Below are 72089 nucleotides of genomic sequence, written 5' to 3'. Positions count from 1 at the left end.
AATCACCCGGCTGCCATTCTCGAATATCGCTCCTAGTGATGGTCTCTGATGACGCTGGCGGCCGCAACAGATGATGAACTGTTCTGGTTGCTCTTCCGATCATCACCTCGGCTGGGGTGCGTTGCGCCAAAACAAGATTTGGTGTGGAGCGATAGGTTTGAAAAAACAGATCCAATGCTTCTTCCAGCGACGTACTTCCCACCTGTATTTTCCTCAACGCCCGCTTGAACGTGTCCACGAACCGCTCGGCTTGGCCGTTCGATTGTGGATGAAAAGGCGGACTTCGAATATGCTCGATGCCGTTCCGCTCGCAGAACTCGCTGAAGGCTTCGCTGGTGAATTGGGTGCCATTGTCGCTGACCAACGTTATCGGTGGTCCAAACCTAGCAAATATGCCTCGCAAGATGGTAATTGTAGCGGATGAGGTAATACTCGCCGTTTTCACGATCTCTGGCCACTTAGAGAAGGCATCTACGACGACCAGGAAATACACTCCATCCACTGGACCGGCGTAGTCGATGTGAACACGATGCCAAGGACCGGATGGTTTTGGCCATAATGATGGGGCCACTGCTTGAGGGGATTTGGCTGGGGCCTGGCACGGCCCACAGGTTGCGACGCAGTCGGCAATGTCGTTGTCCAGTGATGGCCAGTAAACGAAACTGCGAGCAATCCGCTTCCTCCGCTGGATGCCTGGGTGTCCACGAAGCTGGTTTAGGCACCTTTTTTGTAGAGCAGCGGGTACCACTACCCTTTCCCCGAAAAGAATGCAGCCATCCACGGTTGTCAGCGCATCTCTTCGGTGATGAAAGCGGACCAAATCTTCTGCGTAAGCCACGCCCCGAGGCCAACCCTCTTGGACGTACCGGTACACTTGTCGTAGTAGTGCATCGTTTCTCGTAGCTGTAGCAACTTCTCTAAAATGAATCGGAAATGATTTTAGTGATTCAATGGCCACACAACTTACGACTTCCTCCAGCTCGATGCTAGCGATGATGTATTCAGGCTCCAGCTTCTCGCATCTGCTAATAAGCCGAGATAGCAGATCCGCATTCCCAAATTTGTCCGTCGGTATGTACTCCATCTCGAAATCGTACAGCTGCAGCGTTAGCGCAAACCGTTGCAGCCGATTTGCGGTATATACGGGAATGCCTTTTTTCGAGCCAAAAATCTGGAGCAATGGCCTGTGCTCGGTTTGGAGTCGAAAATGCCTGCCATACAGCATTTTGTGGAAACGCGTTACCGCAAATATGATCGCCAATCCTTCGCGGTCTATCTGGCTGTACCCTGCCTCTGCTTTTGTTGAAGCCCGCGACGCGTGTTGCACCACTTTTACTGATCCGTCTGCAAACTTGTGACTGATGGTTGCTCCGAGTCCTACGGAAGACGCGTCCGCCGCTACAATGATGTCGGCTCTAGGGTCATAGTGAGTTAAAAGCAGATCCGATTTCAGCACTTCCTTACACCTGCTGAATGCTCTCTCGCACTGTTTGGTCCAAACAAACTGGCTTTCATTTTTCAACAGATCGTCCAGGGGGTACCTCACATCCCGCATCCTGGGAATAAACTTGCCATAATAATTGATTGCGCCCAAAAATGAACGAACTCATTAACATTTGTTGGCGCTAGCAGTTTTATGATTGCCTCGATTTTCTTTGGGTTTGGCCTTAAACCTGTTCGGTCAATGATGTGCCCGAGGTTCTCTATTTGGTGCATATTGAAAGCGCATTTTTCGGCCTTGATCGTGAACCCAAAATCTTGCACACGCTGGAGCACCTTTCTGACGTTCTCATCGTGCTCTCTTTCCGTCCTACCCCCGACAACAACATCGTCCATATAACCAGATGTGTCATGCAATCCGGCAAGCATCGCATCTATAATCTGCTGAAATGCGGCTGGTGCTTGTTAGAGTATACAACCCCTGTAGTCTTGTGTCACTTTGACACAACGTTAATTGGGAACTGATATCTTTTGTAAAGATAGGTTGGCAATCCTATCTGCGTTTTTGTTACATGTACTCTCTTTCCGGTTCGCTTTATAATAAACCAGATACACTTTTCACTAAGCAAAACCATCATCGTTTATTAGGTTATGGGCCCAGATACGTTGGCGATCAAAGGGCAGTGAAAATTAGTGAATATTGTTTCTTGTATTGATCAATCATCGCTTATTATCGTGATGGAGCTTCTTACTGAGAAAAACGATCGTCATTTTCTCCCGTTGTTCGATGGCTCAAACTATACCGCATGGAAGTATAGGATGACAATTCTCCTGGAGGAGCATGAGCTCTTGGAGTGTGTTAACACTGATGCGGATGGATTGGAGGCGCTGAAGGACGAGACAGGAGATAGTGAGACGATAGCGAAGGTGAAGAAGCTGAACCGTGTAGCACGTGCCAAAAAGGATCGGCGTTGCAAGTCGCTATTGATATCACGGATACACGATTCGCAGCTCGAATATGTGCAGGATAAAAACACACCGAAGGACGTGTGGGACGCCTTGAAACGTGTTTTTGAGAGGCACAGTATTGCAAGCAGAATGCACCTGAAGCGGCAGTTAGTGTTTCTACGTTTCAATAGTGGGACGCTACAGGAACATTTCTTGAAACTTGACCGTTTAGTGCGGGACTATAGAGCTACCGGTGCCACGTTGGATGAACTCGACGTAGTATGCTACTTGATGATTTCAGTCGAATCCTCATATTCGACCGTAGTAACAACCATCGAATCGCTACCATCGGAAATTCTAAATCTGGAATTCGTTAAGTGTAGGTTGCTGGATGAGGAAACGAAAAGGAAATGTGTGGACCTGTCCTTGCCGAAAAGTGAAGCGGCATTTTCCAGTGAAAAGCAACCTCGAAAACCAAATCGGAAAAATAAGGTTAAGTGTTTTGGCTGCAAAATGGAGGGACATAAGCTGAATGAGTGCCCTAGCAAAAGAAAAAGTGTCACTAACACATCGAAGGCTCATATGAGCAAAGCAAGCGTAAGCTTTGTCGGTGTGAAAGCGGAATCATTTAACAGTATGGAATGGTTCATTGATTCTGGTTGCTCGGAACATTTAGTAAACGATAAAACATTTTTCCTAAATTTGACACGTTTAAAGCATCCCATAGATATTGCCATCGTCAAAGATGATGTAACGATTAGAGCAGAATTTTCCGGAACAGTCAACGTTGTGAGCAATGTGTACGGGAAGAAAATTAACTGTTTTGTAAATAATGTTCTATACGTGCCAGATTTGCGATGCAACTTGTTCTCGGTCATGCGAGTGGATGAAGCCGGAATGACAGTGGTATACAAAAATGGGACCGTTGAAATTCATCGTGGCGATGAAATCGTAGCATGTGGAACACGTATCGGAAAATTATACCAGCTGGATTTTTGTTACCAACGGCGAAATGAAAACTCAATGTTAACGACAGGTAGAGTGCCCAAAGATTTGGAGATATGGCATAAGAGACTTGGTCATCTGAATACGCGCAGTATTGAAAAATTGGTTCGGAACAACATGGTTACTGGGATTAATATCAGTCATTCGGACAAAGATAGTATTGTTTGTGAGTCTTGTTTGGTGGGAAAACAAACTCGAAACCCATATCCATCGCGTAAAGAGAAAAGGTCGTCGCGAGTGTTAGAACTAATACATTCGGATGTATGTGGTCCGGTAACTCCTGTTGGTATGAGTGGTGCTAGGTACTTCGTCACTTTCATCGATGATTGGAGTCATTTTTGCATGGTGTTTCTGATGAACAGTAAGGATGAGGTATACAACTATTTTCGTGACTATGAAGCTGCAGTCACTGCAAAATTTGGTAAGCGGATCAGCCGTTTGCGATGTGACAATGGCGGTGAATATCGCAGTAAGCAGTTCGACATCTTCCTAAAGCAGAAAGGCATCATGGCAGAATGGACTACTCCACATACACCTCAACAGAACGGGGTAAGTGAAAGGATGAACCGCACCTTAACTGATAAAGCTCGTACCATGTTGCAGGATTCTGGAATCGACAAGCGGTTTTGGGGGCAAGCCGTCCAGACGGCAGCGTTTCTTCTCAACCGCAGCCCCACGAGTGCTATCGATAGCAACGAGACTCCGTACGAACGATGGGAAGGCAAGAAACCCAACGTAGCGAAGCTGAGAACATTTGGATGTCAAGTATACACACATATTCCAAAGGAGCAACGTATGAAGTTGGATGCGAAAGCTTGGAAAGGAATATTTGTTGGCTACACCGCGAATGGATATCTTGTTTGGAATCCGCAAAAATGTAAAATAGTTCATGCATGTGATGTAATATTCTTGGAAGACTCTCAAATCACTACCACAACAGTGAAAAAGATATGGGCTGATGATTTCTTCTCAACGAAAGTGATTGACGACGGTTCAGCACAAGGATCAGTTGAGAATGAATTGGGCAATGAATCAGAGGTAGTTGACGATAGTTCATCACGAGGCTCAACTGAGAGAGAACTGCAAATTAAAACGGGGGGCTCCGAACAAGGCAACGAATCAGAAGGAGAATATGATACGGCTCCTAACTCTGATGCTGAAGTTGAAGCAGTTTCTGAAGGTGAATCTTCAAAACGGAAGCGAAATCCTCCCATCTGGCATAAAGACTATGACATGCAGTATGCAACATACGCGTTGAGTGCTACTAACTATGTGGAAAATCTGCCGAATTCATTAGCTGAGGCTCGTAAACGCGAAGACTGGTCCAAATGGAAGATCGCTGTGGATGAAGAAATCCAATCTCTGAAGAAGAATGAAACCTGGGAGTTGGTGAAACTACCCGAAGGTCGGAAACCTATTACATGCAAATGGGTGTTTGCTATAAAAAGAGGTATTGATGGCAAGCCTTGTCGTTACAAAGCCCGTTTAGTGGCTAGAGGTTTTAGCCAAAAGTATAGTTTCGATTATAATGAAATTTATTCACCGGTTGCTAGACTAGACACACTTCGCATGGTTTTGGCGATTGCAAACGAAAAGAAAATGGTGATACATCAAATGGATGTTCGTACAGCTTTCTTGAATGGTAAAATTCAAGAAGAACTTTATATGATGCAACCTGAGGGGTTCCAGAAGGATGGAGATCTAGTGTGTCGATTACGAAAATCTCTATATGGTTTAAAGCAGGCTTCTAAAGCATGGAACGATCGTTTCGATACTTTCATCCGTGGGCGTTTAGGTTTCAGACGAAGCCTAAATGATCAGTGTCTTTATACGCAGACAACGAAGAACGATATCGTTATCATCGTTTTGTACGTAGATGACCTCGTGATTGCTGGTTCAACGTTGGAAGTTGTACTAGACTTGAAGAAATGTCTGGCGAATGAGTTCGAAATGAGTGATATTGGTGAAATCAAATGTTTCCTCGGAATGAATGTCAGCTACAACAGAGAAGAAGGCGTGATGCAGATTCATCAGCAGCATTATCTTCAAGATGTCTTGCACCGGTTCAAAATGGAGACATGCAAGCCCTGTTCCACACCAATTGAGAATCGGCTGAAACTGTCTAAAGGCAAAGAAGAAAACCGTACTACGCAACCTTATCGTGAGTTGATAGGTTGTCTGATGTATGCAGCTCAGACAACAAGGCCTGATTTGGCTGCTGCAGTGAATTTCTACAGCCAATTTCAGAGTTGTCCGACGGATGAGCATTGGTCACATTTGAAGAGAATTCTACGCTACGTACAAGGATCATTAAATGTGGGTCTTATATATCGCCGAGGTGGAGGAAAAACTCTGGAGGTATATTCGGATGCAGACTGGGCTAATGACCCCAACGATAGACGGTCAGTGAGCGGAAGCGTTTTCAAAATGTTTGGATCAACTGTGGCGTGGATCACTAGGAAACAGCAAACTGTAGCACTGTCTTCGACGGAAGCTGAACTAGCTGCTTTGTGTGTTGCTGTTCGTCACGGATTGTGGATGTCGCGTTTGTTTCGCGATTTTGGATGTAAGGTGGATTTTCCTGTGACTTATTTTGAAGATAATCAATCAACGATTAGCATCGTCGAAGACTCCAGAGGGTTCGGAAGATTGAAGCACATTGACGTGAAATTATTCTTCCTGAAAGATTTAGTGAAGGAAAAGCAAATCATCCTTAAATATATTCCAACGACGAACCAACAGGCAGACATGATGACTAAGGGTCTACCGATCGCAGCATTTAAAAGAAATTGTCTAGCCATTGGATTAGCAAGTTGCAGCGGTTGAGCGGGGGTGTTAGAGTATACAACCCATGTAGTCTTGTGTCACTTTGACACAACGTTAATTGGGAACTGATATCTTTTGTAAAGATAGGTTGGCAATCCTATCTGCGTTTTTGTTACATGTACTCTCTTTCCGGTTCGCTTTATAATAAACCAGATACACTTTTCACTAAGCAAAACCATCATCGTTTATTAGGTGCTATCTTTAATCCTGGAGGTAGACGGTTATAGAGGTATAGACTCCGATGCGTGTTTATCGCGAGAAGAGTAGTGCAGCTCTCCTCGATCTCGACTTGCAAAAATGCGTCCGACAAATCTATTTTGCTGAAGATCTTACAGTGAGCAAGCTTCGCAAAAATGTCATCCAGCAACGGCAAAGGATACTCGTGCGGCTGCAGCGCAGCATTCAGCCCAGTGAAATAATCGCCGCAAATTCGAATACTGCCGTTGCTCTTACGTACGACCACGATTGGGGCTGCCCATTCGGAGTAATCAATGGGAGTGATCACGTTCATTTCTATCAATCGGTCAAGCTTTTTTTCAACAGTGGCTTGCATGGCATAAGCCACGGGTCGCTTTGGACGGAAAACTGGACTGCAATTTTCCCTTAGCTTCAGCTTGATCTGCGCCTTTTTACAAAGCCCTGTACCTCGAAACACTTCGGGAAAGTTTGCATGCAACATTTTTGGAACGTGCGTATCCGTTGAAATGTTCGCACAAAACATGTCCATTGGGACGGAGCCAAGGGCAAAAGAATCCACCAAATCTGCTCCCAGCAAGCGCAGATCGACCTGAGCCACACGGATGATCGCCACCCTTGCTTCAAACTCGCCTAGCAGCTTTAATTTCTCATTAGAGGCAGTTTTTGCACAAACGGTAGGCTTTACCAATGATGGCTTCCCTAGTTTTTCCCATGCGGTCTGACCTATGACCGATATGTCCGAGCCCGTATCCAACTGCAATCGGATGTTCATTCCATTGATAGAAACATGCACAAATTTACGGCTGGCTCGTACACTACATACCCTAATAGTTCTATCAGACCGTGGTGGTCCGTGGCGACCGACATGTCGATTCCGCTTGCAACAACGCTCCTCCCGATGACCCGATTCACCGTACTCTTTGCACTTATAGCTCGATTTCGGACGATTCTTCACCTAATGCCAACCACCGCATAACCAGCAAGCGTTATTCGGTTTTTCACTCCCTGATCGGTTATCGCGAAACGTGCGATGCGAGCGCGATCCTTTATCCGAGCCCTTAAAATGGTTTCGGCCGCCATTTTGCAATGCAAGCACACGCTCTTCCGACGCACCAGTGATCGTAGCATTTTCACGTTTCAGGTTAGCAATGCGGTTGCATTCCGCCGATATTTGCTCTAGAGTGATATCGGGGCGCTCTTCAATGCGAGTGAGCAGCTTCACTCTAAAATCCATGTCCGTTTCCTCCTTCAGTCCGCAGACAAAAACTAAGCATGTTACATTGTAACCGTGCCGACAAAACACAACACGTTTAGACAATTAGACCAGATTGCGAAACAGAGAGCTGTCAGGGATCATGTTGATATTGTAAGGACCTTGGGCGTCAAGGTGACAGATTCGACAGAATTCGAAGATCGAATCTAAAGGGCAACGATCGCGTTAAACCGAAGGCGCAACGGCCATCGCGGGAAAAAATCTATATAAGGCACACGCGTAGGGCCCGCTCGCGCTCTTGTTGCGAAGACCGAAATAATACCGCGTTTTTTAAAACTTCTACCAAGCCTTCTACTAAGCTACCACTAAAGTTAGGGATATGCGATTATAATAAACGTAGTGTATTCTCTAAAGTGTAACGGTGTCGTTTTATCAACGGTTTTTATCAACGGTCGTCGAGGAGCCGACAAGTTGCGTTCGCAACATTTTTTAAAAAACGCGTATAATTCGTGATTACGACGCGTATTTGAACCAGCCAACAGGCATCGTAAAGTATCGCGAGTGCACCAGTGAAGCTTGTGAATAGGATGTCCCGTACGCCGATCCCGCCTCAAGGAGAGCCTATTTGTGAAGGGCTGGAGCAGCTTCCCCCCTCCGTAGACTACAGGCCAAGCAGCAGCCGCGGATCCGGCAGGAACAGCATAGACCCATTGGCCAATTCTACAACCAGGCCTATGGGTGCTGGACGGCCATCCTCGAGGGCATCAAGCACACGAAACGAGACCCTGAACGAGTTGGTGACGAGAGCTCGTGAAGCCAAACGCGAGCTGCGAGCAATCGAACGCGAAATAGCTGATGTTATGGTTGATTCAACCTCATCGATTGCTGTGAAAGAGAAGGAAATAAATCAGTGGTTACACGATACTGATCGTATAGGGGAAGTAAATCAGCATTATCCTGGGGTTCGAACTCAAGCATCCGCTAGCAGGCCGATGCACCAGCAGAATTATGCTCTCCCGCCCTATACAATCGAGACACCGCACGGGCATCCGTCCGCAAGGATTCCCGCCGCACGATCTACTACGATCGAGAAAGAGCTGAAGAGAATAGATAAGCGTCTGAAGAGATAGATAATAAGGTGTGAAGATCAGTTACTCCAAGAAAGGTTGCGTGCAATTGAGCGATGTGAGCAACGACGAATGGCTGAAAAGAAACGACTGCTGGAAGACTCCGTACACACTTCTACGAACATTGCAAGACAGCATGAAGAAACGTATAGAGCAGAACCGTACAGAGCGGAGCCGTATAGACCATCCGTTAGTTTCGTTCCAGTGCAACCCGAACGAACGATACATCGACCGGTTCGCAGCAACTCGACCATTTTTCCGTCGTTTAACCAAAGCCAAATCTCCGCACGAGGGTGCACGAGTAAAGAGTTGCCAGTATTCGGTGGCGACCCTAAAGAGTGGATGGCTTTCATATCGTATTATGAGCACTCTACAGCGATATGTGGCTATACGAACGGTGAAAATATGTTGCGGTTACAAGCGTGCCTGAAAGGGAAGGCGCGTGAAGCAGTTGGAAGCTGCCTGTTGTACCCGGATAGCATTCCCGAGGCCATCGAGATCCTGAAGTTATGGCCGCCCGGAAATAGTGGTGAACACTCTGATGACCAACATAAGACGCATGCCGCCCCCGAAGGATGACAGTTTTGAAACGTTGGTGAACTATGGCGTAGCAGTGCGGAACTTCTGTGCATCGATATCGGGTTCCGGTCTGCACAGCTACTTCGATGGAGGTCCGTTGCTGGAAGAACTTGTGGACAAGCTGCCGAATTACGTGAGGCTGAACTGGTATTACTACCAAAACGACTGCGCGCATGTCACGTTGGCGACATTCAACGATTGGGTGAAGGAACTAGTCCGCGCAGCTAGCCGGGGAGTGAAACATACTAGCGGTCGTAGGGAGATGAAACATGATGGTACCAATCGTCAGCACGACCGTAAGTACGCTCACCAAAATGTTCATTCCACAGGTTTGGCCGTAAAACCAGCATCGAAATCATCAGTGGTTGAGAGTGACATCAAGCGGTGTGTTGCGTGTCAGGAGACGTGTGCGAATTTGTCCGACTGCGGTAAACTCCAGGCTATGAGTCTTAACGCTCGTTGGACGCTTATTAAGCGTGAGGGCATTTGTAGAACTTGTCTTCACAAGCACCCAGTTGATGCCTTGTGTGGGGTAAATGGATGCGAGCGTCGACATCATCGCTTGCTGCATTCGCCTAGCAACGACCAGGCCAAACCCAGTACCAGCCAGGAAGGGCGTCCTGTTACCACTAATTGCAACGTACACTCCGTTCCGCCCGGGGGTGAAATGCTGAAATACATTCCGGTTACTCTTCACGGCAACGGTACGCAGGTGGATACGATGGCGCTTCTGGATGACGGGTCCTCAGCTACCTTCATGGAGCACGGTCTTTTAAAAGAGCTGGGTATTAGTGGCAAGCCTCGCCCCTTGTGCATCTCGTGGACCGGTAACCAGAGCAGGGTTGAGGACGAGTCAGTCGAGTTATCCGTAAAGATATCAGGTGTAGGGTCACCAGGTACCTACAATATGCGTGCTGTACACACAGTGCGTACTCTCGGGCTAAGTAAGCAATCAGTAGCACCGTCCCAGCTGACTGTCGAATACGATCATCTTAAAGGGTTGCCATTACCATCGTATGAGAATAGTTCTGCCAGAATACTGATTGGCGTTGATAATTGTTTCCTGAGCCAAATCCAGAAGACCGTTAAAGGTAGAGCGGACGAGCCGGCTGCTTCCAAAACACGACTTGGTTGGGTGGTGTATTATTATTATTATTATTATTATTTATTCTTAAATTGTCTGCCTCTGAGGTTGCACAATGTATTCTTAAGACTAGGGAAGGGGGAAACAGGAAAAGGGACGAAATACCAGGGGAGGGGGTAGGTTAGGATAATTAGGAGAATTGGTCATTGGTATCTCGTAACCGAGTGCGGAAAAGGGAAATGGGAAGGTTGAAATCGAACAGTTGGTGCACGAAATTGAATTTGGAGCATGCTCTAAGCCAGGGATCGTTCTGACCGAAAACCGAATGGCGGGAAGGGATAAAGATAGGAGGTCTGTCACGGAGTCGACGAGAAGGAACATAAAGAGGTTGTTGGAGCGTTGTTTACGTCCAACTGTTTACATCGCCAGAAACCTCCGACAAGTGACAGTCGGAGGAACGTAGTAATCTTAACGCAAAAATGTAGCCCGAACCACTAGTTCCGTAAAGTTATAAATATGAGGCGAAAGGGTTTTTTCGCTCTCTTACAACTAAAACTCCACCACGGATCGGTAACTATAAAGCGCAAAGGAAAGAAATTATCCGAAAACGATCGCGAAAGAACATTGGTGCCGTGACCAGGATTATTAACCTGCATACTCGCGAGTTTCGATAAATTTAGCGTCCTTTTTTTGCGCGCGTTCACTACTATCCCGTAACGATATCCCTACACTCAAGCGCACACAATTTGCTGTTTCACCAAAATGCCCGTGCAACCAACGATCCTTGCGTCGAGAAGAACAATTTTGCTCGCCACCTTGGTGCGACATGAGGAATTTTTGCGTGATTTTCTTCCCAAGCGGGACTCAAATGCGGTAGAGGTTCGACTTACGAAAGTCCAGCAGCTGAGTAAGGATTTAGAACGAATTCAGCAGCAGCTAGAGGAAGTTCCCAGCACTAATGAAGAAACGATACACAACGACGCGTTAAGGCAAGATTTTGAGCCTCGTTTAATTAACGTGGAAGGTGAATTAAAGGCGAAGCTAAGAGAAATCTCACGAAAGGAGGCGTCTCAGCAAAAGGCCACCATCTCCCTTAAGGGAATGAAATTGCCCATCATCACACTCCCGGAGTTCGATGGAGACTATATGAAGTGGCTTACATTTAGGGACACTTTTGAAAGCTTAATACACGAAAATGAGGATGTACCCGATATACAAAAATTTCACTACCTACGCGCAGCCGTGAAAGGCGAAGCGGCGCAAGTAATCGAGTCCATAACAATTAGTGCAGCTAACTACGAACACGCATGGAAGATGATAACTGAACGATATTCTAATGAATATTTGTTGAAAAAACGCCACTTGCAGGCCATGTTTCACATGACGCCGATCAAGCACGAAAGTGCATTGACCTTGCATCAGCTGGTCGATGAGTTCGAACGTCATAAAAATACGCTCCATCATCTGGGAGAAAACACTGACGCCTGGAGTAGCATTTTAGAACATTTGTTGTGCACCAAGTTGCCACATTTAACACTACGCGATTGGGAGGAAAATGCATCTTTGGACGATGACCCTAGCTATGAAAAGTTGGTAGTTTTTCTACAACGTCGGATGCGCGTTCTTGAAACCGTGTTAGTAAACAACGCTAATACGTCACAAATTGATGCACCAACACATACAAGGCGATCGAATTTCACGCGCGCTACAAGCCTTGCGACAACTGATCGAGACGCACACGCATGTCACTTATGTCACATGCCGCACAACATCATGAGATGCCGGCGATTCGTGGCCATGGATCCTGTACAACGTTACAAGACAGTTGTTGATGAACGTTTATGTTTAAATTGTCTGCAGGACAATCACCGAGCGCGTGATTGCTCCTCGAAGTACACATGTCGACACTGTGGTTTACCGCACCACACACTACTACACTCGCAACATAGCTTGCACGGCACGGTTCCCTCTGCAGCCACTCCGTCAACTGCGCGAAATAAAGTAGGGAGTTCATCACACATCACACACGATCACCAAGCAAATACACAAAGACACTATGTAGCAGCACACGCGAGCAAACAGACGTACGATCACGTTTTTCTCCAAACTGCCGTAGTACAAATTGTTGATGCGTATGGTATCACTCATCCAGCCCGAGCACTTTTAGACAGTGCCTCGCAGCCTGATCTCATGAGCAGCCGACTTGCTCATCGATTAGCTCTAAAGCATGATACTGCTAACATCGCCCTTATCGGAGCAGGGCACTCCACCACCCCCGTTAGGAAATTGGTGCGGGCGAACATCTCATCCCGAACGAGTCCGTATGAGATGAGTTCCGATTTCTTGATCGTGGATAACTGATAGGGAATTTGCCGGCACATGACGTCCATGCCAACGATTGGCAAATACCACCAAATTTTGTGCTTGCAGACCCCCAATTTCATAAATCCGCACCGCTCGATCTCATCCTCGGTGCCCGGCATTATTATGAGTTCTTCAAAAGCGGGGCGCAGCATAAACTCTCACCAAACCTTCCTGTTCTCATCGAAAGCGTGTTCGGGTGGATTGTAACCGGCTCGGCAGCTGCGATGAATCCTATTGACCATTCGTCGAATGCATCTTCTATTGTTTGCATGAGTACTCTTGAAGAATCTCTCGAACGATTCTGGAATGTGGAAGAGTTACAGGTTAGAGACTGTTATTCACCCGAAGAACAACGATGCGAAACGTTCTACACAGAAACTACCCAACGCGACGAATCTGGACGGTATATTGTACGTCTACCCCGCCAACCCGGCTTCGATGTAAAACTCGGCTTATCCAAAGCAACAGCGTTACGACGCTTCGAGTTGCTGGAAAGGAGGTTGGAACGCGACCCACAACTCAGAACCGATTATCATCAATTTATGAAGGAGTATTTGGAGCTTGGCCACATGTCACCGATAACTGTTAGTAGGGAAGAAGAGCCAGCTTACTACTTACCTCATCATCCTGTTTTCAAGGCATCCAGTTCAACAACTAAAGTGAGAGTAGTATTCGATGGATCTGCAAAAACGAGTTCGGGTTATTCGTTAAACGAGACACTCTGCGTTGGTCCCATCGTTCAGGACGATCTACTAGACATAATACTACGGTTCCGTACTTACAAGGTTGCGCTTGTGGGTGACATCGCAAAAATGTATCGACAAATATTGTTGCATCCCGAAGATCGTCGATTGGTTCGAATCTTTTTCCGGTTTTCTCCGACCAACATCCGATGCAGATTTTCGAACTCAACACCGTTACTTATGGGCTGTCACCATCCTCATTCTTAGCCACGCGTACTTTGGTTCAGCTTGCAGATGATGAAGGCGCTCACTTCCTGCACGCACAAACTGCCCTAAAACGAAACTTTTATGTAGATGATTTCATTGGTGGTGCAAATACCGTAGATGATACTATCCGCCTTCGGCAGGAGCTGTCCGATCTACTTGCTAAAGGGGGACTCGAATTACGCAAGTGGACATCAAATCATCTTGGCGTTCTTAACGGTTTAAGTGCTGATCAAATTGGCACACAATCCTCACTGCACTTCACGCCAAATGAAACGGTGAAAACACTCGGTATCTCCTGGAAACCCGAAGCCGACGAACTGTGTTTCGATTCAAATCTTTGTGCTGAACCCGCAACTTCCACCAAGCGATCCATTTTATCATGCATTGCGAAAATGTATGATCCGCTTGGGCTAATTGCGCCTGTATTAGTTCGAGCAAAGTTGCTGATGCAGGAGTTGTGGTTGCTGAAATCCGGCTGGGATGATCCCGTTCCCGAGCTAATCTACAACAAATGGACGACAATTCGTGATGATTGGCAATCGTTATCAAAATACAAAACTAATCGTCATGTTCTCTTACCCAATTCCAAAGTAGAATTCCACACATTCACCGATGCCTCCGAAGCAGCCTATGGAGCATCTATCTACGCGCGTTGTGAGAACACGGAAGGGGAAATACGGATCAGCCTACTAGCATCGAAGTCCCGAGTTGCACCTCTTAAACGCGTCACACTACCAAGACTGGAACTTAGCGCTGCTGTTTTGGGCGCCCAACTCCAGCATCGGGTCCAAAAAGCAATGCAGATCAATTGCGGCGAGTCCTTCTTTTGGTCTGATTCTACCGTAACGCTAAAATGGATAGCGTCTCCGCCCAATACTTGGAATACGTTCGTGGCGAATCGTGTTGCTGAGGTACAGCGCTATTCCCATCCTCGACAATGGCGACATGTTCCTGGTACCTGCAATCCTGCCGATTTGGTTTCTCGTGGAATGTCGGCAGCGAACTTCACCAAGAGCCGATTATGGCACTTCGGCCCGGAATGGTTAACTCTTTCACCATCGTTCTGGCCCAGCGTAAATCCGGATTCCATCGACGGAGTGGATCTAGAAATCCGTCAGGTGAGTGCAAGTATCGTTTCCACCTCAACTCATCCATGGTTCGATATTTCATCATCCTTCACTAGGTTGGTACGCATAATTGGGTATTGCATACGTTTTTCGCGCAATGCCAGGCAAAAGGCGGGCACACCACACATCGTAGCACCACTAAGCATCACGCTAGATTATTTGCAAGCTGCCAAATCCGTGCTTTGCAGATTAGCACAACAAGATGCATTCTCCGTTGAAATTAAGCAATTGGAAAAGGGAGAAGCATTATTAAAACAATCATCGTTACGCAAACTAAGCCCCTTCATCGACGACAAAGGCTTAATACGAGTGGGAGGACGGCTTAAGCTTTCGCAGTTACCTTACCAATCGAAACATCCTGCGGTGCTTCCTAAACAGCATAAGTTTACTCGGCTTGTGGCTGAGCACTATCACAAACAGCTTATGCATGCTGGCGGAAGACTCTTGTTATCCCAGATGAGAGAACAGTATTGGCCACTAGACGGACGACGGTTGGTGAAGAGCGTCGTGAGGAACTGTTTCCGCTGTATACGCCAGGATCCAGCTCTCGCACAACAACCCATTGGTCAACTGCCCACTTCACGTATTACACCTAGCCGGCCTTTCTCCATCACTGGAGTGGACTACGCCGGTCCATTTTACTTAAAACCAGCGCATCGACGGGCCGCAGCGGTTAAGAGCTACCTGTGTGTATTTGTTTGCTTCACCACGAAAGCTGTTCATCTTGAGCTCGTGGGAGACCTTACAACTCCAGGATTTTTAGCCGCCCTACGCCGTTTTACTTCACGCCGCGGTCTACCATCCCACATCCATTCCGACAACGGCAAGAACTTCGAAGGAGCTGCACGTGAGCTAAGTGAACTTTTTGACATGTTCAGCGACGAGCAACAACGTAGCATCATTGTCACTGATTGCGCGGACAGAGGCATCACTTGGCACTTCACCCCTCCGAAGGCTCCACATTTCGGTGGACTATGGGAGGCAGCGGTTAAAACAGCGAAGAGGCATCTCTACCGGCACCTAGGCGGCACTAGGCTGTCTTACGAAGGCTACTGCACCGTACTTCAGCAGATTGAAGCCGCAATGAACTCGCGTCCATTGTTACCCATGTCTGATGATCCCGACGAACTAGCGGCACTAACACCAGGACACTTTTTAATTGGCACATCGATCCATGCTGTTCCCGAACCGGATTATACTCACCTGAAATCCTGCACTCTCGACGATCTACAGAAGCGGCAATTGCTTGTGCAACGATTCTGGAAACATTGGGCCACAGAATATCTACAAGAGATGCAAAACAGTTACACGCGGCCGGGCAGCAACAACAACAACATACTTACAGGCAGGTTGGTGATACTAATGGACGAATCTTTACCCGCTACTCTTTGGCCTCTAGCACGCATTGCACAAGTACATCCTGGAGAAGATAGCATCGTTCGCGTAGTGACACTAAAAACAGCAAAGGGTACAATAACTCGTCCAATAACAAAAATCTGCATCTTACCTGTGAGCACCGACAACGAGGACATCACGTGCTGAATAGTTAACTTCTTTGACATCCGTCAAGGGGGGGGGAGGATGTTGGAGCGTTGTTTACGTCCAACTGTTTACATCGCCAGAAACCTCCGACAAGTGACAGTCGGAGGAACGTAGTAATCTTAACGCAAAAATGTAGCCCGAACCACTAGTTCCGTAAAGTTATAAATATGAGGCGAAAGGGTTTTTTCGCTCTCTTACAACTAAAACTCCACCACGGATCGGTAACTATAAAGCGCAAAGGAAAGAAATTATCCGAAAACGATCGCGAAAGAACATTGGTGCCGTGACCAGGATTATTAACCTGCATACTCGCGAGTTTCGATAAATTTAGCGTCCTTTTTTTTGCGCGCGTTCACTACTATCCCGTAACGATATCCCTACACTCAAGCGCACACAATTTGCTGTTTCACCAAAATGCCCGTGCAACCAACGATCCTTGCGTCGAGAAGAACAATTTTGCTCGCCACCTTGGTGCGACATGAGGAATTTTTGCGTGATTTTCTTCCCGAGCGGGACTCAAATGCGGTAGAGGTTCGACTTACGAAAGTCCAGCAGCTTAGTAAGGATTTAGAACGAATTCAGCAGCAGCTAGAGGAAGTTCCCAGCACTAATGAAGAAACGATACACAACGACGCGTTAAGGCAAGATTTTGAGCCTCGTTTAATTAACGTGGAAGGTGAATTAAAGGCGAAGCTAAGAGAAATCTCACGAAAGGAGGCGTCTCAGCAAAAGGCCACCATCTCCCTTAAGGGAATGAAATTGCCCATCATCACACTCCCGGAGTTCGATGGAGACTATATGAAGTGGCTTACATTTAGGGACACTTTTGAAAGCTTAATACACGAAAATGAGGATGTACCCGATATACAAAAATTTCACTACCTACGCGCAGCCGTGAAAGGCGAAGCGGCGCAAGTAATCGAGTCCATAACAATTAGTGCAGCTAACTACGAACACGCATGGATGATGATAACTGAACGATATTCTAATGAATATTTGTTGAAAAAACGCCACTTGCAGGCCATGTTTCACATGACGCCGATCAAGCACGAAAGTGCATTGACCTTGCATCAGCTGGTCGATGAGTTCGAACGTCATAAAAATACGCTCCATCATCTGGGAGAAAACACTGACGCCTGGAGTAGCATTTTAGAACATTTGTTGTGCACCAAGTTGCCACATTTAACACTACGCGATTGGGAGGAAAATGCATCTTTGGACGATGACCCTAGCTATGAAAAGTTGGTAGTTTTTCTACAACGTCGGATGCGCGTTCTTGAAACCGTGTTAGTAAACAACGCTAATACGTCACAAATTGATGCACCAACACATACAAGGCGACCGAATTTCACGCGCGCTACAAGCCTTGCGACAACTGATCGAGACGCACACGCATGTCACTTATGTCACATGCCGCACAACATCATGAGATGCCGGCGATTCGTGGCCATGGATCCTGTACAACGTTACAAGACAGTTGTTGATGAACGTTTATGTTTAAATTGTCTGCAGGACAATCACCGAGCGCGTGATTGCTCCTCGAAGTACACATGTCGACACTGTGGTTTACCGCACCACACACTACTACACTCGCAACATAGCTTGCACGGCATGGTTCTCTCTGCAGCCACTCCGTCAACTGCGCGAAATAAAGTAGGGAGTTCATCACACATCACACACGATCACCAAGCAAATACACAAAGACACTATGTAGCAGCACACGCGAGCAAACAGACGTACGATCACGTTTTTCTCCAAACTGCCGTAGTACAAATTGTTGATGCGTATGGTATCACTCATCCAGCCCGAGCACTTTTAGACAGTGCCTCGCAGCCTGATCTCATGAGCAGCCGACTTGCTCATCGATTAGCTCTAAAGCATGATACTGCTAACATCGCCCTTATCGGAGCAGGGCACTCCACCACCCCCGTTAGGAAATTGGTGCGGGCGAACATCTCATCCCGAACGAGTCCGTATGAGATGAGTTCCGATTTCTTGATCGTGGATAACTTGATAGGGAATTTGCCGGCACATGACGTCCATGCCAACGATTGGCAAATACCACCAAATTTTGTGCTTGCAGACCCCCAATTTCATAAATCCGCACCGCTCGATCTCATCCTCGGTGCCCGGCATTATTATGAGTTCTTCAAAAGCGGGGCGCAGCATAAACTCTCACCAAACCTTCCTGTTCTCATCGAAAGCGTGTTCGGGTGGATTGTAACCGGCTCGGCAGCTGCGATGAATCCTATTGACCATTCGTCGAATGCATCTTCTATTGTTTGCATGAGTACTCTTGAAGAATCTCTCGAACGATTCTGGAATGTGGAAGAGTTACAGGTTAGAGACTGTTATTCACCCGAAGAACAACGATGCGAAACGTTCTACACAGAAACTACCCAACGCGACGAATCTGGACGGTATATTGTACGTCTACCCCGCCAACCCGGCTTCGATGTAAAACTCGGCTTATCCAAAGCAACAGCGTTACGACGCTTCGAGTTGCTGGAAAGGAGGTTGGAACGCGACCCACAACTCAGAACCGATTATCATCAATTTATGAAGGAGTATTTGGAGCTTGGCCACATGTCACCGATAACTGTTAGTAGGGAAGAAGAGCCAGCTTACTACTTACCTCATCATCCTGTTTTCAAGGCATCCAGTTCAACAACTAAAGTGAGAGTAGTATTCGATGGATCTGCAAAAACGAGTTCGGGTTATTCGTTAAACGAGACACTCTGCGTTGGTCCCATCGTTCAGGACGATCTACTAGACATAATACTACGGTTCCGTACTTACAAGGTTGCGCTTGTGGGTGACATCGCAAAAATGTATCGACAAATATTGTTGCATCCCGAAGATCGTCGATTGGTTCGAATCTTTTTCCGGTTTTCTCCGACCAACATCCGATGCAGATTTTCGAACTCAACACCGTTACTTATGGGCTGTCACCATCCTCATTCTTAGCCACGCGTACTTTGGTTCAGCTTGCAGATGATGAAGGCGCTCACTTCCTGCACGCACAAACTGCCCTAAAACGAAACTTTTATGTAGATGATTTCATTGGTGGTGCAAATACCGTAGATGATACTATCCGCCTTCGGCAGGAGCTGTCCGATCTACTTGCTAAAGGGGGACTCGAATTACGCAAGTGGACATCAAATCATCTTGGCGTTCTTAACGGTTTAAGTGCTGATCAAATTGGCACACAATCCTCACTGCACTTCACGCCAAATGAAACGGTGAAAACACTCGGTATCTCCTGGAAACCCGAAGCCGACGAACTGTGTTTCGATTCAAATCTTTGTGCTGAACCCGCAACTTCCACCAAGCGATCCATTTTATCATGCATTGCGAAAATGTATGATCCGCTTGGGCTAATTGCGCCTGTATTAGTTCGAGCAAAGTTGCTGATGCAGGAGTTGTGGTTGCTGAAATCCGGCTGGGATGATCCCGTTCCCGAGCTAATCTACAACAAATGGACGACAATTCGTGATGATTGGCAATCGTTATCAAAATACAAAACTAATCGTCATGTTCTCTTACCCAATTCCAAAGTAGAATTCCACACATTCACCGATGCCTCCGAAGCAGCCTATGGAGCATCTATCTACGCGCGTTGTAAGAACACGGAAGGGGAAATACGGATCAGCCTACTAGCATCGAAGAAGATAGCGCTGCTGTTTTGGGCGCCCAACTCCAGCATCGGGTCCAAAAAGCAATGCAGATCAATTGCGGCGAGTCCTTCTTTTGGTCTGATTCTACCGTAACGCTAAAATGGATAGCGTCTCCGCCCAATACTTGGAATACGTTCGTGGCGAATCGTGTTGCTGAGGTACAGCGCTATTCCCATCCTCGACAATGGCGACATGTTCCTGGTACCTGCAATCCTGCCGATTTGGTTTCTCGTGGAATGTCGGCAGCGAACTTCACCAAGAGCCGATTATGGCACTTCGGCCCGGAATGGTTAACTCTTTCACCATCGTTCTGGCCCAGCGTAAATCCGGATTCCATCGACGGAGTGGATCTAGAAATCCGTCAGGTGAGTGCAAGTATCGTTTCCACCTCAACTCATCCATGGTTCGATATTTCATCATCCTTCACTAGGTTGGTACGCATAATTGGGTATTGCATACGTTTTTCGCGCAATGCCAGGCAAAAGGCGGGCACACCACACATCGTAGCACCACTAAGCATCACGCTAGATTATTTGCAAGCTGCCAAATCCGTGCTTTGCAGATTAGCACAACAAGATGCATTCTCCGTTGAAATTAAGCAATTGGAAAAGGGAGAAGCATTATTAAAACAATCATCGTTACGCAAACTAAGCCCCTTCATCGACGACAAAGGCTTAATACGAGTGGGAGGACGGCTTAAGCTTTCGCAGTTACCTTACCAATCGAAACATCCTGCGGTGCTTCCTAAACAGCATAAGTTTACTCGGCTTGTGGCTGAGCACTATCACAAACAGCTTATGCATGCTGGCGGAAGACTCCTGTTATCCCAGATGAGAGAACAGTATTGGCCACTAGACGGACGACGGTTGGAGAAGAGCATCGTGAGGAACTGTTTCCGCTGTATACGCCAGGATCCAGCTCTCGCACAACAACCCATTGGTCAACTGCCCACTTCACGTATTACACCTAGCCGGCCTTTCTCCATCACTGGAGTGGACTACGCCGGTCCATTTTACTTAAAACCAGCGTATCGACGGGCCGCAGCGGTTAAGAGCTACCTGTGTGTATTTGTTTGCTTCACCACGAAAGCTGTTCATCTTGAGCTCGTGGGAGACCTTACAACTCCAGGATTTTTAGCCGCCCTACGCCGTTTTACTTCACGCCGCGGTCTACCATCCCACATCCATTCCGACAACGGCAAGAACTTCGAAGGAGCTGCACGTGAGCTAAGTGAACTTTTTGACATGTTCAGCGACGAGCAACAACGTAGCATCATTGTCACTGATTGCGCGGACAGAGGCATCACTTGGCACTTCACCCCTCCGAAGGCTCCACATTTCGGTGGACTATGGGAGGCAGCGGTTAAAACAGCGAAGAGGCATCTCTACCGGCACCTAGGCGGCACTAGGCTGTCTTACGAAGGCTACTGCACCGTACTTCAGCAGATTGAAGCCGCAATGAACTCGCGTCCATTGTTACCCATGTCTGATGATCCCGACGAACTAGCGGCACTAACACCAGGACACTTTTTAATTGGCACATCGATCCATGCTGTTCCCGAACCGGATTATACTCACCTGAAATCCTGCACTCTCGACGATCTACAGAAGCGGCAATTGCTTGTGCAACGATTCTGGAAACATTGGGCCACAGAATATCTACAAGAGATGCAAAACAGTTACACGCGGCCGGGCAGCAACAACAACAACATACTTACAGGCAGGTTGGTGATACTAATGGACGAATCTTTACCCGCTACTCTTTGGCCTCTAGCACGCATTGCACAAGTACATCCTGGAGAAGATAGCATCGTTCGCGTAGTGACACTAAAAACAGCAAAGGGTACAATAACTCGTCCAATAACAAAAATCTGCATCTTACCTGTGAGCACCGACAACGAGGACATCACGTGCTGAATAGTTAACTTCTTTGACATCCGTCAAGGGGGGGGAGGATGTTGGAGCGTTGTTTACGTCCAACTGTTTACATCGCCAGAAACCTCCGACAAGTGACAGTCGGAGGAACGTAGTAATCTTAACGCAAAAATGTAGCCCGAACCACTAGTTCCGTAAAGTTATAAATATGAGGCGAAAGGGTTTTTTCGCTCTCTTACAACTAAAACTCCACCACGGATCGGTAACTATAAAGCGCAAAGGAAAGAAATTATCCGAAAACGATCGCGAAAGAACAGAGGTAATGAAGAAAGAAGAGAGGGGACATCGAATTCCGAGGAAAGTAAACAGGCGATGAAGTAGGACTGCGCATGCGAATGGCGGGATTCAATATCAGTTAAACCCAACATTCGGCAGCGGAGAGAATATGAGGGCATAGGGACGGAATATCCCCGAAGAAATCTACGGACCGCGAGTCGCGTAAACTTCCGCTGTACCCTCTCTAATCTCTGCATACCGGTCACTCCGGCTGGTGTCCAAATTACACTAGCATAGTCCAAAGTGGAACGAACCCAACAACAGTACAGTGCCTTTAAACATAAAGGATCTCGTATTTCCGAGGCCAGACGAGTGATGAGGCCTAACGCACGGTTCGCTTTATTGACAACATGGTCAATATGAGCGTTGAACGAAAGACAATCATCGAGCCAAACCCCAAGATCTTTCACGGTAGATTCTCTGCTTATCTGGGTACCACATAAGGAGTAATCCCATGTCAGCCGACCCACAGAGGACCTACCGAACGACACTACACAACATTTCGGGGGACAGAGTACCAACCCATTTTTTAGACACCAAACAGAAAAATCATCCAGAGAACGTTGGAGAGATTGACAGTCAGCGGACGAGGAAACAGGAACAAATATTTTTATGTCGTCAGCGAAAAGAAGGTGTCCATCAGTCGATAAAACATTGATGCAGTCATTAATAAAAAGAACAAAAAGGATGGGACTAAGAGCACTTCCCTGCGGAACACCAGACAAGCCAACAAATGAAGAGGAAAGGCAGTTCTCTAATCTGACTGAATATGACCGATTCGAGAGAAAAGACCAAATCCAGGACAGAAAAGGACCACCGAACCCGAGTTTCTCTAATTTTAACAAAAATAAAACATGAAGCAAGCTATCGAAAGCAGCTTTAAAATCAGTATAAATCGTATCCACTTGACGTTTACCAACGATATTGGACATGACAAAAGACACAAAACACATGAGATTTGTCGAAGTGGAACGTTTGGGCATAAAACCATGCTGATTCGGGGAAATGTACTTGGATACTACAGGAAGGACAAAGGATTGAACAACGGATTCACACACTTTTGACATAGAACAGAGTATGGCGACACCACGAAAGTTGGATGCTACTGAACGATCTCCCTTTTTAAATATAGGGCAGATCCAGGAAGTTTTCCAGAGAGTTGGAAAACTGCCCTCTTTGAAAGATCGTGAGAAAAGACGAAACAAGATTGGGACAAAAATATCACTACACTGCTTTAAGACACAAGATGGTATGCCATCAGGTCCAGGTGAGAAAGATAGTTTTAATTTTTTTAGAGCTATGGCAACATCATTTTCGCTAAAATATATTGTATTACAATTAAACACGTTGCTTGGTGTGTAGTCCAAACCTTCAGAGAGAGACACTGTACTGCAGCATGGATCAACGAACACACTCGAAAAATGCTTCGCAAACAATTCACAACAACCGGATGGCGTATCAGCCACATCATCGCCAAGGGAAATTGAGGAAGGAATGCTATTGGATTTACGTCGGGCATTTGCAAAACGCCAGAACGATCGAGGTTCAGTTGTAAGCCTGGATTGAAGGCGCAAAAGGTATGACCTATAGCATGCCCTGTTATAGATACGGTATGCAGTGGAGGCGTACCTGTATACTCGAACTGCATGCGAGGAACGGACCCGTCTTAAGGTACGGAGTGCACGCTTCTTATCAGCTTTTAGAGCTTTAAGAGTTCTGTTGGACCAAACCGGATTGCGAGGGGGAGGTAGGAGAGGACAGCACGAGGAAAAGGATGAAAGGATTACATTGTTCAGTTGAGATACAGCGATGTCAATTGAAGAAGCAGCTTCGATGAAGTTAAGGTCCGAGTTCTCTAGAATTCGTTGTAGTCCAATGTAGTCAAGTCTTCGAAAATTGTAACGTCTGCCTTCATTTCTAATCGGAGTCCGATGACTGCGGCCGTTTGAAGTCGGTTTGTTAGCTGGGACGTGCAGTGTCGCGTCGATTGCCGGGTGAAAATTGTCCAAATTGAGCAACGGAGTCGAGGATTCAGTAACAGAGCATAATGTTTTCGCCATAGGATTGGCAAAAACTAAGTCGAGTTGTCGGTTCATAAAATTTTTCACACCCGAAATCTGCGACAATCCGTTAAGAGTCATGCCGTCTGTAAGCATCCCATCGTTAACGGATGTTATGCTGGGAGTAAAGCAGTTTGCGTCTGTTAGGGACGCGACCCAGGAGAGAGAAGGAGTGTTGAAATCGCCAAACAGCAACAGCAAATCAGAAGGTTTCATCCTATCCAGGATCACGCTTACGCTCTCGTGCAAGGCATGCAGGATAGACTCACGGTTACTTCGATAAGGCGGCACATATATGACACCGATGAACATCGATACTTGGTTGACCTTCAAGCGTACCCAACTCAGTTCAAGAGATGGGAAGGTGTGTGTAACATTTGAAGTGTTAAGCTTAGCGGAGCAAGCGATCAGTACTCCACCACCACGAGAACAATTACTATTATCAATATTTCGATCGCAGCGGTAGATAATATACGAGTTGTCTGTGAAGAACGAGGATGGAATAGAGTCATCAAGCCAGGTTTCCGTTAGTACGATCACATCATAGTCGGACTCGACAATAGCCATACGGAGATCGACGAGTTTAGTGCGCAATCCTCTTACTTTTTGGTATAACACGTGTAAAGGAGTGGATACAGGTGCTTGGCTTAATGTGGGTGTGTTGATGATGACGTCTGTGGTTCGGTGTGGGATGTGGGATCGGTGTGTACTTTCACATGTGCTTTGGTGAGTGCTGGATTGTCGGCATGAGGTTGTGTTGAGTGCTGTGGGTTCACCAGTCTGGTGTCTGGACCGGTCTGGAGCAGTGGACCCAAATCCACGGGTGTATCGCAAGGATGAGTAATAGTTGCAGGATACCAAAAATTTGGCACATTTGTGCGTCGATCGGTGAATTCACGGTATACTAAACCGGAAGGCCAGGTTGAAGGATCCAATGCCTTGCTTTTGAGCGTAGACGACAAACCCACCTTGAAGGAGATAAAGGTGAGAGTGCTTATATCGCGATCCTTAGGCAGCACCTTTAATACTATGACGTCGTCGGTGTCCAATTGGTGAGTGACCAGCGTTTTTATTTCCACGTCAGAGACCGTTTTTTCGATGCGGGTCAAAAACAACCAAAATTTCGGTTCCCATGAGGGAACCATGCGAACCGCACGAGACGGTGTTGAGATTGGTGCTGTGCCTATAAGCAATGGTGCGGCATTGTCGGGAAGAACTGTTTTTGGTGGAGACATTTCGACAAGCCTGCGTTTGGGCGCATTGCGCTTCGGAGCATTCGTCGATGAGCGGATGGATTCACTGCTGCGCGTGCTTAGAGGTGTGTTAGTGTTACTAACTGATGGTTGTATATTCAGCAGGTGAGCATTTCTCGGCACAGAGAGCTTGGTAGTGTGCGTAACAACATCCCTGTTGACCGATGTCAACATATCAGTTTTTATGGCGGCAAGTGCATCATTCAATCGACGATCAAATTCGTTTAATAACACCGTTTTAAAGTTGGTCAAGATAGTAGCAAATTCTTCGAGCAACGTGACTTTGCAGCAACGGAGGCTGGAACAACTTGCACAGGACCACGATGACTGCGAACCAGGTTTAACAATCTCGGACAGGACCTCGACCGAGACGCCTAGGCAAGCTTGATGGTAGGTGTTATTACACAGTCCAGCACACTTATACACATTATCGTCATTTACAGATTCCAGGCACGACGGACAAGAAGTGGCCATAGCGGCAAACGACAGTATCGCAACGCTCAAACAGGAACGAAAAAACAAGCACGAACAGCGAAAAAAGTCTCACAGCAGTTCACTTGGGGATAATCCGGAAATGATCACAAAGGCTCAATTCAAATAATGTACGTGAGCAGAATATGATCAACAGCAAAATTACACACAAAAAGCCGTAAAAAAACAGAGCGTGATGTAAACACAGCCGATTAGCCAACGATCGATGATCGATGATGATGATCGATGATTTTGCCTCCAAAGTTTGGTTGATAGATGGTCGGTATGAGGCTGGCCTGTTATGGAAGTATGAATCGATTAAGCTACCAGATAGCCGAGCTATGGCGTTGAAACGCCATGACTGTCTGGAGAGAAAGCTGCGCCGTGACCCAGAGCTGGCTAAGGCAATGTATGCCAAGATTAAAGAATACGAAGAGCGGGCGTATATAAGAAAGCTTACCCCTACTGAGCGAAGCACCAAAGAGCCAAACGATTGGTACTTGCCCATCTTTCCCGTCATCAACCCGAATAAACCGGGAAAGGTAAGAGTTTTGTTTGACGCCGCTGCGAAGGTGAATGGAGTTAGCCTGAACTCAGTTTTACTTACTGGACCGGACCAGCTCGTTGGACTCCTGACCGTCCTCTACAAGTTCCGCGAGTATAAGATTGCGGTGACCGGAGACATACATGAAATGTTTTTGTATGGTCCATATAAGCATACATCGAAGCATGCGATAATGAATCGTGCTAAGTCCATGAACGTGCATATCTGCCCCTGCAATGAAAGAAGAGATAGTGAGATGGATCTGGCATTAAGGAAATACTTCTCTTTTGAGTCGCTGGGAGTGTACCATCCTGTTAAACAGCTACGTTCGGATGATGAAGAGCGTGCACTAAACATTTTTGCCTCCAAAGTTTGGTTGATAGATGGTCGGTATGAGGCTGGCCTGTTATGGAAGTATGAATCGATTAAGCTACCAGATAGCCGAGCTATGGCGTTGAAACGCCATGACTGTCTGGAGAGAAAGCTGCGCCGTGACCCAGAGCTGGCTAAGGCAATGTATGCCAAGATTAAAGAATACGAAGAGCGGGCGTATATAAGAAAGCTTACCCCTACTGAGCGAAGCACCAAAGAGCCAAACGATTGGTACTTGCCCATCTTTCCCGTCATCAACCCGAATAAACCGGGAAAGGTAAGAGTTGTGTTTGACGCCGCTGCGAAGGTGAATGGAGTTACTTAGTGTGATGACATTCGGAGCTGCATGTTCGCGAAGCACAGCACATTACGTGAAAAATATAAATGCCGACCGTTTCCTAGAAGAATACCCTCGAGCCGTCGAGTGTATCAAATACGAACATTACGTGGATGACATGCTCGCCAGCGTAGAGACAGAAGAGGAAGCGATTAAACTCGCACGTGATGTCCGTTTCGTCCATTTACAAGGCGGGTTCGAGATCCGCAACTGGTTGTCTAATTCCACCAGAGTGAAGAGTGTGATGAACGGGAACGACTCCAGCGATATTGACATGCCCATTGAAATGGAAATGTCAACGGAAAAGGTGCTTGGCATGTGGTGGAACACGGAGACGGATGTGTTCACCTTTAAAATCTCTCCGCGATACAATCCACAATCATTGCTCAACGGGAAAGCACCAACAAAGAGAGAATTATTGCGGATCCTAATGTCCATTTACGATCCCATGGGATTAATCGGCCACCTTTTAATGTACCTGAAGATTCTGCTGCAAGAAGTCTGGCGCACTAAGGTCACCTGGGATGAAGAAATCACAGGTACTCTTCTCGATAAGTGGCATATTTGGTTATCCGTTTTACCAAACATACAGGCAGTAAGCATTCCTAGATGTTACCGACAAGCCTCGACCGATAAAAACTCGAGCGTCGAACTTCATGTTTTTTGTGACGCCAGCGAAAATGGAATGGCTGCTATCGCCTATCTTAGGTTTGAAGAAAGTGGTAAGATAGAGTGTGCACTGGTGGTTTCGAAAACAAAGGTCGCTCCTTTAACGTTTACATCTTTACCCCGACTGGAGCTACAGGCTGCAGTAATAGGAGCGCGTTTAGCAAACACAATACGAGCATCGCATCGTCTACATTTTGCGCGAGAAGTATTCTGGATCGATTCCAAGACTGTTATGTGCTGGATAATTGCGGACCATCGAAGATACAGCCAATTTGTTGCTGTACGAGTAAGCGAAATCATCCGGAATCGACTATTTCGGACCGATGATAGTCGCAGTGGGCAGGAGAAACGAAAAACGGTGGGGAGTTTGTTCACCTGCCTCACCACCAGAGGCATTCACATCGAGGTTGCGAGCAGTTTATCTGCTGACTCGTGTATATTGGCGATCCGAAATTTCATTGCCAGGAGAGGAACGCCACTGGAGTTTGTGAGCGATCGGGGCACCAACTTTGTAGGCGCATCACGTGAGCTAAAGGAAGCGTCTGCCTTGATAGAGACCAATCGGCTGATGACAGAATTCACGCACCCAGCGACGAAATGGGTATTTAACCCTCCGGCATCGCCCCACTTTGGTGGGTCATGGAAGAGACTGATTCAATCAGTGAAGAAAACGCTTTCCTCCTTCAATCTCCCTCATCATCCCGTCGACGAGCTACTCCGTGCCAGGTTGAGTGAAGTCGAGATGATCGTAAACTCGCGGCCTATGACAGACGTTCCGGTTGAAGATGAAACCGATCCACCACTAACGCCAAACCACTTCCTTTTAGGTAGCTCAAATAGAAGCAAGCTACCGCTACCGTTCGACGATTCTGTTCCGTCCATACGTAGGTCCTGGAAGGCAGCACAACAGTTTGCCGATATATTCTGGAGAAGATGGGTAAACGAGTACCTACCGACGCTGACCAGACGGACCAAATGGTCCCAACCGACGAAGCCGCTGGAGGAAGGGGATCTGGTGTTGATCGCAGACGGAAACAACCCAAGAAACTGCTGGCCTAGGGGACGGATTGTAAAGGTGTGTCGTACGACCGACAATCAGGTGCGACGCGTGACGGTGCAAACGATAAGCGGTTTATTAGAGCGACCAGCAGTTAATATCGCGTTATTAGACGTCGGCACAACGGTGGTAGACCACTAAAGCGGCATACCGGTGGGGAGAATGTTACGTTGTAACCGTGCCGACAAAACACAACACGTTTAGACAATTAGACCAGATTGCGAAACAGAGAGCTGTCAGGGATCATGTTGATATTGTAAGGACCTTGGGCGTCAAGGTGACAGATTCGACAGAATTCGAAGATCGAATCTAAAGGGCAACGATCGCGTTAAACCGAAGGCGCAACGGCCATCGCGGGAAAAAATCTATATAAGGCACGCGCGTAGGGCCAGCTCGCGCTCTTGTTGCAAAGACCGAAATAATACCGCGTTTTTTAAAACTTCTACCAAGCCTTCTACTAAGCTACCACTGAAGTTAGGGATATGCGATTATAATAAACGTAGTGTATTCTCTAAAGTGTAACGGTGTCGTTTTATCAACGGTTTTTATCAACGGTCGTCGAGGAGCCGACAAGTTGCGTTCGCAACAAAGCACTTGAGCTGTTCCTCGCTCATTCCATTTAGCTCGAAATCCACGCACGCCCGATTAACGCGACATGCGTACACCAAAAAATCCTCACTCTTGCTCTTTACTAACTGCATGCATTAGCAAGGATTCTGTCTTTCCAAAAATGGATTTTAGTTTGGCAATGGTTGCCTCGAGCGTAAAATCACGGGGTTTTTGGGAAAGAATATAATTCACATACCTTTCGTGTTCTAACGGACCCAGCTTCCTCAGGAATAAGCGCACTTTGGCCGCACCTTCAATCCTGGCTGCATCTCTGACGAACAAATCCTCGTAACGCGAATACCATTTCTCGAACGTTACGCCTGCGTCAGCATCGAAGCGGAATTCCGTGATGTTCCTGGCTAACGAATCAAGGGTTTGCTCAGGATTGAAGGGAAACTGGTGATGCTGCTGCTGCGGCTGTGATGCCGGCTGCGTTTGTGATACCGGTTGCTGTTGCTGCTGTGGCTGTGATGCTGACTGCGATTGTGATACCGGTTGCTGCTGCTCCAACTTGGTCATTACTTGCTGCATGAGCTGGATCAATTGCAACATTGTGGGCTCACCGCTTTTTTATAAATTCGTCTGTGATGACGGCATTGAGAGCGATGGGGAATGCTGGCTTGATGACGCCATGATAAGCGATTGCGGATGCTGGCTTGATGACGCCGTGATAAGGGATGACGGATGCTGGGTGGGCGATCCTGCTTGATGATCCAACGTTGCACCGTTTGGTTGGAACGGCGCTCCAAACCCGGGTTGTAGATGCGCGGTACCCGGAACATCGAATTGTTGCGAGAGACGACGTTGATCCTCTTCCATGCTACTGTCTCTCAGGTCCGTGTACTTGCGACGCCGCTTGCGAGGGAGCGGAATGATTGCACTTCGCGGTATACTTTTTTTTTCACTAAACTTTAGTCCTCGTCGCCACTTTTGTGTTTAAAAGTCACTTTCGTTTACTTAAATAAAACTGAGATGGTCGAAATTTAAAAACACTTAATACCACACACTTTATGTTAAGACTTAAGAATCACAAATATAACAATAAGGCGGGACGCTACAGAACACGTCCTTTCGCTTGGGCGGTTGCGTTGGAAGAGAGCAAGACGATGGCCGCGCGCACAGCCGACGATAGCCGAACAACGTACGTCGATCGCTGTCGCACGACAACAGGATCGAGCAAAGCCGTAAAGCTGCACGACCGAGGTGTATACACAACAGAAGGTGCAGAAGCTTTACGCGGACCAGGTCACGACCGTAAAGTCGAACTACGGTACGTTGGTCGCGTTTTTTGGTTGCCTAGAGGTGGCCGCGACGGAGGAGGCGCTGCAGACGTAGCACGTCATCGGGCTAAGTCGGTGCTGTAGACTCCGGAAGGTGGAGACGAAACGCCAGTGCTACCGATGTTATGAATTTGGCCACATCGCCACCAACTGCCGCGGCAAGGATCGGTCCAGCAGATTCCATCGATGTGCTGAGCCTAAGCACTCTGGACCGTGCACTAAGGAGCGGAAATGTCTCGTCTGCAAGGGCCCGGACGCAATCGGACACTCGTTCGGCCAGCGCAACTGCCGCCAAGTAGGAGGAGGGGTCACCAGCCGGCCCTGCAATGGTTAAGGTACTCCAGCAGAACCTCAACCACAGCCAGCTGGCCCAGGACATGCTGCTGCAAACGGCCCGATCGGAAGGCTGCGACATAGTGCTGATCTCGGACCCATACCGGATCCCCGAGAACAACGGCAACTGGGTTGCGGACCCGACGGGCAATGTGGCAGCAGTATCGACAGGAAGGTACCCCTTCCAACGCATTATCGAGAATCGACGGGATCGCTTCGTCGTGGTCGAGATGCGTGGCATCGATTTCTGCTCCGTGTACCTACCACCAGTGGGTCCCGATTCGACTTTAGAGGATTTCCGGCGCAAATGGACAGAGATTGCGTCGGTGATACCACGGAACCGGGACACCGTGATTGGCGGCGACGTCAACGCCTGGTCAAGAGCGTGGGGCATGGAACGCAGAAGCAACGATGGAGAGCGGGTGCACAGGGGCGCGGTGGTAATGGACGCAGCGGCGTCGCTGGGACTGGTCCTGTTGAATCGGGGCAACCATCCGACATGGAGCGGTCACAGTGGTCGCAGCTCCATCGTCGACGTATCCTTCTGCAGCCCGTCGCTCATGGGAGACAAAGACTGGCGCGTCTGTGACGAAAATCCGAGCGACCACAACACCATCAAGTTCACGGTCGAGCGGACGACGGCACAACAGACACAACCTGGGACAGAGGGAGCAGCAAACGGCGGAGTGTAGATGGGCGACCCGATTCTTCAACAAGGACCTCTTTGTTGAAGTCATGGGCTCGCTGGACATCCACAACCACACCCTCTTGGCGGACGAGCTGACGCAGGCCATGACAACCGCCTGCGACGCGACGATGCCGAGATTGCCTGCGGCCCGAGGAAGACGACGATCGGTGTACTGGTGGAACGAGGAGATTGGCCAGCTACGTCGCAACTGCATCGGGATGCGGAGACGGCTCAGGAGAGCACGGACGGACGACCAGCGAGAGGAACGACGGCCGGCCTGTACAGCAGCCAGAGCAGCATTGGAGCAAGCGGTCAAGCGAAGCAAGAGGGAGTACGGCGAACAGCTACCTGAACAGCTAGTGTTGCGTACGCAGACTGCGTCGCACAACTTCGACACTCCTGGCTGTCGCTTCATGCGATAGCCTGTGGATGTGATCGTGTCGGCGGTGACGTACGCCGCCGACGAAGGCTGCCGAAGCAGCAGGGTCATCGTCACAGGATGGTCCCGGTGACGCTCCCCAGGGAGTCGGTTTGTTACCATGCAGGTACGAGCACGTACCTGTTTCGCACTATAGTAATTTATAATAAATGCTAGTATAAGTTTTAAAATGTGAACAGTTTACGTCCTGTGTGTGTGAACGTGAAAGCGTCCGAAACCGTTCCCCGCACGCGGTTGTAACAGCTAGGGCCCCACGGATTCGGGCCGGGTTACAAGATCAGAAAGCAGCAGTGGACTGGAGCGCGCGTACCGATGGAACGGGACACAGCGAAGCTCCAGCACATCGTCGGCGAACTTTTTCCGGAGCGACCGCCCATAGAGTGGCCCACAGCGGCCAGATTGTCAGACGAGGACATCGACCGGGATCCCGTCACCGAGGGGGAGCTGTTGAGCATTGCAAAATCGCTCAACCCGCAGCGAGCCCCGGGCGACGACAATATCCCGAACGTGGCCCTGATAGCGGCGATGACGGCCTTTCCCGATGTCTTCAGGAGAACGTTCCAGCACTACATCCGGACAGGCTACTTCCCGGACGAATGGAAGAGGCAACGGTTAGTGCTGTTCTCCAAGACGGGGAAACCACCCGGGGAACTGTCGTCGTACCGGCCAATCTGCCTACTGAGCGTCCTCGGGAAAGTACTGGAGCGACTCATTCAGCGCAGACTCACGGAACATCTTGATGCGACGGGTGGTCTGTCTGACGCCCAGTACGGATTTCGAAAGGGATGCTCTACGATCAACAGGGTGCTCGCCAACGGAAAGGTCGCGCTCGACAAGAAGGGCAATGGCGACCGACTGTGTGCGATGGTGACAATCGATGTGAAGAACGCCTTCAACACGGCCAACTGGACAGCGATCGGAGAGGCTCTGCAGCGAAGGAACACGCCACCGTACCTCCTGGCGATGCTGCGGAACTACTTCGAGAATCGCACGCTCCACTACGAGACGGACGAAGGATTGGTCTCGCTACCAGTGTCGGCGGGCGTGCCTCAGGGTTCGGTTCTAGGGCCAACTCTGTGGAACGTCATGTACGACGACCTTCTCCGTCTGGAGCTGTTCGGGAAGCGTGCGGACATCATCGGGTTTGCTGACGATGTGACTTTCACCCTCGTTGGACGGGACACGCAGGACATCAGCGCCCTTGCTACAAGGAACCTGGAGACGATCGAGCGTTGGATGGGAGGAGTGGGATTGCAGCTGGCCCATCACAAGACCGGCTACATGATCTTCTGCACCCATCACACCCCGCAGATAGGCCAATTACGAGCGGGGACACACACGATCGAATCCACGGAGACGCTCAAGTACCTCGGAGTTGAGCTCTCCGCAAACAGCACCACGGTCGACATCTAGAGGAGGTTTGCAACAAGGGGCCTCGTATCACGAACGTCTTGACCGCCCTGATGCCGAACAAGTGTGGCCCAAAAAGCAGCAGAAGGAGACCCCTGGTGAACGTCGGGAATAGCATTGTCCGCTACGCTGCGCCAGCGTGGGGACGGAAGCTTCTACAGAGGAACACTCACCGCACCACAGTCCAGAGGTAACATCGCACCGGAGTGCTTCGAGTGGCCAGCGCATTCCAAACGGTTTCATACGACGCCGCCTGCATGGTTGCAAGCACCATCCCGTTAGTTCTCCTCCTAGAGGAGGACATCCGCTGCCACGACGAAAAGGCAGCGAGGGGAGGTCCAGCACCAGACATACGGAAGCGGCAGCGAGAAGAGACCATGGAGCGCTGGCAACGCCAGTGGACAGCCGGCGCAGAACAGCAGAGTTCGCCAGGTTTGAAGACAAGGAGGCTGATCCCGAACATCAGTTCATGGGTTGGCCGCAAGCACGGGGAAATAGATTTCTATCTTACCCAAGTCCTAACGGGACACGGGTTCCTGCGGAGCTACTTCGTCAACAAAGGTATCCTGGAGGGCTCGCCTAACTGCCCGGTGTGTGAGCATGACGTGGAAGATGTCGACCACGTGATGTTCCACTGTCCACGGTTCGCCCGAGCACAACACGACATGCAGCAACAGAGCCACACCCGCTTGACGATGGACAACCTTGCCACGGAAATGTGTGCCAGCCGCAGTACATGGGAAGCAGTCCGGAGTTTTCCGAAATTAAATAATAACAATTATAACTCATGGAAATGCAAAATGGAGATGTTACTAGTGCGCGATGAAGTTTGGTCAACTATAGTTGAACCAAAACCTGAAACTGTAACCTCGGTGTGGTTACAGAAGGATTCCCGTGCACGGGAAACAATCGGGTTGTGTGTTGACGATGATCAAGTAAGTTTGGTGCGTTATGCGAAATCAGCCAAGGATGCGTGGGAAGCTTTGAAGAAGTACCACAAGGCCGGTTCAGATACGTATTTGCTGAAGCGTATAACGCGTTTGGACCTGGAGGAAGGAGGAGACATGGAAAGCCATCTACAGACTTTCTCAAGTCTTTTACAACAGATTGCGGACATTTCTGATTGCGGCAAATCAGTGATGTCCTGTACGTACCAACACTAGCAAGTGGTCTGATATCCGTGAGCAGTCTAGTAAAAATGGATATGAAAGTGATTTTCGAAGAAAATGGCTGCCAAATGAAGAAAATGGATCGAGTAATTGCTGTTGCGGAGAAGAGCGGCAATTTACACAAAAACTACGCGTCGAAGAAAATGCGCTGGTGAGTACAGGGAATAATGAATGTCAACATTTGTGGCATAGAAGGCTGGGGCATCGAGATCCGCAAATAATAAAACAACTGTTCAACGATAAGTCGGAAATGAAAGAGTTCGGTCCAAATAATGTGTGCAAAAGCTGCCTTGAAGGAAAGATGATTCGATCACCGTTTAAAAGATCAAACCAAATAAGTGACACTATTCTTGATATTGTGCACACAGATGTATGCGGGCCATTCCCACTTACACCAAGTGGTAACAAGTATTTCATCACCTTTATTGACGATCACTCGAGAATGGCGTTTGTGTTTTTAATGAAACAGAAATCTGAGGCAGAACGATTTATTCGAAATTTTGTGGCATTTTGTAAAACACAGTTCGGGAAGACCCCTAAAGCAATAAGATCGGACAAAGGTGGTGAATATACTGGGAAAAAGCTGCAAAAGTTCTTTAAAGAAGAAGGTATTATGAGTCAACTAACAGTACCGTACTCGCCACAACAAAATGGCGTCGCCGAGAGAAGAAATAGATATCTTCAAGAAATGGCATTGTGTATGTTACAAGATGCACACATGGAAAGCAAGTATTGGGGCGAAGCAATACTTACAGCTACATACACACAGAATCGACTACCATCGAAGACAATAGGTATGTCCCCTTTTGAAAAGTGGTTCGGTAGAAAGCCATCCTACAAACATTTCAAAGTATTCGGATGCCTAAAGAAAAACGAGGCAAGATGGAACCTGAAGCAAAGCGATTGGTATTCGTCGGATATTCCATCCAAGAAAAAGCGTACAGGCTTGTAGATACAAGCACAGACCGTGTTGTAATTAGTCGTGACGTCGTGTTCAACGAAACATCATCCGAGCGCAGTAATGAACTCCCAGCTGATGAAATTATTGTCGATGTTGAACCCGATCGATATCAACAGGGCGATGTCGATGAAGAAAGTGAATCGAGCAATGAGCAGGAGGAGGATTATAATACAGCAGATGAAGACGACTCTTCCTCGCAGTGTAGTTCAGATGAGCAACATCATTTAGCTACTAACCTAAATTTGAAACGATCGACAAGAGGTAAACTACCACCTAAACTAAATGATTATTTTTTAGGTTTAGTGTCGACTGACATGAGTGAACCAACTTCCTATAACGAAGCGGTAACCTCTCTCGATAAGGACAGATGGCTGGAGGCAATTAATGAGGAGTACAAATCGCTAAAGAAGAACAACTCATGGGAACTTACTTATCCTCCAAAGGACAGCAATGTGATTGGATGCAAGTGGGTGTTTAAGAAAAAATTAGACGCTAACGGAAATGTTGAAAGGTATAAGGCACGACTTGTAGCGCAAGGCTTTGGACAGCGAAAAGGTTGTGATTATGATGAGGTTTCTGCACCCGTATCAGCCACAGGGTTTCACGAAAAAGGGAAATAAAAATATGGTTTGTCGATTAAAGAAAAGTATGTATGGGTTGAAACAGGCAGCTCGAGTGTGGTATAAGACTATAGCAGAAATTTTAAAGCAAATAGGTTTTGAAAAATGTACATCTGATACATGCTTGTTCAAAAAGATCCAATGCACTCCAGCATCCAGCATGCACCACACTCAACGGTCGACCACCAACCGCCATGCGAGCATGCACGGAAGTCAGACAGACACAGGACACTCATGTTTCAAGCCTAGAACCCAACGGGAGGTCTCCACCACTGTACCAGCGAGTGACAACACCAGCCCCGGAACCGGAAGACAACCCTCAGGAACTGATGAACGAATCGTGGGACCACAACAACTGAAATGCTGACGACTGATGAACGCATCGTGGGAACACCAACGACGAATGTACAACCAACCGCGATTGGCTGACCGAGGAATGCTGAAGTTGCGAAAAGATAGAATAAAATAGGTCGAGCTAGGGAAAGTCAGCTCAGTCTTAAGTCGTAAGCCATGTGTTGAAGGTGTAGTTACAAATAAAAATTATTTTTTTGTTATGAATCGACCACGATCCGCATAACCTATAGCTTTATCTGAAGCAGTTCAACAAGCAGTATGGTTGCGAAAATTGTTAAAAGAAATGGATTTAGAACAGAAAGGGGCAACATTAATTAATGAAGATAATAGGAGTTGCATTGATTTCACTTCCTTGGAATATGTAAAACGAAAATCTAAGCACATAGATACTAAATACCATTATACAAGAGATCTATGTGCAAAGCAAATAATTAAATTGAAATATTGTGCCTAGGGAGAAATGTTAGCGGACATGTTAACAAAGCCTTTAGGAGCGCAAAAGATAAAGGAATTCTCAATGGGAATCGGACTCAAAGAATATATTCAAGAGGAGGAGTGTGAGAAATGATCCAACCTGGCTTGAATATATTGTCACTAATGTCAAATGTCAGAAATGTTGGAATGAGTGCGATGTATATAAGAACGAACGCGAAGCGAATAAAACTCTCTTTCTCCTTGTATCCTGAATGTTAACACGTGTCTTTCTTTGCTAACAATTAGAACATGATAGAAATCTGGAAAACACACAAAAATGCATCGAGGACTACGGTTTCCGCATTAAGATAGAAAAGTGCAAGTTCAACATGTCGCATGTGAAATATTTGGAACATATTATCGACGAAAATGGATTACGCACAGACCCCGCTAAGGTAGCAGCCATTTCTCAAATGCCAGCACCGCGAAACATATCAGAGTTACGATCATTCCTGGGTGCAGTAAATTATTACTCCCGGTTTATAAAGGAAATGCACCATTTACGCCAGCCGCTAGATCAACTGTTACGGAAAGACGCAAGTTGTGTATGGTCTGACAAGTGCCAACAATCATTCGAACGCTTTAAGCAGATTCTGAAATCAGACCTAAAATGTTAACTCACTACAACCCTAATCTACCAATCGTTGTAGCGGCTGATGCATCGAGCACGGGCAATGGAGCGAATATTCGACATGTAATTATATACCAACTGGTACACTAGAAGCTAAGAAGAGCACCATGTATGGTAAACGCTGCCTTGCATACATGTGTGTGGATGCTGGATGCATGCGTTAGCAAAATAGGAGAACAAGCCTCTCTTCTGTTCGAATCACCAACGAATAAAGACGTGTCGCAAGCCCGACTCATCATTGGCGCAGCCGGTAGGATATAGTAAGTGGTAATACAGTGGTTAAAACAGTGCAAACACAAGATTTTGATTTTCTAGTGAATCTTTGTGACAGTGTACCCGAAATCCGCTTGTGATTAAATAGTGCGTGATTTCATCTCCGAGCGATCTTCAAAGTTCGGGTGATTTGTGGTGCCGCCGCCCTGTAACCACGTGCTGTAGTGAGAATCTTTTGTACAAGGTCGTTGACACCAGACTAAAAGGTTAAGTGTTCCACGTTGGAATTATTTTTTTTGCGCACTACCAGATAGACGCAAAACGATCGATTTGATTGGATCAGGGATCCGAAAAAAATCACTGTTTGCATGAGGTGTGTTATCTCAATTATCTCAATTAATAACACAGATGAGCAGCTTAAACGCAAGTATACAACACGTATCTGCTAGGCAAGAATCGTTCGAAGTTGCGCTACAAAGGTTATCGAACCCTGCAAGCACGTGCTTCCCTAACACTGTAACGGTGCCTGTTCAGACACCTCATGCAAACAGTGATTTTTTTCGGATCCCTGATCCAATCAAATCGATACCAGTCTATGATGGTAGTCGTAAGCAATTGCAATCGTGGATAACAGTGGTAGAAGATACGTTAAAGATTTTTGAAAATGTAGTGAGTAGTCAGGTGTACGGAATTTACGTACAATCAATCCTAAATAAAATTACTGGAAATGCTAAGGATGTGCTGTGTCTCGCAGGCAATCCCTTACATTTCGATGATGTTAAAAAGGTACTCGTTAAAGCTTTTGGAGATCGCCAAGAGCTTGCCACTTATAAGGCTCAACTTTGGTCTAACAAGCAAAGCGATGAAATGAGTATACACGCATACCACAAGAGGACTAAGGATATAATGCACAACATCAAGACTATTGCTAGACAGAACAGGTTATACAGTGACAATTGGACAGCCATTTGTAAATTTATTGATGAAGATATGTTAGCAGCATTTATCGCCGGGCTCAAACATCCGTATTTCGGGTACGCCCAAGCAGCGAAACCGGATGACCTTGAAAGTGCTTACGCATTTCTTTGCAAATTCACTGCAAATGAGAAAATTTCGTCGCAACTTACTGTTAATAGATTTCAAAAACCTGGTGCAATTAATAGAATATTAAACAGTTTTACAACAAATGCAGACTCGAGGAAAATACACACAGAGGCACGGGTTACTGGCCAAACGAATTACCAGATTAAGCCAGAACAAATTCGATATAAACCTCCGACTGAGAAAATGGATGTTGATCCGTCTATTAGAAGCAAATTAACGATTAACAGAAATGTTATGAATAATAACGAAATTCCACAACTTGATGCCGATGCTTGCGATTGTGAAGGAGAAATTATGTCAAATTTTTGGGAAGTTACAGAGGTAACCCAACCAGCTTAGATTACCTCCCGTATTTGAACTGCACAAACTCTAAAAGTGGGCAAAATTTGAAACTATTAATCGATACTGGCTCGAATAAGAACATTCTTAGACATGGTGTAATTCCCGAATCTTCGATTACCTCGATTAAGGACACACGTGTCAAAAATATAACAGGCGAGCATTGCGTCCACAGCAAAGGGCAGATTAATCTACTTGGTTTTGGATTGCCAAAACAGACTTACTATTTAGTAAATTTCCACGACATTTTCGATGGAATACTAGGGTCTAACTTTTTTGCTGAAAACAACACCATTATCGATTATACAAAAGAAGTTATTATTATCAATGAAATTACTTTCCCTTTCACTAAATACTTTCCATCTAAAAGAATATTTAACCATTTAATCACAATTAATACACTAAAGGACGGTGACTGGTTTGTTCCGCGTTTTCAAACACTTTACAAAAATTGTATTATAAAGCCAGGTTTATATAGAGTCGAAAATGGCAAATCAACCGTTAATGTTTTAAGTTTCCATCAAAAATTTCCAACGGAAAAGAAAACATTTGGGTTGAAAGTAAATAATTTTGAAACTATAACGCCTATCTCTGTACGTAACCTTGAAGTATTAGATAAAAAAATTATAGAATCCTTGATCCGTACAGAACATCTCTTACCATTAGAAAAAGATAGTTTACTTAATACAATAATTGAAAATTCTCAAGTACTTTTGAAAGGAGGCGAGAAACTCTCTTCGACAAGTGCTATAAAGCATAAAATAATTACAAAAGATAACGAACCAACCTATTCAAAATCCTACAGATTTCCCCATCATTTCAAATCAGATGTAGAAAAACAAATACAAGAAATGCTAGACAATGAAATTATTGTTCACTCGAGTAGCCCATATTATTCACCAATTTGGGTGGTTCCTAAGAAAAATGACGCCTCAGGCCGAAAAAAAAATAAGAGTTGTTATAGATTATCGCAAACTCAATGAGAAAACTGTTAACGATCGTTATCCAATTCCTCAAATTGAAGAGATACTAGATAATTTAGGCAAATCATCATATTTCACAACTTTAGATTTGAAATCAGGCTTCCATCAGATCCAAATGGATCCAGCGTATCAAGAAAAAACTGCATTTTCGACTGGACAGGGGCATTTTGAATTTACCAGAATGCCATTTGGATTGAAAAACGCGCCAGCTACGTTCCAACGCATGATGAACGCATGTTCTATCTGGTCTTATTGGATCTATTTGCTTCGTTTATTTAGACGATATCATTGTTATTGGTGAAAACTTAACTTCACATCTAAAAACTTTGGATAGCATCCTGAAACGATTAACAGCTTTCAATTTAAAAATCCAATTAGATAAATGCGTATTTCTCAAAAAAGAAACTCATTTTTTAGGGCATATAATAGGTTCAAAGGGCGTCAAGCCAAATCCCGAAATAATAGAAAAAATATCTAATTGGAAACTACCAACAACGCAAAAAGAATTAAAACAATTTTTAGGATTGACCGGATACTATCGAAGATTCATAAGACATTACGCAGAAATAGCTAAACCGTTATCCAATTGCTTAAAAAAAGATACTATAGTAAATTTCGAAAGCGAACATTATCTTAAAGCGTTTCAAGAATTGAAAAATATAATTACCTCAGACCAAGTGTTAGCATATCCCAACTTTAACCTACCATTCATCTTGACAACAGATGCGAGCAATCATGCTCTTGGTGCAGTCTTGTCGCAAATTCAACGACAATTCTTGTCGCAAATTCAAGAAAGTGAAGAAAGACCTATTGCATTCAGTAGCAGGACCCTAAACAAAACAGAAAGTAACTACTCGACTACTGAGAAAGAAGCTCTTGTGATAATTTGGGCAATACGAAAGTACAGACCATATCTCTATGGCAATAAATTCATCCTTGTGACCGACCATAAGCCGTTAGTATTCATAAAAACATCATTTACAAATTCTAAAATACTTAATTGGCAATTAGAGTTAGAGAATTACGATTATGATGTAAAATACAGACAAGGAACGACTAACATCGTAGCAGACGCGCTGAGTCGAATATCGCAAGAAGTCAACGCAAACGAAACAATAACTCAAAACGTTACTGTTAAAAAAACGGTCTCACTGAAAGCTACGAATCATGAAAAGGGCGAATCCTCTGGAACTGTACATTCTGCCGACGATTCAAGTGATTACTTCATCCATATAACGAACAGACCGATTAATTACTATCGCAACCAGCTAATTTTCAAAATTTCAAACACAAACTCAACTGTTGTAAGAGAAACGCCATTCCCTAATTTCCATAGAACAGTAATAACTAAAAACAGTTTTGGCATAGAAGACTTCAAGCGCTACTTACTGAAATTCCATAATAGTAAGCAAACTGCAATTCTTGTCCCAGAAGAATTAACGCAAGTGTTACAAACGGCTTTCAGGGACAATTATTCAATCAAAGGTAACTTTGTCATGGCAAAAACAATAGTAGAAGACGTAATAGACACGTACAATCAGGATATTATCATATCCAGAGAACACGAAAGGGCTCATCGGGGAATATCAGAGGTCGAATGCAAACTCAAACGTGCTTTCTTCTTCCCAAATATGCAGAGGTGGATAAAGAATTATATAAACAATTGCGAAGTTTGCAATGTTCACAAATTCGAACGTAAGCCATACCGTATAAAAATATCCCCGCGACCAGTAACCAGCAGACTCTTAGAACGTGTACACATGGATATTTACATAATAAACCATACGAGTTTCTTGTCGTTAATCGATTCGTTTTCGAAACATCTACAAATGTTACACATAAAAAACAAGAACATTATCCAAGTACAAAGAAAGCTTTCACAATATTTTGCACAATACGTCATCTGTCATTTGCGAGTTTCGAATTCGTCATCTGTCATTTGCGAGTTTCTGACGTGTGTCTGTTATGCTCCGCTTAAATTTATAAAAAGCTACGTGCAAAAGCATTTTTTTAGTTATTTATTTGTGTGCGCATAGTTTATCTCGCGCATAGTGTTCGTTCTATCTATCGCCCCTAGTACCGGCAGCTCAGTGTGACCAGGATTTGTCGATTAAGATTGGTGCAGTTCAGCGTCGCTGTTTGTTTACTCAGTGTTGAGAATGGTGGCTGTGTGCTCCGCCTGTGCAACCGTCGCCTCTGCCGACGCCGACATGATTTGCTGCTGCTTCTGCGAATCAGTGTATCATAAAAGCTGCACCACGGTTCCGGATGCAGTTCTGGTCAGCATCAGCCCTCTTCATAACATTCATTGGAGCTGTCCCGCCTGCACGGAGACTTGGGATATCCGTCGCAGATCATCAACGAAGGAAGGCAGCTTCCAAGCGGGTTTCCAGACAGCACTCAACACTATCGTCGCGTCACTCAAAGATGCCATTCTCCAGCCTCTCTCGTGTGAGATGCGCGCCCTGATGTCTCCGTTGAAATCAATCGCCTCTCAGCATCGGTGCACTAATCTCACCTCCTCTCTAGGTGGCAGGTCGACAGTCCAGTCTGCCGGCCAGACGCTTTCATATGCAAAAATTGCGAGTCGAACCCCGATACTGAATGCAGCCGCCGTTTCCGGCTCCAACGATATCCCGTCTCCCAATCTTGTGGCTACACAGGAGCGTGCTCCTCAAAGATTCTGGCTGCATATCCTGGGAATTGCTCACCACATCACCGCTGAACAAGTGAGATCCTCTGCAAGCCGTCGGATCAACACGGACGACGTAATCGCTTTCTCTCTCCTGCCTCGCGGTGTTGATCCAGCATCCCGCCGCTCACTCTCCTTTAAAGTGCGCATCCCGGAATCCTTACGCGCGGCAGCTCTCTCTCCTGAGATTTGGCCTGTTGGCGTCCGCGTAAGAGAATTTGTGCCTGTTACTTATCAGGAGCCACATCGACGTCCGTTACCGTCCCATCTCTCTCCGAATACTGCGGCTGCTGATCTTCTCATCTCCACGCACTCCCAGGGATACTCCCAGCCTCAACAGAACGCTTCTCCATAACAACTCTCTCTCTTCTTCATCCCCAGGAACTGCGTTTGACGCAACCGTACTGCACACTAACACATCACGCTCATCCTTGCCACATCAGGCCCCGCCTAGTAAGCGAAAGAGAGCACTGACTCGCAGCCCACACCAGCAAACTTTGGACCAATTCTTTCGGGCGTGATCATTTGTCGGAGAACAATGCCAACATTTATTACCAAAACGTGCGTGGTCTCCGTATCAAGCTTGACAATTTTCGCTTAGCGATCTCTGAATTCGACTACAACATATATATCCTGACTGAGACCTGGCTGGACTCGTCGATCCCTTCTTCGTTACTGTTTGAAGATTCTTTCGTCACTTTCCGGTGCGACCGCAGCATCCTAAACAGTTCCCGGTCACGCGGTGGCGGGGTGCTCATCGCATGCTCTTCTTTGCTTGCTGCCACGCCGTTTCCCTCACCGTGTACGTCGCTGGAATCAGTATGGTTGCGCATCGACCAGGGCAACTCGAATATTTACCTCGGAGCCATCTACATCCCGCCCTACAATAGCACTTCCTCATCCATCATCGAAGCCTTGCACGATTGCATTGGTGTAGTCCATGAGCGCATGAGCCCAGTCGACAAACTATTTATATTTGGCGACTTTAATCTGCCCTTTATCACGTGGATCCCCGACGCCTCTAATACTATGTGTTTTATCCCGTCTCATTTTAGAAAGCGCGAATCGGAATTCATTGATGGACTGAGTTTCAACAATCTGAATCAGCTCTCCGGAATCACCAATGCGCAAGGTCGTCAACTAGACCTCATATTGTGCAACTCCGCTGCCTTACCGTGCTGTGGTTCTGTTTGTCGAGCACCTTTAGCTTTAGTTGCCGAGGACGCCTATCATCCTGCCTTAGAGCTGGCTTTCTCGGTCGCTTCCACCCCAACGGACCGACCCACTCGTACATCGTCCTGCGAGTTAAATTATAAGAAGCTTGACTGTGCGAAATTCGGGCGCCTCATAAATATGCATGACTGGAGTTTCCTGGATGCGGCTCCTTCGATTGACGATGCTGTCGCTAACTTTACGTCAGTTATTTTATCATTCCTTTCTATATGTTGTCCCTTTCGTGCCCTTCCTCCCAAACCTCCGTGGTCGGACAGACACCTTCGTTCACTCAAGTCGGACCTTAATCGGGCGCGTCGTGCTTATCGCATGCACCGGTCTCAGTACCATCTGCGTGTTTTTAAGTACGCCGCAGCAGCTCACCGTAGCTACAATCGGATTTGTCTCCGTACCCATATCGCGCGCATCCAATCCCGCTATCACTCCAACCCTAGAACGTTTTGGCACTATGCCAACAAACGCCGCGGCCAGTCCGGCATCCCGTCCACTATGACCTCCGGCAACCGTTCTATTTTCTCCCCTTTGGCGATAAGTAATTTGTTCGCGCGTCACTTTGGCGGTCTTTTTGTTGATCCCGACCAATCGACCGCGTCTCTTTCGTCCGGACTATCGAGCGTTCCCCGCGACGCCATCAACGTCAGCACCGTCCAGTGTGATGTTCCGTTGGTCCTCTCCGCCCTTAGCAAGCTGAAGCGCTCCTTCTCCCCTGGTCCCGATGGCATCCCCTCCTCCGTCCTCATAGACGCTAAGGAGGCTGTGGCTCCCGTTTTAACTCGCCTTTTCATAAGGTCGGTGACTACGGGTGTCTTTCCCGCTCTATGGAGATCTGCTTGGATGATTCCCATCCACAAGAAGGGATGCCGAACTTCCCCTTCCAATTACCGAGGCATCTCAATCCTTTGTGCAGCGTCCAAAGTCCTCGAATCTGTCATCCATTCCCTTATTCTTCCCGTCGTCTCTCCGCTTATCCCATCTTCCCAACACGGCTTTATGCCGAGACGGTCCACCCTGTCGAACCTGATGTCGTTGATGCTCGTCCTGTTCCCTAACCTCATTGCTGGTAGGCAGGTCGATGCCATCTACACCGACTTTAAGGCTGCCTTCGACTGCTTGTCCCATAGGCTGCTCCTGGCTAAGCTCGAGCGTATTGGTTTCGGTGGGCCTCTTCTCCTCTGGTTCCGTTCCTTCATTGAAGGCCGCACTTACAGAGTAAGGGTTGAGAGGGTTCTCTCTGATCCATTCATCGGCAAGTCGGGAGTTCCTCAGGGTAGTGTGCTGAGTCCCTTATTGTTTTCCCTTTTCATCTCGGACTGCATCAGCTCTCTCCCTCCAGATGGGTGTCTGCTGTATTCCGATGATGTCAAGTTCTTCCTTCCCGTGTCTTCGTCCCATGACTGTCACTCCCTTCAACACTTTGCTGATGCGTTTGCTGGGTGGTGCACTGTCAACGGTCTCATTCTTTGTGTCGACAAGTGCTGCTCATCTCTTTCGGTCGCTCCCCAGTCAGGAATCATCATTACGAGCGCTGTGGCTCCACACTCCCACGAGTCTCTCTTGTTAAAGACCTTGGGGTGTGGCTCGATGACAAGCTGTCTTTCGAGCCTCAACTCAACTCGGTCATCGAGCGGGCCAGCAAGGTGCTGGGCCTCATATTTCGTATGGCGTCTGAGGTTCAGGATCCGCTGTGCTTGAAGGCTCTGTACTGCTGCTGGGTACGTCCTATTCTGGACTACGCCGCGGTCGTTTGGTCGCCTGTGGGTGCCACCGCGTTGGACAGGTTGGAGAGGGTGCAACGGAAATTCACGCGTCTTGCCACCAAGCGCTTCCTGGGCAACCCTCGCGCGACCTTGCCTTCTTATCCATTGAGGTGTCGGCTGCTGGGCTTGGAGAGCCTCAAGGTTCGCCACAGTCATGCCCGCGAGTTGTTTATCGCCAATATTCTCCTGTCGAATATCGACTCCCCTATCCTACAGGCGGCTATCCCGTACTACATCCCTTCGCCCACGCGTTCGCCCACCTCTCCTTATCCCCCTACGTCGTACGCGGTTTTCTTTGAGCGATCCGTGGATGCGTGCGCTCTCCGACTTCAATTCGGTGGGCGATCTGTTCGACCACAACATAACTATAAATAGTTTCCGCTCCCGTCTTTTGTCTTCCAATCCTTAATGTCTTGTTTTACCCTCCCCTCTTTCAGTCCTTTGTATAGTTTTTTTTCTTTTTCTTCCACGTCTTTGCTCCCTTCGTGTTTAGTTTTTATGTTCTTAGATTGTAAGACTTCAGTAATTGTACAGCCCTTGTGGCAAACAATTTGACTAATAAAAATGAAAAATGAAAATGAAAAATGAAATACGGTATACCCAGCGAGATAATAACTGATCATGAAACAACGTTTAGATCAACGCAACTCAAAAACTATTTGGGATCATTAGGAGTGGCTCTGAAATACGCTTCATGCTCAGAATCCAACGGACAGATAGAAAAAACACATAGTACAATCACCGAGATTTACAACACAAATAAACACAAGTACGAAAACAACGACGTCAAATCTACGATAAGGATAGCAGTAGCGCTATACAACAATACAATCCATTCAGCCACTAAGTATACTCCTAATGAATTAACGTTCAATCACGCAAATAACGTTGACTCAGCGCAAATATTAGAAAGCTCCAACCAACTCTTTGCCGATGCAAAACACAACCTAGAAGCAGCCGTTAAACGACAAGTAAGCAAGAATTGTAAAAGAGAAATACCACCAACTGTACAAGAAGCCACAAATGTATACGTAACACCAAATATTCGGACAAAAACTCAACCAAGAGCAAACAAAACAACAGCAAATATCGTCAAAGAAAGAACTTTCATGAACAATCGAGGAGTAAAGCGTCATAAAAACAAAATCAAGCGACTTAAAGGTTAATCGTTAGGGATTATCAAGGGTTAGAAAATGAGTAAATCAGTAATTAAATATTAAGTAGTAATTAAGCAAATGAATTATAACGTTATTTTAAAAAAATGTAAACGAATGTAATGATGAGGCACACCTATACCACGTCAGCCGAGGAGGTCTCGACTCTTACCCCCGGAGGAATTATATACCAACTGGTACACTAGAAGCTAAGAAGAGTACCATGTATGGTAAACGCTGCCTTGCATACATGTGTGTGGATGCTGGATGCATGCGTTAGCAAAATAGGAGAACAAGTCTCTCTTCTGTTCGAATCACCAACGAATAAAGACGTGTCGCAAGCCCGACTCATCATTATATATTTCCAAATGGTGTAGAAAAGGTAATTCAATACGCGTCACGATCGTTAACTCAAGCAGAATGGAAGTATAGTCAAATTGATAAGGAGGCAGTGGCATTGGTTTACGCGGTAACCAAATTCCATCGTATGCTGCTAGGAAGGCATTTCATCCTAGATACAGATCACAATCCTCTGCTGCGCATATTTGGCTCGCAAAACGGTCCTGTTAACTTCGGATCCTTTCTTCTCTGCCGACGAATGTTTTCCACAAAACGGATCACGAACGCCACGGTCCGTAGCGCTCGTTTCCACTTAGAAAATCGCTCGAGCCGAATGAGCGGTTATATCATCCGATTGTGGTGTAGCTTCGTCCTAAGCTCCTCGGGCGTGTCTCTAACTGCGACGTCTTTAGCGGGCCAGGCATCTTCCGACTCCCAGAGAAAAGGGGGAGCACGAAACCGGAGAGATCCGGCGCGCTCGTCCTTTTCGTGCCATCGTCCGCAACGTTTAGTTTGGTTGGCACCCAGCGCCACTGTTCCGGGTTAGTGCTCTCCAGGAGTTCTCCTACTCTGAACGCCACGAACTGGTTGTAACGTCTGTGGTCGGAATGGAGCCAGCTCAATACATTCCTCGACTCCGTCCAGTAGGTCACACGTCGGATTTGCAGTCTATAGTCCTGCAGAATCGTATTCGCTAGGCGAGCTCCAATTATTGCTGCTTGAAGCTCCAGTCTGGGAATGGAGATCGTTGTCCAAAGACGCCGGAACACTGGCACTTACCTCATGAAGGGCCGTTGCGTTGCAAAACGTCGGGTGCACACGCCCCGTACCACTGGGATGCCCTTGAGACGGACGGTCAGGCTGGGGTCGATGAGGCTGGAAACGCTGAGGCTGAGGCCGTTGAGATTGCCGCAATGGTTCCGGTTTCCGGCGATCCGTATCGCTGACTCCGCTTACAGGCTCCATGTCGATAACGGCACACAGGTCTTCCGTCAACTCTCCAATCCAGCGGCCAAACTCTACCAGCGTGACATCCAGTAGAGTCCTTCTAGCTCGTGCCCAGTCGGTGGCAATGACGGGTGGCAGCTTCCGTACCAACTCCTTCAAAAGCGCTGCGTCGTACATGTACGCGTGTAGCCCGGAGGATCTCACCCCTGCTACCAACCGCTTCACTGCTAGTCCGAAATCCAGCAACGAAGACAGTTTTTCAACCTTAGGGGCCACCATCTTCCGAATCTTCTCAATAGTAGATTCTACAATCAGATCAGATCAAAGAGAGCGGCAAAGCGCGCGCGGTTGATCGTATGTAAATCGCGCATAGGAAGCGGTAACGGCTGGCAGGAAGGAGGCGTATAAGCGGAGACCAGCTGACTGCGGCTGCGGGATACTAAGAATTAGTGTGAGGCAACGGGTGAGTACGAATAAAGGAAGAGAGTGTGCGATCTAACGTGTGTACGTGTGTGCGGTTTCATTTCGATGCATCCGAAAGGCCTTGGGTATGAAGTATGGGAGAGGGAGGAGAACCCCAACCAGCAAAGTTTGCGACAAAACGCGAAGTTTTGTATGAACGCAACATGCTCAAAAACCCCAACCAGCAAAGTTTGCGACAAAACGCGAAGTTTTGTATGAACGCAACATGCTCAAAAACATGCTCAAAAACAGTCTCGATAGCAGCAGAATTGAGCATGTCGCCGTGACACGTCGCGTGGGGTTGTATCGTCTTATATCCTCTCCTCCCTCTCCCATACTTCATACCCAAGGCCTTTCGGATGCATCGAAATGAAACCGCACACACGTACACACGTTAGATTGCACACCCTCTTCCTTTATTCGTACTCACCCGTTGCCTCACACTAATTCGTAGTATCCTGCAGCCGCAGTCAGCTGGTCCCCGCTTCCACGCCTCCTTTCTACCAGCCGTTGCCGCTTCCTCTGCGCGATCCACACACGATTAGCCGCGCGCGCTTTGCCGCTCTCTTCCTCACGCGGCGCTTACGTCCTTCTTCTCTCCTACCCTGGGATTCCTTGCAATTTCGGCGTCGGTGTTGGCGCTGTGCGTTATCTATAGAGAGGAAGAAAAAAGAAAAGAATGCTTTTACTTCACACATCCACTAGTCCACTGATAACATAAAACACTTTTTTAGACGAATATTAAATTTAAGAAGTGTTAACTTACCTATATCCATCGGCATCCGGCTGCTTTCTCCTTCCTCTTCCACCGCTTCATTCAGAGTGCGTTTCTGAATTCGCCGGTAATATTGAGCGGATCTCTTGGATGATTGCAATGAGGAATCCATGTTTAGCTAAAACAAATCAAAATAAATTAACAAACCAATTCTCTGTAACGATTATTACATCTTACCTTTCTGCTTGTTCACTTTTCACTATTTTGCGAAGAACTAAATTGAGGAAACCGATAGCATACACGAATGTGAAGAGAGTGGCACTATGGGGTACTTCGAAGAAAGGTGTCCTTAATTTCGACACCTTCCGATAATATGTGCGGGAAAAAATAACTGCAGGATATTAATGATCAAGATGATTAATATAGCTAAACAAATCTTTTTTATCAAAAAAACTAATTTATGAAATAAAATTTAAGTACTAAATTAGAGAAATTGTCCACGATTGACTAGCATTATCACAGCAAATTATGAAGAAGCTTCCACCCATAGTGCAACTCTCCGCGGCTGAATTCAATTTCTGGAGCAACAATTTTTTTCATGGGAGCGTTCAGGTGTGGGGTAGGCCGGAGGTGTGTGAATGTGTGGTGTGATCGGTCGAGGGTTTGCACACCGTCGCACGTTCAAAAGTGACGAAGTCCGAGGTGAGCGAGACCAAAGAAAAGCAGGCATATGCCAGAATGCGATGTCGATAGCTTGCAACCAAATACATCGCCCGCGACAATCGAGTTCGTGGAGGCAGTGTCTTCCTCAGGGTTGGAGGAAGGCTTGAAACGGGGGAAAATCGTGCAACTTTCGAGTTTTGTCGCAAACTTTGCTGGTTGGGACAGAGAGGATATGAGACGATACAACCCCACGCGACGTGTCACGGCGACATGCTCAATTCTGCTGCTATCGAGACTCTTTTTGAGCATGGTTTTGAGCATGTTGCGTTCATACAAAAATTCGCGTTTTGTCGCAAACTTTGCTGGTTGGGTTGGGCTCTTCTCGCGTTACGTGGCGCATGGAATCCTCCATGTTGCGCGCCCACTCGTCGAACTCCGGCTCACGTATAGGATGTGTGCCACGTTCTATGGTCGCCATACGGTCTTACCGGTCCGCGTCGTTGATCATCGACATTTCGCGTTCGATCTCGAGTCTTCTGCGACGATGTTCTTCGTACGCCGTCCGCGCTCTCTCCGAATCAAACCACGCATCATCTTGGCTCGTTCTGAGACGATACAACTCACCCGTCTTACTCTGACCCGGTTCGCGACCAGTTGCGATTCCTGCGTGTAGATCGCTTCTCCCGGTGTCTTCTTCCGACGGATTATTGTCGTGTTGATGCGTGTGTCCCGCCTTACTTTGTTGCACCCGCGTGTATGCTTCCCTATCTCCCGGGATAGGGTCGTAGCTGTGGGTGAGTCCTTCCGAACGAACTTGCGGAGGCCGAACGTGCGCTCATCAAAACCGTACAGCAAGGGAAGTTTCGCAACGAGATCGACAAACTTCGAAACTAGGACCATAGAAGACATCCATGGAAAAATATGATCGAGAAAAGCAGCAGCCTGTATAAATTATCCCCTATTCTGGATGAACACGGAATACTTAGAGTGAGGGGAAGGTTAACGGAATGCGTAAGCATCGACGAAATATCACGCAACCCGATTATCCTTCCCCGAGACGACCACGGCACGCACCTTATAATGCAACAGTACCACGAGAGGTACAAACACGGGAACCACAGCACTGTGTTAGGTGCGCTGAGAAGAATGTACTACATCCCAAAGCTACTGGGAGAATACCGGCGGATAAGGAGGAAATGCCAAAAATGCAAAGTGGACAACGCGCTACCGGAACCACCTCTAATGGGTAATTTACCGCTAAAACGGGTCGCAGTGGGTCAGTGTGCTTTTTCATTCACAGGGATCGACTACTTCGGACCGTTTTTAGTAGCTGTCGGACGTAGAGTAGAGAAACGGTGGGGAGCAATATTTACCTGCCTCACCACCAGAGCGGTCCACCTGGAAGTAGCGGCATCCCTGAACACCGCCTCGTGCATCTTGGCGATACGGCAGTTCTTCGCGAGACGAGGGACGCCTCTCGAGATGACTAGCGACCGAGGTACTAACTTTGTCGGAGCCTCACGCGAGCTGGATGAAGCGCTACAGGAACTTGACCACGATGCGTTGATGGAAGAGTTTTGCGGTTCGCGATTGAAGTGGACCTTCAACCCACCAGGGGGACCACACTTCGGCGGCTGCTGGGAACGCATGGTGCACTCCGTGAAGAAGATCCTGAACCAGTGTGTGTTCGCTCGACGCCCTACGAATTCGATACTGATGTCAGCCTTTGTCGAAATCGAGCTCATACTAAACTCGCGACCGCTCACATACGTACCCTTGGAAGATGAACTGGCTGAACCCATAACACCGAACCTGCTGTTACTCGGGAGTTCGGACGGAAGCAAAACACCGGCTACTTATTGCGACAATCCCGTTGCAATAAGATCCACCTGGAGGATGGCACAACATGCAGCGGATCTGTTTTGGAAGCGGTGGGTAGCCGATTATTTACCTACTCTTACGCGCCGAACCAAGTGGTTTCAACCTGTACGGCCTCTTAAGATAGGAAACAAAGTGGTAATCGTTGACAACAACCTTCCCAGGAACTGCTGGCCGAAAGGACGCATAGTGGCAACGATAGTAGCAAAGGACGCTCAGGTTAGGCAAACAACGGTTAGGCAAGAAACGGCGAACGGCACGTATGTCAGGCCTGCTCATAAAATAGCTCGATTACACGTCGACGGTGAAGAGAACTTACCGTAAATATTTGGTGTGCGAATCGTCGTTGAACGGTAAAGTGAAATTACCGCGCGGATGCAGGATGGACGAGAATTAGTTATTAACAATAACACGCGGTGTCACTTGACAGATGACAAGAGGAAGTTGCACTACGCGTAGGAGAGGTTGCATCACTTGTAGTGTATACCACTTCATGGACAGATAAGGAACTGACAGGAGAAACAGAAGTAATACAGCAGTTTAGTAAGTGAATAACATTCAACTGTGCAATACTTGGAGGAACAATGTTGGGAACACTACAACAGTGGGTGTTAGGATTACACGAAGGCGAACCCTGCAACGGGGCGAAATCGGTCGTCGGAAGTGTGGAGTCCGACAGTCGCTCAGTGGACAGGATCGCTGAATAGGATAGCGAGAGAGAGAGAGAGCGAAAGAGAGAAAAGGGGAAATGCGTAGCCACACGCGGCTGCGTACGAAAAAAAGGTCAGTCAGCTGAGGACAGGAGCCAGGTTGAGCGAAGGCGAACCTTTCTGAAGAAAATTTTCTTTTTTTTCGTAAATGTGTTTTTTATCACGTATTTCGTTATTCCGTGAATAAAGAAGAAGTTACTATCAGAACGCATTTCGTGCTCCGTGTGCCTACAGCTTTGCCTTCAGAAAGAGTGCATTTGTGCGTCTTTAAGTAACGGGAAAGTTAAAATTATGGGACCGAAGAAACGTGGTTGCCAGGCGTGTGGCGATAAAAGCGAAGACACCTTATACGTGCAGTGCGACGCGTGTGACAAGTGGTGGCACTTTACATGCGTTGGGATAACGGTACCTCTCGAATCGGTGCAAGAGAGCGCGTGGATATGCGACGGGTGTGTAAAACACGCACAATCCACACGGCAAGCGGTCGAGCCCATTCCAGGATCATCGAAAGCGGTTACTAAGGCGAAAATGAAAGGAGGCATTGTTGGTGAGGAAGGAACGCGTTCAGCGATCTCGATGCGGCAAGAACGTTTATCAATTGAAGAGGCTGACGAGTTTAGTATGCTGGACGGAGCTGACCACATGGCTAGGAAAGGCGTACCTAACCTCAACAATGATGCTGCCAGTGATGACGTGGCACGTCAGCTGGTTATGCTGAAGCAACGACAGGATTTGGAGAAAAGGCGTTTGGAGCTGGAACTTCAACTGAAATTCGTGCGTGAAGAGGAGGATTTATTAAGGTTTGGTAAGGTTGAGTCTTCGACAGTTTCACCCCAGTCTAACTCTTTTCAGCCGGAAGAGAGTGCGGTGAAAACCAGCAAAGAAGACGAAGATATAACTCCTCGACAAGCGATTGCTAGGAAGAATGTTCCAAAGGAGCTCCCAACCTTCACAGGCGATCCAGCTGAGTGGCCGATATTCATTTCCCATTACGAGCACACCACCAGGCGATGTGGGTATTCGAATTGGGAAAATATGCTGCGGTTGCAAAAGTGTTTGAAGGGTCCTGCGTTGGAAGCGGTGAGCAGCCGTTTGATGTTGCCGGAAGCGGTGCCGCGAGTGATCGAAAAGCTTCGGTCAAGATATGGTCGACCAGTGCATTTGATAAAAACTCTAATTGCGAAGGTACGCAAGATCCCAGCTCCGCAGATCGACAAGCTGGAGAGCATTATAGAGTACGGCGAAGCGGTGCAAAGTATGGTAGATCACATGGAGGCAGCAGGCGCTCGGGCGCATTTGACAAATCCAATCTTACTGGAAGAAGTGGTTGGCAAGCTGCCGAACGACCAACAGTTACTTTGGTCGCAACACATCCGAGGGGTAGATGAGGATTCACTTGATCTTGTGATGTTTAGTGATTATATGGAAAAACTGGCGGAAGATGCTGCTAGGTTGACGACGGTAGATTCTCCGTCAATGCGTGGATCCCATAAGGGAAAAAGGAGCTACGTAAATACGCATGTGGAGGCGGACGGTAATGCAACGTCGGTAGCAGCGGATGGAAGCTGTTTGTTTTGTCATGCTACGGGGCACGGATTAACCACGTGCTACAAGTTTAAAAAATTGCCAGTGAAGGACCGATGGCAAAGAGCACGAGAGTTGTCGTTGTGCTTCAGTTGTCTAGGGAAGCACAACTGGCGAAATTGTCGTAACAGAGCCGTTTGCGGGATCGGTGGTTGTATGTACCGACACCACGCGTTGTTACACGATAAGGCGGAATCGAGTGGCGGCGCTGGTGAAGGACGAGCGGAAGGTGGAGTTGTTGCTGAGAGTAATCATCACCAATACGCATCATCGACGGCGATGTTCCGAATTGTACCAGTAACGTTGTATGGTCCGGCTAGTACAGTGTCAACGTTTGCCTTCCTGGATGAAGGATCTTCTGTGACGTTAGTGGATGAGGACGTGGCTGTGCAGCTTGGTGTTGAGGGCGTGGTGGAACCTCTTTGTATGAGATGGACAGGTAACACTCAGCGTATTGAGATGGGGTCCAGGCGTGTAGACCTCAAAGTGGGACCTTCCGGATCATCGAAACAGTTTGCCATGAATTCGGTACGGACGGTACCGAATCTTAACCTTCCGAAGCAAACTTTCCTGCTGAGTTCCGGAATGGGAGAGCATCTCCAACGATTACCAATTAGACAGTATCGGGAGGCGGTACCGAAACTGCTAATAGGTTTAGATAATCTGCGTTTGGCGGTTCCTCTCAGGACTAAAGAGGGTAAAGAAGGTGAACCCATTGCAGTAAAGACGCGCCTTGGATGGTGTATTTACGGGAAACCAGTTGGTGGGAAAAGCGAACAACTGTTGCATATATGCGAGTGCAATAGTGAGGACAGCATTCACGAAGCGATTCGCAAGTTCTACGAAGTCGAGCAATTAGGGGTATCGCGCGTTGTGGAAGTACATCCGGATATTCAACGCGCACAAAAGATTTTGGATGAAACGACTGTTCGTGTTGGAAACCGTTTTGAGTCCGGATTACTGTGGAAAACGGACAGTATTGAACTTCCCTCTAGTTTCGAGATGGCGCAACGTAGATACGTTTGCTTAGAAAGGCGCATGGAACGAGATAGTGTTCTTAAAGAGCAAGTACATCGGCAGATTGGCGACCTCGTCAGCAAGGGATATATCCACAAGGCTTCGGAACAGGAGCTTGCGGATTGTGATGAGAAACGCGTATGGTATCTACCAATAGGAGTGGTTACAAACCCAAATAAACCCGGGAAGGTTCGGTTGATTTGGGACGCTGCAGCAAAGGCGCATGGGAAGTCCCTTAACGATCATTTGCTAAAGGGACCGGATGATCTGTTGCCTTTGCCCGGAGTACTCTTTCGGTTTAGGTTGTACGGTGTGGCTACCTGTGCGGATGTGAAAGAGATGTTTCTGCAGATAAGGATCCGTAAGGAAGATCGGCAAGCACAGCGTTTCTTATGGAGGAATGATCCGGCCGCCGAGATGGATACGTACGTGGTAGACGTAGTTACGTTTGGATCTGCTTGTTCACCGGCAACCGCTCAGTATGTCAAAAATAGGAACGCTAGGGAGCATGCGACACGATTTCCAAGAGCGGCGGAGGGAATACTGCGGAGCACCTATGTGGACGATTTTATTGACAGCTTTGAATCTGTGGAAGAAGCGTGTCAAACATCGGTGGAGGTGAGAGAGATATTTAGAAACGGCGGGTTTGAACTCAGGAATTAGACCTCTAACAGTAAAAAGGTAATAAACCACCTTGGGGAGACAATTAATGACGAAGTTAAGCTACTATCATTGGATGGTGAGGCGGAACGTGTGTTGGGAATGCGCTGGAATTCGGTTTCTGATGAACTCGGGTTCTGCACTCGGGCGTGCACAGCCGCATCAGATTTGTTAAGGTCACAGAACATACCAACAAAGCGAGACGTACTAAAGTGTGTGATGTCATTATACGATCCTCTTGGATTGCTGGCGATATTCGTGATCCACGAATGGCAAAGTATTGATACAAGAACTATGGCGATCGGGAACGCAGTGGGATGAAGAAGTAAACGATTCCCAATTAAGAGATTGGCGCAGGTGGATTGATTTGTTACCGGTAATTGCACAAATTCGGATTCCTCGCGCATATTTCACCGATGCAACGAGGACCATGTACGAGAGTGGCGAATGGCACGTGTTCGTTGACGCCAGTGAGCACGCATATGCTTGTGCAGTATATTTGAGAATAATTAACGCAACAGGGCAACCACAATGTACGCTTGTTTGTGGGAAAGCGAAGGTTGCACCGCTTAAACCATGGTCCATCCCTAAACTGGAACTACAAGCTTGCGTGTTAGGCGCACGTATGTTACGGTATACACAAGATCACCATCCTTTCGAAATTAGACGGCGTGTCCTTTGGACGGATAGCACAGTTGCGCTATCATGGATAAGAGCTGATCCCCGAAATTATAAACCTTTCGTGGCCCACAGAGTAGGAGAGATATTGGACGTTACATCTTCGGAGGAGTGGCGATGGGTGCCAACCGATTGCAATCCAGCAGATGAAGCCACGAAGTGGAAGGGAAGGATGAATTGCGACTGGGACAGTATATGGTTCCAGGGACCGAACTTTTTGCTACTACCAGAGGGCCAGTGGCCGACGCAACGAGTCAGTAACATCAACACGGTAGAGGAACTGCGTCGAATAAATCTTCATGTGGAAGAAACAAACTGCGAGATTCTACATTTACAGTTAAATCGATTTAGTAGATTTGAGAAGCTGCAGAGGACCGTCGGTTGGATTATCAGATATGTGGGCAATTTGCGACGGAAGATACAAGGCGAACCGGAACAAGGTGGAGTTCTCAGGCAGGAAGAACTCGTTAAGGCGAACGTTATTATATGGCGACAGACACAACAACAATTTTATGCAGACGAAGTTCGAATGTTACGTGACGATGGTAATTCAAAATCGGGAAGACTGGTATCTAAGCACAGTCCAATCTACAAACTGTCACCGTTCTTGGATGAAAATGGCGTGGTACGAATGCGAGGACGAGTAGGAGCGGCGTTGGATGTACCATGTTGTGCCAAGTATCCTGTGATACTGCCTAGAAGCTCCAGGCTTGGCGAGCTGATAGTCGAACGATACCACCGAGAATATCGTCACGCGAACAAGGAAACGGTAGTGAATGAAGTACGGCAACACTACCAGATACCGAAGCTGAGAACGTTGGTAAACAGAATTGCCAGGAACTGTGTGTTTTGCAAGATACGGCGGTCATTACCACAAGTACCACCGATGGCACCGTTACCGAAGGAAAGATTAACACCATTTATCAGACCGTTCAGTTTCACGGGACTGGATTATTTCGGACCGGTCAAGGTAAAACGAGGAAGGACGAATGAAAAGAGATGGGTGGCTTTGTTCACATGCTTAACAATACGGGCCATTCATCTGGAGGTAGTACACAGTTTGTCCACCGAGTCATGTGTACTGGCGGTGAGACGATTTGTGGCTAGACGAGGAGCACCGGTGGAGATCTTCAGCGACAACGGAACGAACTTCTTGGGGGCAAGTCGGCAACTGCGGAAGGAGATCGAGGAGCGCAATGAAAATTTGGCTGCGATTTTCACTAACGCGCACACTCGTTGGACTTTCAACCCACCAGGGGTTCCACACATGGGCGGCGTGTGGGAGCGCATGGTGCGGTCAGTAAAGGCGGCGATCAGCACGGTGATGGAGATCAATAATAGGCCCGATGACGAGACGTTCGAGACGGTTTTGTTGGATGCTGAAGCAATGATCAACTCGCGACCGTTGACGTACATTCCGGTGGATCCGGAGAACCAGGAAGCGCTCACTCCGAATCATTTTTTGTTAGGTAGCTCTTCGGGCGTGAAGCAACGACCGGCGTTGCCTACGTGTTATAGCTCCGGCTTGAGGGACAGCTATAGGTTAGCGCAACACATATTAGACGGTATGTGGAGAAGATGGCTCAAAGAGTACTTGCCAGTTATTACTAGGCAGAGCAAATGGTTTGAGAACGTTCGTGAGCTAAAGGTAGGAGATTTAGTACTGTTGGTAGACGGGAATGTAAGGAACATGTGGAAACGGGGAATAGTAGAACGGACGATAACGGGTGCTGATGGACACGTGCGGCAGGCGTGGGTGCGTACTACTGGCGGCACATTTAGGCGACCTGCATCCAAGTTGGCGTTACTGGACGTGGTTTAGGGTGACCATACGTAGTTGGTCACGGGCGGGGGGATGTTAGGATTACACGAAGGCGAACCCTGCAACGGGGCGAAATCGGTCGTCGGAAGTGTGGAGTCCGACAGTCGCTCAGTGGACAGGATCGCTGAATAGGATAGCGAGAGAGAGAGAGAGAGAGCGAAAGAGAGAAAAGGGGAAATGCGTAGCCACACGCGGCTGCGTACGAAAAAAAGGTCAGTCAGCTGAGGACAGGAGCCAGGTTGAGCGAAGGCGAACCTTTCTGAAGAAAATTTTCTTTTTTTTCGTAAATGTGTTTTTTATCACGTATTTCGTTATTCCGTGAATAAAGAAGAAGTTACTATCAGAACGCATTTCGTGCTCCGTGTGCCTACAGTGGGTGAAAAGTTCCCAACGACCTGTCAGAGAGCTTGGAAAAAGTGAAAAGCGACTTAGAGGAGGAAGAAGGAAAATAGGATAAAACCGATAACCGATAAACCGATAAAACCGCAGGATGCGCCTGCGACCTCTTTTTCATACGACCAGGAAGGAATAAAGACCATTTTTTGGCACACACGATAGAAACCCCGATTTTGCCGATTGTTCGGCAAAAAAAGTCTTGTTATTCTTAGTTTTCGTTAGCAAACCAGTGGTTTTCTAACAAGCAGATTACCATTTCCAAAAGTAACCGAATCAAAAACCCAGAATCCGCTGGAGATTATACACACCGACTTAAGTGGTCCATTAGAAAGTACACCTAGCGGAAATAAATATTTCATTACATTCATAGACGATTACACTAGAATGGCATTCGTTTTCCTAATCCAAAACAAATCAGAAGCTGCGTTGAAAACACGAAAATTTATTGCGTTTTGTGAAACAGAATTTGGTAAGAAACCGCATGTTATTCGTTCCTATGGAGGTGGCGAATATACAGGGCATGAGATACAAAAGTTCCTCAGCCAAAAACGGATTATAAGCCAATTCACAGCACCTTATTCGCCGCAGCAAAATGGGGTCGCTGAAAGAAAAAACAGAACCTTAAAGGATATGGAAATGTGTATGTTGGAGGATGCTCAGTGTGAAAAGCGTTTTTGGGGAGAAGCTGTACGAACGGCTGCATACATTCAAAACCGCATTCCAACTCGTGCGACAAATATATCTCTCTACGAAAAATGGTTCGAGAGAAAGCCTTCTTACGATCACTTTAGAATTTTTGGTTCTGAAGCATATGTCCACATACCAGAAGAAAAACGAAGAAAAATGGAACCAAAAGCAGTAAAACTAACTTTTATTGGGTATTCCACCGAACATAAAGAATTTTTGTTTCGTAGACAGGGTAACGAATAGAATAACGATAAGTCGAGATGCTAAGTTTGTTGAAAATGTAGAGCACAATATTGAAATATTTTCAAAATGCGATAACAGTAACAATAACAATTATCAGGAGGAAAAGTCTATTCATACAGATGATGATGAAGTTATAAGTCTCTTTCGGATGAGCTAGAAAGCGACAATTCAAATAACTCTCATGATGAAATCGTTGTAGTTGTTGAAAATGAGGATCAAAGGACTAAAAGAGAAACAAGAGGAATTCTACCGAAAGGTTTGATGATTACGTTATGTTTTTTGCTGCAAGCTGTACAGATTCTATTCCAACGTCCTTTAAGGAGGCGGTCTCTAGTCCAGAGAGGGAAAAATGGCTATCGATGAGGAGTTTAATTCGATATAAAAGAATAATGTGTGGGAGAAAGCTTCCATGGATCAAAACCTAAAACCGCTAAACACCAATGTAGAGAATAGGATAGATAAGAAACTTGGAGAGTAACGAAAAATGAGAATGTATCATGAAAGGATTAGCTATCAACACAAGAGAGGCACAAGAGAGAATCCTAAGATCCTTAGTTACAAAAAAGAGGGTTCGTTTGGTGAGAGGATTGAGCGACGATCAGCAAGAGAAAGCGAAAGGACAGTCAGTTTTTGGACAGACGTGTAAGACAGCGGTCTGAACATTTGGATTTGTAATCAAATATATAAAGAAAAAAAAAGAAAAGAAATCTGCTTCTAATCGGAATGGCGGGTGTACGCAGGAAACCGGGCAAAAGTCACGACAATGGCGCAAATCAAGCTCCCAAATTGTAAGTATGCTATTAAAAAAGGTGTGACTTTACAAGTGAAATGAAAAAGGGATCATGTTCGAACACGAACGAACGCATACCAGAAATGGCTGAATGATTGAGGAAAGTGAAAAGTATTTCCGAGCGATCCGAATTAATAGTTATTAAACAGATCGCATACTTTACCAGTAAACTGGCCGTTTGTTGCGAATGTTTCGAACCGGGTATATCAGGTGTTTTGTGTGGCTCAAGCGTCCCGTCTTTTCTTGGAACCAACGTGTTCGTACGTGAACCGGTGTGTCGCGATTCCTGTGAAAGTTGTTCTGAGGGATTTATCAAGTATTTGATGTGGTTCTGCTGACTTGAAAAAGGGTTGGAAGGGGAGATGGGACAGTGAAGTGTATATCTATTGATCACAGTATTTGAGAGTGTATGCTGATTGTCCAGAGGACCGCGTGCACTGCACAGTTCCGTGTAAGCCGAAGTACATGCTTTGCCATTGAACTGGTATGCCCCACATGGTGCGATTATGAGTATGTCGGAACTTTTGTCTATTAACGTATAGTCTCGAAACCAACGTGTTCGTGCGCGAATCAGGAGGGCGTGATTCTTATAAGAATATCAAATGGCGGACTAGTTGGACGCCTCTGGAAGTGCTTAAAAATGTGTTAACGAACGCTTTTGGGAATGCAAAAAAAAAGAATGTAGCCTCTGGGAGGGCTACATGAAAAAAAAGAAAAGTACTGTTACATGGACGCCTCTGGGAGGGCTACATTGCGTACTGAATATAATACATGGACGCCTCTGGGAGGGCTACATGAAAAAAAAAAAAAAGAAAAGTACTGTTACATGGACGCCTCTGGGAGGGCTACATTATGTACTAAATATAATACATGGACGCCTCTGGGAGGGCTACATGAAAAAAAAAGAAAAGTACTGTTACATGGACGCCTCTGGGAGGGCTACATTATGTACTAAATTTAATACATGGACGCCTCTGGGAGGGCTACATGAAAAAAAAAGAAAAGTACTGTTACATGGACGCCTCTGGGAGGGCTACATTGCGTACTGAATATAATACATGGACGCCTCTGGGAGGGCTACATGAAAAAAAAAGAAAAGTACGGTTACATGGACGCCTCTGGGAGGGCTACATTATGTACTAAATTTAATACATGGACGCCTCTGGGAGGGCTACATGAAAAAAAAAAGAAAAGTACTGTTACATGGACGCCTCTGGGAGGGCTACATTGCGTACTGAATATAATACATGGACGCCTCTGGGAGGGCTACATGAAAAAAAAAAAAAAGAAAAGTACTGTTACATGGACGCCTCTGGGAGGGCTACATGAAAAAAAAAAAAAAGTACTGTTACATGGACGCCTCTGGGAGGGCTACATTATGTACTAAATATAATACATGGACGCCTCTGGGAGGGCTACATGTGAGAACGATCGGAGGTTAAAAAAAAAAAAAATAAGATTTACTATTCCTTATACTAATAAATGTTTCATTTCAGAAAGCATAATAAAGTGAACAAACTTCGGAAGGCTCTTGAGGCAGAAAGGAAACGCAACGTTTTGCTGTCCGCTAGATTGAAGAAGATTAAGGGAAATGGAAAGCAAGTTCATAAAATCAAGCCATTTGAAGAAATGTTTGACCCAGCTCCAATGCATTCGACAGCAATAGATTTACAGGGTCGAGAAAATTCGATACTCGCTACATCCATGAATGCGTTATCGGCAGTTTCAATAAACATCCCGGATTGTAAACCAAACGATAAAATGGAGGAAGTCGACCGTAAATCTTTCGAAGATTGGAAGGAGTTGTTAGAGGCTTCCATGGACCTTGCCGGCATTACAGACGAATACACTAAAAGCAACGTCTTTAAAGTAAGGTCTGCCGAAACTGCAAAAAAACGGGACATATTGAACGAGCTTGCCGGCAATTACCAACTCCTGGTACACAAAAGCGTCGGTTCGCCCAAGACGATGACAGGTCGGGGACAACAAAGAAAATCGCCACGATTGCAAAGAAAGAGGAAGAAAAGGATGAAATGGACGTCGTTGTCGAACAGAGTGCTTTAGCCGTTAATAGATTACACGATTTCGAAGTCAAGAAAGGATGTATCCTCGGCCGCATTGCAGACAGTATATCCGTGGTATTCTTAATAGATTCCGGTGCAGAAGTGAATACCGTCAATGAAGATATCCTCGATAAACTACAAAACGACGAAACTTCAAAGAAGCAGCTCTACTGCATCTCAAGTGGTTCAGATAAACCGCTTCGTGCGTATGCCAGTCCGGGTGAAATCGAAGTGACAGGGACCTTCGTGGCCGAATTATTTATTTCAGAGGACAGACCACGTTTCTACGAAAAATTCTACGTTATTAAAGGCGCTAAACCACTGCTTGGAAGGGATAGAGCTCTTAGGTACAGCGTTTTACGGTTAGGACTTGACGTGAACGTCAATCGCACGGTTGCTAATGAAAGTGTTCCTATTAGATTTCCCGGTGAAATCCTCGCTGTGACGGCGACAAATGAATTCCCGAAGTTTAACGTGTCTCCAGTAATATTGTCATATGACAGCACTAAACCTCCATCTCGCAAGATTTTTACAAATATTCCCCTGCCGTTTCGGGAGGAAACCCAACGGCGACTCCAAGACCTTCTGGCTACAGGAATTATAGAAATTGTCACAGATTCCATGGAAAGATCGTTTTGCTCTTCCTTGTTGGTCGTCCCAAAAGGCAAAGACGATATTCGGTTAGTAGTAGATCTAAGAGGCCCTAACAAATGTATCATTCGTACTCCATTCAGGATGCCAATTTTGGAGGAAATTCTCGCTGATCTTCATGGTGCTAAATGGTTTTCCACAATCGACCTTACCAGCGCATTTTTCCACGTGGAAATTGCGGAACAATCGCGGCACCTGACTAATTTTTTCGCCGGTAATGGAACCTATCGTTTTAAGCGGCTACCATTTGGTCTGTGCAATGCACCAGACATATTTCAAGAAATAATGCAAACAAAGATATTGTCTGGATGCCATGGCAGGTACTCCAAATAGATTTTTTATCGTTACCAGGATGTGGAGCAGGAGAGTTCTTGATAGTGGTAGATACATACTCACGTTATTTAGTAGTAACCGAGATGAATTGCTTAGACGCAAAGAGTACTATTCTGGCGTTAAATAGGATATTTTATACATGGGGTTTACCGTTAACAATACAGAGTGACAATGGTCCACCCTTCCAAAGCGCTGAATTTATAACGTACTGGGAGGAGAAAGGCATAAAAATTAACAAATCGATCCCACTAAATCCGCAGTCCAACGGAGCAGTCGAAAGGCAAAACCAGGGCATCATCAAAGCGATATCCGGGGCCAAACAAGAAAAAAGAAATTGGAGGGAATCCCTAAAAGCTTACGTACATATCCATAATACGATAAAACCACATGCTAGACTTAATGTAACTCCTTTTGAGCTCTTAGTAGGATGGCGTTATCGAGGATTTTTTCCTAGTCTATGGGAAACTAAGTTAACATCCGATATAGACAGGTCTGACGTGCGTGAGCGGGATACATTTACTAAATTAGTTAGCAAAACGTACGCCGACTCGCGTCGAGGAGCAAAAGAATCAGATATAGCCGTGGGAGATAAAGTTTTCCTCTCATTTCCGAAGAAACATAAAACAGATGGAACCTTTTCAAGCGACCGGTATACTATAATAAGTAGACAAGGCGCGAAAGTAGTTGTTCAAAATGAACTTGGAGTACAATATACCCGCAATGTGGTTGATTGTAAGAAAGCGTTAGAACAGGAGCAACTTCCATCGAATACAAGTACAAAACCGACAGTGACACCTGAGTCAGCACCAAAGGATTACGAACATGAATCAGTAGATCATTCCGAAGATAGGCTAGACGGTATTTCGGAAAACAGACCGAAAAGAGTGCTTAAGAAACCGGAAAAACTTAAGGATATGTTCCTATATCAAATTTTTCAGTAGAGTAGGGGCGGGGGTGAATGTAGAGAATAGGATAGATAAGAAACTTGGAGAGTAACGAAAAATGAGAATGTATCATGAAAGGATTAGCTATCAACACAAGAGAGGCACAAGAGAGAATCCTAAGATCCTTAGTTACAAAAAAGAGGGTTCGTTTGGTGAGAGGATTGAGCGACGATCAGCAAGAGAAAGCGAAAGGACAGTCAGTTTTTGGACAGACGTGTAAGACAGCGGTCTGAACATTTGGATTTGTAATCAAATATATAAAGAAAAAAAAAAGAAAAGAAATCTGCTTCTAATCGGAATGGCGGGTGTACGCAGGAAACCGGGCAAAAGTCACGACAACCAAGTGGGTATTTAAATTAAAAGACAATGGTAAGGGTACCGTTAAGTTCAAAGCAAGACTTGTTGCAAGAGGTTTTATGCAAAAAGAAGGTCTACGATGAGACCTATGCTCCAGTAGCCAAACTTGCTACTATTAGAATAATATTGGCAGCAGGCGTTCAAAGAGGATTTTGGTTTTATCAAATGGATGTAAAGATCGCATTTTTTCAAGGAGACTTGAATGAAAACATCCATATTACATCCCCCCAAAAGGTATAAAAACTGAACCCGGAACTATTTATCGGTTAAAGAAATCTCTGTATGGTTTGAAACAATCTCGAAGAAGTTGGAAAAATAAATTTAATAACGAAATTATGAAAATTATGATCGGGTTTCACGCGATCTAATAGAGATTACTGCTTATATGTGAAAAATACATTAGCGGATGAACTTTACATCATCTTGTACGTAGATGATCTCTTAATTGCTGTTAGGAACAAAGAATCTATAAACAAACTCAAAGCAGATTTAACATCAGTTTTTTAAATGACAGATTCCGGTGTGCTACATAATTTTCTGGGACTTGAAATTGATAATGATCACTCGAAGGGTGTAATAAAACAGTCTCAAAAAAATAATATATCAAGAATTTTGCATCGATTCGGGATGAATGAATGTAACGCAAAAAAAACTCCAATAGAAACAGGTTTAATGTTTCAGGCTGAGGAAAATTATGGAAATTATGGAAATGAGCCTTATCGTGAATTGATAGGCAGCCTGATGTACGTAATGCTAGGAGTCAGACCTGATATTTGCTATTCTGTTGGCTACTTTAGTAGATATCAGCAGAAACCATCGACACAACACTGGAACGCGTTAAAACGAGTTATAAGATATCTAAAAGGCACTAAGGATTTATATCTGGAATTCAAAAGAGAGCGTAATGCTAAACTGAATACCGTAAATCAGTAAGCGGATTTTTATTCAAATTGTATAACTGCACAGTGTCCTGGAGTAGCAAAAAGCAGTCAACAGTGTCTCTATCATCAAGCGAATCTGAATATGTGGCACTCAATGCAGCTGTTTCTGATTGTCTGTGGATTTCCGGAATATTGGAAGACATATCAATAGTAGCTGCTCCAGTAACCATTTATGAAGACAATAATGGTTGTATTAGCGTGGCCAAGACCACCGAGAATAAGCGAAGCAAACATATAGATATAAAGCATCATTTCATACGAGACATGGTATCTCGTGGACAGGTCGATGTAGCGCGTATAGGGGCTAATGAACAGGTAGCGGATATACTTACTAAATCTATTGATGCAATTAAAGGCTTTACGATCAGGATTGAGAGAGGGTGTTAAGAATTGAATTACATATTGTAAACGAAGAGTTAGACGTTTGTGTTAACGACACTAAATAAAAGAGAACTTGACGTAGTTGTGCTTGGACATCCAGACTTACTGCACGTTGTTTTTTCTTGGTGCGCCCTAAGCTTCCTAAAGTACATATAATTCAACAATATGTAATATGTTCCTTAGTTTTCTTATCATAATTGAAATGCACGCTTACTTCCTGCACTATGAATTACCATATGTTGTTATTATGAGTGAAGAATTTTGTTTTTAACCATTATATGTGTTGTGTGGGCAGCTAGGCCGTGTAGACGCTACTCAATGCTGTCACCCGAAGTGACAGCATTTGTTGTAAAGCGTCAGGACATCGGGAGCGATCGTGTGAACAATCGCTCGATCCGCTCTCTGACTCTTTGGCTGCGGATGGTCGTGTAACGTGTAAATATATATTAGAGATGTTAATTGTAACTCCTGTGACCATACAACCGTGTTTTATATAGTGTCCGAAATATAACAGTGGCGACGAGAACTAATTGTTGTACGTTCAATTTATTTTAACTTTTAAGCAAAAATTCCGCGCCTCAAGCGACCGAGGAGACGGATACCACGGATGCTGCAGAACGGAGGAATAATTCATCCGCAAACCGATCAACGCGTTCTTGGGAGCATGCACCAAAGCGACGCTGCTACACCATTGCAGACGGGTGTTCAGCCGCCATCGCACTTGGGCTCAACGCCGCTGTTTCATCCTGATAGCGCCATGCTGCAAACGCTACAGATTCTGCAACAGCAGATAGCCCGGCAACAGCAGCAGATGGCGCAACAGCATCAAAGTATCAATCTGATACTGTGCCGGGGTGTGACAAATCAAAGTGCGGGTGCGTTTCTGCCGGAACAGTTAATTGACTCGCTAGCTAAGAGCATCACTGAATTCCGTTATGATGAAGAAGGTGGTGTAACGTTCCGTGCGTGGTATGCGAGATACGATGAATTATTTAAAAAGGATGCAGAGCGATTAGATGATGCGGCTAGGGTTAGATTGTTACTGCGGAAGCTCGGTCCGATCGAGCACGAAAGATATTCCTCGTTCATATTACCGCAGCGAGCGGGTGATTTTGTTAAGTAAGCAATTTCCTACGCCTCAACATTAGCTTGACAATTGCAGCACGCAGGAGTTGCTCAACCCTGTAATAATGATTGCATGTAAATTTGATTCCGCCAATAGACGTACAGGAAAGTGCACGTGTTTTCTCTTCCTTGTCATACATTCAATCCGAACTCCCAGCAACACTTTATGTGTAATACTGCGTAACCCCCAGACGGCCCAGACAGGATATAATTATCCTGGGAAATTTTGATTGTTCAGTGAAGAAAGGCTAGTTTTTGCTAATATGATATGAAGGATATGATAACTGGAGTACATAAGGAGGACCCTCATCCTTAATCGTACATGAAGACGCATGAATCAGATGCGAATTGGAATCCAGCACGTTGATTTAATACACCTTTACGCGGATTTAAACCATTTTATTTTCACTTACAACTTCCCGAAACGGATGGCGTCGTTTGCGGAGCCGTCATTTGACAGTAGAGCTATCATATTGTAAACAAAGTTCCAATGAGTACCGTGTGCTTCCTAAAGAACCGCATAGATCCGTCGGGAACCTTTACCCGACTACTTTGGAACTCAATAGTTCCATCGTGCGCTGCGTGCGGTTTAAGCAACCCCAAGGTTCACACACGGTTCGCTTTTTCACTAAGCAGCCCTCTAGCAGCGTTATGGTTCGATTTCAAACGTTTCAGGCTACTTGGGATGAGTCAGGGCGGACAGGTCTGCTCCTTTGGCTACGAGGATTAATAAAGAAAACATTTATCGGCTACAGTATTAGCTACAGTGGGGACCCCTGACAAACTGTATTAGTGTTCCCCAACAAACTACATTGTTGATGAATATTTGATCTTCCACGATATAATAGTAGTGATCCTGTGTTTCACGTGGAAATCCTCACGAACAGTGCGCCACGCAGAACCCTCGCAGTGCGTTCAACGAAACAACTCGCGTATCGCGCCCCGTGTCCAACAACGCGTCCCGCGCCCGACAAACACAACCGTGTACCCGCGAAACCGCGCTGCAAGTAACCTGACGTGTAAAATGAATCCGGAAACCGAATCAACGAGCCAAGACGCCACCCAAAGTGCGGAGAAAAATCCGGAAATTACATAGAATAAGGATGAGGCTTCCCCGTAGCTACAGTTACAGTAGATAAACATTCCGCCCTTCGACGGCGATGACGTGGATGTATGGTTTGTCTGCCTCGAAGCAGCGTTTGAAGTGAACGGTATAAAATCCGACAAAACCAAATTTAACGCTGTAATTGTAGCACTAGGGAAGCACTCGAGCGAAGCATGTATATTCGACCATTTCTCGTTGTGCTGAAATGACTCGATACTCCACACTGAAGAAGGAGTAACTTTAGGTGATCAAAAACCTAGTTCGCTTCTCTCACAGATGCGACGTACAGGTAGAGTAGGATGCAGTGACAAGATCCTGGCCAATATTTGGATGCGAGCATTACCATCGATAGTTCGTTCTATTCTTGCAGCCATGACCACGGCTACTTTAAACGAACAAGCCCAGGTTGCTGATAAAATCCTTTAAGCCCCCCGAAACGAAATAGATTCCGTACAAGTTACATCATTTATCCAACATCAAACATCACTGGTATCGCAAATCGCCGCCTTAAGCAAGAAATTTGATCATCTACTAAGAGAGCAGCATCGGCGCCCATAGAATCGACGCAACAGTCATCCGGGGAGACACAACGGAAATCGTGGCAGCCAGTCCCGAGAGCGTGATTATTTCATCTGTTACTACCATCGCCGCTATGGTAGTACAGCAAAGAAGTGTGAGAATCATCAAAACCCAGAAAAAAAGTGCCAATTCACTTCGGTTCCAAAAAAAACTAAGTGGTGTGCAACCTGCACACCATTGCATTGCATTGCACCAAATTTGAACAGGTAAACCGTATTCATATTTTGGACCAACGACACCAAAACTTCCTGATTGACACAGGTGCAGACGTTTCTGTTATTCCGCCAACACTAAAGGAACGCGATAATCCTTCATCAGAACATCTTTTCGCAGCAAACGGAACAAAAATAGCAACGTTTGGCACAAAGCGTCTTACACTCAAAATTGGCCTGCGTCGTCCGTTCACCTGGTTATTCACCATAGCAGATGTAAAATCACCCATCATCGGCGTAGATTTTTTAAATCACCACGATCTGTTGGTAGATATACGACGAAACAAAATCATCGATAACACCACATGATTAGAAATATCAAACATCAGCAGTGTTTCCGAGCCTGTCATCAAATCGTATGATTCAACATCACCATTTGTGGAAATATTAAGTGTGTTAGAAAACCACTGGTTTGCTAACGAAAATGAAGAAAACAAGACTTTTTTGCCGAACACGTTTCTATCGTGTGTGCCAAAAAATTGGTCTTTATTCCTCTCTGGTCGTATGAAAAAGAGGTCGCAGGCACATCCTGCGACCGGTTTTATTCTATTTTCCTTCTTCCTCCTTTAAGTCGCTTTTCACTTTTCCTAAGCTCTCTGACAGGTCGTTGGGAACTTTTCACCCACTGTTGTAGTGTTCCCAACAAAGTGAGTACAAAGACATCACCATGCTTAATATCAATCGCAAACAGACAAGTGCAAAAACTGTTCACCAAATCATTACTACTGGGCAACCTGTTTTCTGTCGTCCACGTCGTTTACCCATTGATAAGCTGGAAGCAGCGAAAGCTAAATTTAAATTATTAATAGAACAAGGAATCTAACAAACTTCAAAAAGTTCTTGAGCCAGTCCTCTACACCTGGTCAAGAAGGCTGATGGAACATTTCGTCCTTGCGGTGATTACAGGAGCTTAAACGCTAGAACTGTTCCAGATCGACACCCAATACCTCATATCCAGGACTTTTCAAACATTCTCCACAAGACAATATTCTCGTGCATCGATCTACAACGCGCTTATCACCAGATTCCGGTCGCACCAGAAGATATTCCAAAAACCGCTATCACCACACCATTCGGATTGTTCGAATTTAAATTCATGACGTTCGGACTCCAAAATGCAGATCAGACACTTCAGCGACATCTTCACGACATTTTAGGCGATCTAGATTTTGTTTTCCCTTACGTCGACGACTTGTGCATCGCTTCTAGCAGCATTGAACAGCACAAAGAACATCTTCGTAAGGTTTTTCAACGTTTAAGGGAAAATGAACTAGCCATCAACGCAGCTAAATGTCAAATCGGACTTAATGAAGTAATATTTCTCGGACATTTGATTACTGCTGAAGGAATCAAACCATCAAAAAGGAAGGTAGAAGCCATATTAAATTTCCCACAGCCATCAACAGCCAGACAGTTAAAACGATTCCTGGGAACCATAAACTTCTATCGTCGCTTCATACCGCACGCAGCGAAGAACCAACAGATCCTACAAAACATGATGCAAGGAAATTGTTACGAACGCGAACAAAACTCATGAATGAGCATGCTAGCACCGAAAAGGGATTAATCATAACAATTGAGAAAACCGCGAAATCAGTCGAAATGTTAAGAACGCGAATAGAACTCATGAATAAGCATGCTAGCACCCAAGGTGAGGGCGTAAATCATAAAAGTTGACAGAAACGCGAGCTCATAAGTAAACAACGTCCGGAGACCCGTTCGTAAGACGCATAAACAAATAGAAACCTCCCCGTTTGATATAGTAAACAAATACGATCAAAGATTCGGTTAAGAAATAATTATCGGAAATAAGCTGACACCATACGACCGCCGACGGGCAGGTATACCCTCACAATGCAAGATATGCTAAGGTAAGAAGAATGATTCGATCTTTCAACATAAGATTGCTAACGTAAGGAGAATGATTCTATCGTTCATCTCGTTTTCGCCTTCAAATCTCAGGACACATTGTTAGTATATAAGCACGAGAAATTGTTAATAAACTTCACTTGTACTTCAAACCTAACCACGGTATCTTCAAGTCGCTGGGTTGGCAATCGAATTAAACGGAGGTCCACACTAGATACTTACTCTGATTATTCAGAACAACAGGCTAGTGTCCGACCCGAACAATTCCGAGCGCCTTCACTTCTACGGCCCTTCCAGTGAAGGCAGAGGTCCACCGTTAGAAACTCATCCTGGCAAACCCAGTTACGAAGCCTAAGTCCAACTCAACAACGTCACTTAAGCTTAATCAGCGAACACACCACGGACATCAGACACATTTCCGGAGCAAAAAACCCAAGTAGC

The 72089-nt window shown here is 46.2% G+C and overlaps 1 protein-coding gene and 1 pseudogene across 1 annotated transcript; one reads left to right on the top strand and one right to left on the bottom strand.

Annotated features, from left to right (window-relative positions):
• Positions 1-29418: 29418 nt before the first annotated feature.
• LOC128296940 (uncharacterized) lies at positions 29419-30481 on the bottom strand (annotated as a pseudogene).
• Positions 30482-35863: 5382 nt separating this feature from the next.
• On the top strand, positions 35864-46791 carry LOC128296919 (uncharacterized). The gene is made up of 3 exons (XM_053032454.1): positions 35864-36203; positions 46149-46297; positions 46780-46791. Exons 1-3 carry the CDS (start codon positions 35864-35866, stop codon positions 46789-46791), a joined length of 501 nt encoding a protein of 166 aa, XP_052888414.1.
• Positions 46792-72089: the final 25298 nt, after the last annotated feature.

The sequence above is a fragment of the Anopheles moucheti genome, chromosome 2, assembly GCF_943734755.1.
Source record: "Anopheles moucheti chromosome 2, idAnoMoucSN_F20_07, whole genome shotgun sequence".
Lineage (NCBI taxonomy): Eukaryota > Metazoa > Arthropoda > Insecta > Diptera > Culicidae > Anopheles > Anopheles moucheti.
Note: the sequence above shows the minus strand (reverse complement) of the source record. Positions and strands in the feature narration are given on the sequence as shown.

Coding starts and splice junctions, on each gene's coding strand:
- LOC128296919 (XM_053032454.1), top strand. CDS start 35,864: ATGGAACCTGAAGCAAAGCGATTGGTATTCGTCGGATATTCCATCCAA. Junction 36,204..46,148: donor TTTGAAACGATCGACAAGAG/GTAAACTACCAC, acceptor CTCTTGTTAAAG/ACCTTGGGGTGTGGCTCGAT.